At 38.5% G+C, this 61,901-nt stretch overlaps 3 protein-coding genes across 4 annotated transcripts; 2 read left to right on the plus strand and 1 right to left on the minus strand.

Moving 5' to 3' along the window:
* The first annotated feature begins 19,189 nt into the window (after nucleotides 1–19,189).
* LOC110921275 (laccase-6) lies at nucleotides 19,190–21,564 on the plus strand. Its single transcript, XM_022165567.2, has 5 exons — nucleotides 19,190–19,510; nucleotides 19,591–19,835; nucleotides 19,929–20,057; nucleotides 20,181–21,125; nucleotides 21,206–21,564. The coding sequence occupies exons 1-5, from the start codon at nucleotides 19,233–19,235 to the stop codon at nucleotides 21,334–21,336; spliced, it is 1,728 nt and encodes a 575-aa protein (XP_022021259.1). The 5' UTR covers nucleotides 19,190–19,232; the 3' UTR covers nucleotides 21,337–21,564.
* A 3,533-nt stretch (nucleotides 21,565–25,097) lies between these two features.
* LOC110922713 (ORM1-like protein 2) lies at nucleotides 25,098–27,271 on the minus strand. Its single transcript, XM_022166940.2, has 3 exons — nucleotides 26,932–27,271; nucleotides 25,500–25,648; nucleotides 25,098–25,417 (listed from the first exon to the last, which is right to left on the minus strand). Exons 1-3 carry the CDS (start codon nucleotides 27,109–27,111, stop codon nucleotides 25,279–25,281), a joined length of 468 nt encoding a protein of 155 aa, XP_022022632.1. The 5' UTR covers nucleotides 27,112–27,271; the 3' UTR covers nucleotides 25,098–25,278.
* A 2,305-nt stretch (nucleotides 27,272–29,576) lies between these two features.
* LOC110921921 lies at nucleotides 29,577–37,985 on the plus strand. 2 transcript variants are annotated; one of them, XM_022166246.1, is made up of 5 exons: nucleotides 29,577–29,723; nucleotides 30,189–30,242; nucleotides 31,897–33,040; nucleotides 37,216–37,269; nucleotides 37,776–37,985. In XM_022166246.1, exons 3-5 carry the CDS (start codon nucleotides 31,897–31,899, stop codon nucleotides 37,790–37,792), a joined length of 1,215 nt encoding a protein of 404 aa, XP_022021938.1. In that variant the 5' UTR covers nucleotides 29,577–29,723; nucleotides 30,189–30,242; the 3' UTR covers nucleotides 37,793–37,985. The 2 variants fall into 2 exon arrangements, 1 of the variants encoding a protein (XP_022021938.1); XR_002582721.1 differs by lacking the exons at nucleotides 31,897–33,040; nucleotides 37,216–37,269; nucleotides 37,776–37,985 and adding an exon at nucleotides 30,747–30,956.
* Nucleotides 37,986–61,901: the final 23,916 nt, after the last annotated feature.

The raw sequence follows: 61,901 nt of genomic DNA on the forward strand, positions 1-61,901 counted from the left end.
ATTCTAGGGAGACCTTTCCTTGCCACCGCACAAGCAGTAGTGGACATGAATGACGGGACACTAACTTTGAGATATGGGGACGATGAGGTAAAGTTCGGAGTTGGGAAAAGAATAGAGGATGACGACCCGATCCACTACATGAAGGTTATCGACTCAAGCTTGGATGCCGCTCTCCGACGGTGTAACTTGGGAGGCAAGGCACCCCAATCAAAAGACGTGTGACCGGGAATTGGGTCTAGCCAAGGACCCTTATAAACGTGGCGCACCACGGAGGCATTCCGCGGACCTATCCTTAGTTTAGTTTAATCTTTTAGTTTTTGCAGAATAAATCACACTCATGGTGGTAATGGATGAAAAAGGGAACAAGAAAAAATGGAACCATGCAGAAGAACAGAACAAACCGACAAAAATCTCCAAAACAGAAGGCTCCACACGGGCCGTGCCCAACCAACACGGCCCCGTGCTGAGCCCCCTGCAGGAAATCACCCAGTTCAGGTAACTGGACACGGGCCGTGTTCAGCGAACACGCCCCCGTGTCCAGGCTTCTGTTTCAATTCTATAATTTTTGTTACTGGCACTTGACCACGGGGCCGTGCCCGGTCAACACGGGGCCGTGTCCAGAGTGCCAGTAACACAAATCTTTGTTTTTAAACACACTTTTACATATTCTAATCAACCAAAAACCTTATTTTTGGACACATTGAGGACAATGTGTAATTTAAGTGTGGGGGGGATGCTTAAACCTTGGAATTTTGCAAAATCCTAAAACAAGCCTTACACAAAACTCTATTGGAACCGCTAAACACCCCAAATTTTTTTCAAAAACTTTTTCATTTTTTTATTTACTTGTCTTAGTTTAAGTTGGGAATAACAAGTTATAAAAGGGTTATATTTTTACAAACTTACAACCGATAGCGTCATGATAAAAAGAACTAACATAAGAAAATTATGAAACGGTATAACAAGTCTAGCTAAAATTCGATTATATATGCTTGGTCACATTAAAAACCCATTCCCACAAAAAGTGAGTTTTGAGCCTTTATTGAGCATAAAAATACACATATTTAGATTAAATGCTCATTTTTCGTTTCTTGTGTGAATAGCCGCTCGGTCTTTACAAATCTAGAACTTGCCACGACGATACATTCCCGGTCCTTACCAACTTAAACCCAAGTAAGTAAATGATGGAGGCATTAGGACTAACTATTTTTCTTTCAAAACCATTATTTTCAATTTTTTTTTACCTACCCAAAATCCCCCTAGAAAACCCCTTTGAGCCTAAACCTTTCATTTCATCACCCCCAAAACAATTTTTTTTTACCCACCAAAAACCTTTTTCATTTTTTCACCTTTATTTTAGTAACAAACTCGGTTTTTCATAAACATACCCTTTACGTGACGAAAAAAAAAATAAATAAAAAAAAAAATAATAATAATAAAAATGAAGTCAAAAACAAACATAAGCTACAAAAAGCTTGTTTGGAGAAATACTTCAAAAATAAATGTCACCAAAAATAAGGTATTTCACGAAAAACCGACACTTGTTACGATTTTCGCCCTTTTTACTAACCACTAACCAACCACCCACCTTTAAACCCAAGCCTTCACCCCAAAAGACCTCTTGATATTTACAAAGGTAAAAGTTAAAAAGGAGGAGGATTGATCGCTTGGCAAGCATATGGAGAATGTAAATCCGTGCCGCTCTCGAGCGATCCACTTAAATATACACCTTCGGCCGAGTGATTGAGTGATCTCCCGTGAGGTATGTGAACTTGTATATAAATGGAATTTTAATAAGGCATGCTATGCCCAAATAAGTAGTTTATCTTATGAAAAGTTCAAAATAAGCCATGACGAATAAGATTGTAAATAAAATAAAAATAGAACCTATACAAACCTTGGATTCCCGACACTCTAGGACAAGTTAAAAAACTTCTCTTCTACCTATTCCATTTGGGAGTGTAAGCCACATTAAAAGAGTTTTGCTTGAGGACAAGCAAAAGTTCAAGTGTGGGGGTATTTGATGTGTGTAAAATGCAACATATAAAACACATCAATTAAGGCATAAAACTAACCCTTTTTAAGTACTAATGTTGGAAAAAGAGTGTTTTTGTCTTCCTTTTGTATTTTCAGGATGAAATGAGCTCAAAATCACAAAAGAAGCAAAAAGACCACTAATTCTACCATAAATACAAGAAAAGGAGCAAAAGTAAACTGCCCGGACCCTCAACGGCACCTCCCAAGACAAAGAGAAGAGAACAGAAGTCTGAACACGCCCCGTGTTCAGTGAACACGGGGGCGTGCCCAGGAAGCAGCAGAAAAGACAAACCAGTAGAAGCTTCCATTGCTCACCACGGGGCCGTGCCCAGCGGACACGGGGGCGTGTTGAAAGTACAGCAGGCGCATTAATTGTAATTCGCAATTACAATTAATGAAGAGAGAGAATGTCAGACGGGCACGGGGCCGTGTCCAGCGGACACGGGGCCGTGTCCAGCGTTCTGTTCAGCCTATAAATAGAGGAGCTTGGCTTCATTCTCTCTCATCCCTTGGCACACCACCTCTCTCACACTTCATCCACCACCCACCACCACCATAACACCATCATCCACCACCATCATCCATTGTCCATCATAGAGTGTGTGAGTCGTCTCGGGATCCAAGATTGATCGTAAGAGTTCTTGACAATCAAGGCCATGTTTGCCTAAGTCTCTTACATCACTTGGTGAAGACAAGTGTTTAGTATAATACTTTTTATTTTTAATCTTTTGCACTTTTTATTTGGTTATGTATTAATGACTTTAATAACTAGTTACTTATGTTGAAGGTGATCTTTCCTTATCGTTTGTCCGTGGTGTCTTGGCATTATTTTACTGTCTATATAAAATAAAAGATTTTCACCATTCATATCTCCACGGTCTATATGGAGGTATGTTGGCTACCTGGTCGGGGGTTAAGGGAACGGTTTGGTAAAGGTCTTGCCCTTGTTCAGCGTTTAGAGGTCCTGCTTGGGACCTGGGTCAAATTTAGTAGGATCTCCTTCAATGCCCATAGGTATTGGATGGCGGGGATCCAAACTCTTTGACCCCCTCATAAGCTAACTACTATTAATACTATAACCCGGCTATTTAGGACTGTATCCCTGCTGACTCAGACTACTTAGCCGAGGGTAACGTCACCGCCGAAAACGGGGCCTACCATAATTTGCATTAATAACTTAATTCATTATCTTTCAATAATCCGACCCTTTAGGATTGTATCCTTGCTGACTCAAACTACTGGGTTGAGGGTAACGTCGCCTTCAAAAGAGGGGCCTACTACAATAACTAAGATAATCTCTTAAACAAGTGCAAAAGTGCGAAAATAATCAAAGGTTATACTAATACACGTGTCGGATCCAAGTGATTCATCTTGTCTATCTGTTTTTATTTTATTTTCTTTTTCAGCATTTAGTTAGTTTTTATTTTTCTTAGTTTAAAACATTTTTCTAACTTTTTGATTTGATTAGACGTTGAGGATAAACTGGTATTAAAAGCTCTTGTGTCCTTGGACGACCTCGGTATCTTACCAACACTATACTACGTCCACGATGGGTGCACTTGCCCATATGTGTGTTTGGTGTTAGTAAATATCGTGTTTTATAAATTTAAAACTTGGCTAAAAGTGTAAAAAGGGCTTAAATATATATCTAAAAACATATATACACTAACACGCATCAGGTAAAATTGATAAAACTTTGTTTCTAAAATGGAGAGGGAAAGATTTGATGATTGTCCAGATTTATGTGGATGACATCATCTTTGGAAGCACATGTCCTAAAATGTGTGAAGAGTTCAGACAACTCATGACAGCTGAGTTTGAGATGAGTGCAATGGGTGAACTATAGTGCTTTCTTGGTCTCCAAGTAAAGCAACTGCAAAATGGTACTTTCATTCATCAAGGCAAATATGCCAAAGAACTTTTAACAAAATTTGATATGAACGACTACAAACCATGTAGTACACCCATAGCAACCACCAATTAGTCATGTCTGATGAAAAGGATGATTTGGTTGATCAAAGTCTTTATAGAAGCATGATTGGGTCTTTATTGTACCTAACTGCATCTAGGCCAGACACCATGATTGCAACATGTGTTTGTGCAAGATCCCAATCAGCCCCTAGAAAGTCAAACCTTATTGCCGTAAAAAGGATATTCAGATACCTCAAAGGTGCTCCCACACTTGGTATCTGGTATCCAGCTGATGGAAATATCAAGCTTTCAGGTTTCTCAGATAGTGACTTTGCTGGATGCAATACAACAAGGAAGTCCACTTCAGGAGGGTGCCAATTCCTAGGCAATTGCTTAGTGTCTTGGCAAAGCAAAAAAGCAAGCAGCTGTTTCAACATCCACTGTGGAGGAAGAGTATATAGTTGCTGCAAGCTGTACAGCCCAACTGCTATGGCTTCAAAATCAACTGCTGGATTTTGGTATCACTACCTTAAAGACACCTCTCATGTTGGATAGTCAGGCGGCAGAAAATATCATCAAAAATCCAGTTTCACATTCAACCACCAAGCATATTGACATCAGACATCACTTTGTGAGGGATTGCTATGAAAAAGGTTTGATTCCTCTACACCATGTTCCAACTAAAGATCAACTAGCAGATGTGCTAACAAAAGCTTTAGACACATCCACCTTTGAAAGCTTGATCCCTAGGATTGGCATGCTGAACATGGAATAACAGGCAAAATCTTGTTTTTCTATGAATAAAAGCATTAAAATGTTTTCAGAAAATCAAAAATTCATCCTTAAAAATAGTTGAAAATGAAAATTTTCATTAAATCCTTTAAAGTCTGCCATAACCACTGTTTGGTTCAAACATCTATTCTGCTGAATGTTTTCCACTGCTGAAAGTCAACCTCTGCTCCTTCATTATCTTTGTTAAAAATTGTTCTCAAACATCAGTGTTTTAATCCACTGATAGGCTATCCACTGATAGTTATAGTCAGCCACTGTTTTCCATATTCACCACTGTAAACCACTGATATTGTTCCATCAGTGGTTTCCTAACAACTGTCATCCATTAATCATCAGAGGTTGTCATGTGGACAGTACTTAGCCGTCAGATCTTTTGTAACTGCTGCCACATCAGCATGCCCTTTTTCACCCTATAAAACCCTGATCAAAAACCCCAAACAGGGTTTTCACCGTCGAATCGAATTCAAAATTCCTTTCAAAAGCAGTTTCCATCAATTTCTCTCAAATCATTCATCTTCTTCATTCGCTCTCAACCACCTTCGATTCATCATGTCTCTCCCGTTCAAAACCCCTCATAACTACCCGTGTATACTTGAAAAACCAAGTCAAAACATAACCTTCAACTCCGTGATTGATGCACTCTCGTCTTCAAAGTACAAAACTTTATTGACCTGTAATGCACCCATCTATTTGGATACCCAACAAGAGTTCTGGAAAAATGCAAAGCTTGAAGTTAAGGACAAAAAGCCCTTAGCTATTACTTCATCAATAAAGGGAATTCCGGTGACTATTACACCTCAAATCATTTCGGAGGTGTTTGAAATCAATGATCTTACAGGTAAAACCTCTTTCCCAAAGGCTGATTAACAAACTGATTTCATTGAGAGAGGGTATGAAGATGAAATAAAAAAAGATACTCTACAAAAGGGCAGTTTTCCACCTGCCATGAGATTTTTATTCCATACCCTCCTCATGTGTGTTTTAAACAAAACTACAGCCTTTAATGAAATTCCATTGAAAATCCAATATTTGGGCTATGCTATTTTGACAGAAGAAACTTTTAATTACTCCCAAGAGATTTTCAATGATCTGGTCAAAATGTCAATAAAAAATCATTTTTATTATTTCAAAGATTTTTAGGTTTTTAACTACAAAAGAATTTTTCAAAGGATAATGCACATGTGCTTATCCAAGGAAATCCTTTTCAAATAAACAGCCTAACTTCTGAAACATTCACAAGGCTGTCAGAACCTTCAAAAACACAAACAGAGGCTCCTGAGCAGAATTTAGCAGCAACAACTGCTACTCAGGACCCTGCTGTTGAGCCCACTGCTCCTGGTGATCACAGTAGCTGACCCACTGCTGTGAAACCCACACCAAAACCCACCAAAAAGCCAACAAAGAAAAAATCCCAAAAGCCCCCCAAACCCTCCGAAAAGGTAACTCTGGAAGATGAGATCCTAGAATCAATACCTGTGACAACACAAAAGTCACCAATAACCACTGCTGCTACTTCCTCACAGTAGTTGGAAGAAAGATCTCAACCTAAGCCTAAAACTCCTCTTGCATCCTCTCAAAAGGATCAGGTTGTATCCACAGGGACACCACATTATGAAGCTCTGGAATCACTTGATTCCATCTTCCACAGCCCTCCTCCCGGGGCAAATTCTCTTTCAACCCCTATCCTCACTACACAAATTCCACCACAAATAATACCCCTGTTGGATGCACTTGATATGGACCAGACACAAATGAGTTCTTCTCAACCACCTATCAATGAGAATATACCTCAACAAGTGACTGAGTCTGGTTCCTCTATCCTTGCTAACCCACCAACAGTTGAGGAGGCTACAATGCAGGAATTACAAGTAATTCCTGTCAGTAGTTCAAGTGGAGCAGCTGCTACAGGTGTTGAACCCACTGGTTTACACGTGGACAGTAGTTTCATTAGTGAGACTCCCTTGAAAGCAATTTCTTCTTTGGGAACCATAGTGTCCACTGGTGTGTTTCCATTATACACTGGTGAGCTTAAAATGGTAACCTCTGCTGAAGAAAGAAGTCCCCAGTACCAAGAACAAGGGGCATCAGTGGATGATTTTTGGGAAACTTTTCCTAAGTCAACCACTGATACAACCACCACTGGTGGGAAATCAGATGATTCCATTAACTTGGGTGATGGTTTAAAATACAAAGAATTGACGGAGAGGGTTGATAAACTTGACACATCTATTGCAGATATCAAAAATATGCTACAACAGTTGTTACAAGCTCAAAAGGCTACACCCACTGCTGCAACATCTGCAACATCTGCTCCATCTCCAAATGAGCTATGGCGTCTGTTTCAACCTTTGCTTCACAAACAAAGACAGTATGGAGATCAACAACATGAAGTTCAACTTCAAATGATAAGAAATGTCATGGAAGCTAGGTACAAAGACACTCAAGAAGATATCAAAGCCATTAAAGCTCATCTACTTCAAACCACTGGCACTGCTCCTCCTTCAATCATTTTGTTGACAAACCTGATGATGCCAAAACGGGGGAGAAAGGTAATAAGGGAAAAGAAGGCCTATACATTAAACCAGATCTAATGTCTAAACTTGTGGTAGAAATCCCAAGGCCAGATGGTTCCAAAAAGGTTGATGAGACTCAAAATGCATTTGCTAATCGAAAGTCAAACATGAAAGAGTCCATGGAAATAAAAGGGTCAAAAAGATTTGAGCAAGAGAAGAAAGTTTTGATGGAGAAGGAAGAGCAAGGTACTTCTAAAACTAAAAGAAGACAGCCTACCAGAAAGGTTAGCCAACCCAAAACCACACCTTCCAAAACCACCAAACATACAATAGGTGTTAAGACACCTATTGTATCAACAGTTGTTGTTACTTCAGTGGTTTCAACAGATGTTATCCCAACCACTGCCATCACCACTTCATCAATCAATACTCAATCCACTGCCATACCACAAACAAAACCACCATCACAAAAACCACCTGCCAAAAAGCAGAAGACAACAGCTGACACATTAGCTGTTGTAGTGACAATAGTGGTTGAAACACCAGTTGTTTCAACAACTGTTGGTCAGTCACCCATCACTCCAAATATCACCACTCAACCCATAAACACACAACCAACTTCTCCAAAACACAAAAGGAGAAGGGTAACAAACATTTTACTGGAAGATGACACTTCCCCACCTCCAACATCTTCACAAACTCTAACCCTAGCTACTATTCCAAACCCTGTTCCAATCTCTCCATTTCAAGCCCTTAATCCAAACACTGCCATTGTCCCTGAGTACAGTGTCCATTAGATCTTCCAGCAGTCAGGGAGGAGATCAAATCCTTCTACTCTGAAGATGACCCTGCAAAAAGGAATCTCCCATCTGTTCAAGGTTATCCTTTGCCAAGAAACATAGAAGAGTATCTCAAAATAAAGGCCAAACAAGCAGAGTATATATCTCAAAGCGACAAAGAGGGAAATTCTGACAAAGAAATTCAAAGAAATTTGCAATACCAGCTCACCAAGGTCAGAACTTTAGAACAGTTGTCAAAAAACCTTTGCAAGAAATTGTCAGAAAGGGATGATGAAAGTATGAGATAGGACTACATTGAACACATCGTGGCATACAAGAAATATAGGGCAGAAAAGAGTCAGTACAAGGAATGGACCATCAGTGAACTTAAAGAGGACTTAGCCAGAATTGAAAAGATGATTGAATATAAAGTAAAGCAAACTCTTCCAGTTTGGGCCAATTACAAAAAGAATGTACCAGAAAGGGCCTTGAAACTGAAAAGAATGAAAGAAGAACTGATAGCTGTTGATTATGGGTCAAGGAACCAGGTAACAAGGTGGTTAGAGATAAAAGTGCTAGATACCTACAAAAGGTTAGAAGAATTAAGGAAGAGAGATCCCACTACTCCCAAAAAGCCTGTTTATCCAGAAGCAGTCGTTCCAGACAAACAAAAACTGCCAATAAGAAGACCCACTGCTCCAACTGCTGCCATTCATTATCAAAGAAGGAAACAAAAGCAGATGGATGCAGAAACACAACAAGACAAGGCTCAAGAAGAATACATCATGAAAATAGTTCTTCAGACTTTAATGGCAGAGAATCAAGGCGCAGCAAAATCACAAGATTCTGCTAAAGTTGTCATCACCAGGCCTCCATCTCCAAACTCATCAACAATAAAAACTCTCACAAGAAACCCAAAGGATTCAAAAATACTAAAGTGGAAGTCTGATCAAAAGACCCACGTATTGACTCTGCTCAAATCCAATGGTGAAGTGAAGCATATATCAAGGGAAGAAGCACTAAACCTGGGTGTTGAAGATCTACAAGATCTCCTTGAGCTTACACTGTGCAGCGATGAGAACGATGAAGATTCCATGAACTTTGAATTACAATTCAAAGGTCAAGTCAGGGAACTCTTGATGAGGTAATAAAAATCCAGAATAATGAAGAGTTTTGGCATCATCTGTTCCAGGGGGGGATTGTTGGGATTGAATCCTACAAAGGAACAGTTGATTAAAGCCAAAATTGGATCAAGATCAGTGGATTCTCAATAAGCAGTTATTTGCATCAGATCTTTCCCCTTGGAAGTGGCCTAACATCTGATGACCTCTAAGTACTGCCCTTCACAAACAACTCTTGCTGATACTTAAAGACCATTGAAGATAAAGCACAGATGCTCAATCTACTGATATGGTTCAAGTACTGCTGAAGACACAAAGCACTGCTAGGATTATAACAGTGGAATGAAGAAGCAGTAGTTTAACTTATCCTTTGTATTATTTGTAATCAGTAGTTTAGACAGCAGTGTTTGTAATAGTAAGTGGTTGTTGATTGTTAGGAGGTTAGATGTCACTTTCATGGTGACGTCAGCCAAAGATGCCTCAGTGGTTTGTTCTGTACTATAAATAGAACAGTACCCTATACTGTTCTATTAGCTCTCTTCATCACTAAGTCATTCTGTACGAACAATCACTGTGAGCTCAGGCTGAGGGGGAGATTATGTGCATGCATGCATTGTGATTGATCTTTGTAACAAATACAATCATTCAATTTCAATATAAACATGTTTGCTGAAACTTATTCTCTCATTGATTGTGTATTGAAAGTTTGTTTCATTTAATTCCACTGCATTTAACTCTGTTTCATCTTCATTATTATCAAACGAGCACAATCAAAAGAAACTCAGATCTTAATAGTTTCATACACCGGAACTTGATCGTAATGTATTAAGCGTGGATCAATTAACATTACAAGGGTATACGTTTAAGAAATCAGGCGATACATGTAAAATTTATCCAATGTTTTCTGCACCAATCACAAACTCGGTGAATAACATAACTAGATTAACCAAAGAGGAAGAAATTGGTATGAAAGAAAAACAAAGTGTGATCGATCAAAGTGCAGTGAATGATGAATACAAAGAGAATTATCTCAATACATACTTTGAAGATCTGAATTTATCTTCATAAGAACCCGATTGGAGTAAAATGATCATTCATGCCATGGAATTTCATGAGTTTTCTCACTGCAAATCGTTGTTGGATATGATGGAAGATGGGGAATTCGTGTTTAAGTATAAACACGAATTGGAGATCAAGTTTGAAGAGATGTTAACATGGTTTATAAACGTTAAACTTGGAATTACTACTCGACCCATTCCTCCATATGCTTCTAATAACAGAAAAGTTGATTTGCTCGGTCTCTACATGGTGGTTAAACATGACGGAGGATACAGAAATGTTACCGATAATAATCTATGGGTTGTAGTAGCAAAGAATATAGGTTATGAATATCACGACGGTGACTTCATGAGAATTATGTGCACAATGTATCTCGATGTTTTAGTCTACTATTACAAATTCAAGACAGTGCAAGGAAGAGTGATCGATAAAGAAGTGGTTGAACAAGATGAAGGTCCATCGGATTCTCATCATGAAAGAAGGAAGAGCGACAGAGATGTTCAAGACGAAGAAGCTATCCATCACTATGCCTTATTTGTAGGAAACGACTGGGAAGGAGCAAAGAAAATGCAGAAGAAACGCCGGTCGATTCGATTTCAAGCAAGCTATGAAGGCCATGGACGAAGCTAACCGGAGTGTCCTCATGTATGCTTCTAAGCATAATCAAGTTTAGGGGGATGTATTAGATATATAAAAGTTATGTTAGTGATTAGCTTGTTACTTCTATATATTCGATATGTATTATGACTTATAAACATAGAGATAAGCGGGTAGAAAGTTCAAACCGTTCATGGCGGTTATTCCCGCAATAATCAACCGCCAAATATCTCATATATATATGTTGTGACCGGCAACAATGTCCGGTACCAAGACAATTTCAGTTTCATTCGAATTGTCCATTTACTCTCTTTGTTATCCTTCATTCATTTACTGTTCTGCACATACTTGTTCTTGTTCATCATGAATACCAATCCAAACATCCATCTTAATTCCGCTGCAAACCCGGTTGAACCCCAACACAGACATCAAGCTCCATATAAACACATTGTCGTTCCGGATATATGTGTAGAGTTCGGCAAGTTACACTGAATATGTAAAGATCAAAGAGTCTGTAGTAAAATATCATTTGGTAGGGAAATTGTTCCTATGTGGGTTTATTTTCGTTTATTAGTTTAATATCAAATTAAGTTTTGATAAATTATGCCCCTTTTAATATTCGTTAAAAATAAATACAATTTAATATCATACAAAATATTTTTGATATATTTTTATAGTTTTTTAAGTTTTTTATGTTTTAATATTTCGTTGTATTTGTTGCATATGGGCTTTGTGAGAGCTAACGGGTTGTTGGTTGTTGATGTGTTGATGGATGATGGGCTACTTGTTGCTGATTGAAGATGGGCTTAGGAGCTGATTGGGGAGCATGGGCCTAGGCTTGGTTGCAACTGGATATCAAGTCGGGTTTTAAACCTAGACTATAAAAAGGACTTGATCGCATGAGTCTAATTCATTCATCAAAGATATCTTTCATTAGTCTCTCTCTCTCTCTCCCTCCACTTTTGGCGACCCGGGTTTGTTGAAGATAAAATTCTACCTGACGAAATTTATAACCAAATTGAGGAAATTGATCAAAATAGTTTTCAATGGCACACTCCTAGGGGTACGAAATCAATAACCCCGAGAGCCCATAAAGTGGACGAAGCCACCTCTTTACAAGCCTAAATTGAAGCTTTAACCACAAAATTAAAGAAACTTGAATTAAACAAAACGGCTTTGGTTATGGCTTGTGAAGGATGTGGCGGACCACATGAAAACTGGAGTTGTATGAAAGATATGGAAAACCAAACGGAAGTGGTGAGCTACCTCAATAACCATCCACGACCACCGGGAGCCCCAAGCAACTCCTACAACCCCGAGTGGCGAAATCATCACAACTTTAGTTGGAGGGAATCGGGAGGAAACAACCAACAAAATCAAAATCAACGACCCAACTTTCAACAACAACCCAGAAACGAGCAACAAGGTTACCAACGACAACAACAACGAGGACGAGAAAGACTTGAGGATCTCATCACTCGTCTTTTCTCTGAGTCCGACAACGGTATTCGGAGGGTTCCTACAAACCAAAGCCGAAATTAGTAACCAACGGGCTAGTATACAAAACATTGAAAAACAAGTAAGCTAACTTGCCCAAAATTTCTCCGAAAGACCACAAGGTGCCTTGCCTAGTAACACTGAACCAAACCCAAAAGCCCAAGTAAACGTCATCAATTTAAGAAACAGGAGAGTAGGGCCAGATTACGAACCAACTTTACCCCAAATCACTACACGACCCACAAGCACACCCTTAACCAATAACCAAGAAAATACTCAACCTCAAAACACCGAACCAACCAAACCACCACCGGTCCACTACCCCGGTCGTTTACTTTGCCAAAAAACCGACGAGCAATTCACCAACTTTGTAAGCCTACTTAAACAACTTCACATCAACCTTAACCTTCCTTTTGTTGAAGTCCTTACGCAAATGCCAAAGTACTCCAAATTCATGAGAGACTTCCTTACTCACAAAAGGAAGATTGAGTCAATTCAACAAGTCAACCTAGGTGAACAATGCTCGGCGGCACTCCTTAACAAAACTCCCCCAAAAGAAGATTGATCCCGGAAGCTTCACCATTCCTTGCTCCATTGGAGGATTGCCAATAAGAAATGCGCTTGCCGACCTAGGGGCTAGCATTAACCTAATGTCCACCTCCATGTTTAAACGGCTCGGATTAGGGACGCCTCATCCGACAAGGATGAGCATCCAACTTGCGGATAGGTCGATAAAATACCCTCAAGGTGTCCTAGAAAATCTCTTGGTTAATATTGGAGAATTTGTTTTTCTGACTGACTTTGTAATCCTTGATATGGAAGAGGACATCGAGATCCCGCTCATATTAGGAAGACCATTCCTTGCCACTGCATAGGCCAAGGTGGATATGAGTGACGGAAGGCTAACATTGAGGGTGGGCGACAAGGAAATAAAGTTCGAAGTGGGATAACGCGTGGAGGATGATCCGGTCAACTACACCAAAGCAATAGACTCGAGCTTGGACTATGCCCTCAACCGGTGCAACTTGGGGTGCGAGTCATCCCACTCGGGTAACATTTGACCGACTTTGGGTCTAGCCAAGGACCCTCATAAACGTGGTGCACCATTAAGGCATTCCATGGACTATCCAATAATAAAGTAGTCTAATTAAACATATGTTGTTGGTGTGCGTGAAGCGTGATATGATTTTATTAATATTTTAAGTTCGTTTTACGCATTAGTCAAGTTTTAAATTTATAAAACACGATATTGTACTAACACAAAACACACACTAGGGCAAGTGCACCCATCGCGAGCGTAGTATAGTATTGGTAAGATAGCGAGGTCGTCCAAGGAGACAAGAGCTTTTAATACCGGTTTATTGTCAACGTCTAATCGATCTAAATTTTTGATAAAAGTTTTTAAACATTGAAAAAATCGAAAATTAAAATATAAATAAAATGAAAAACAAATAGACAAGATAGAATCACTTGGATCCAACTCCTCTTTAATGTACCCTTTGATGATTTTCGCACTTTCGGACTTTTTAAGAGATTATCTTAGTTATAGTAGTAGGCCCCTCTTTTGAATGTGACGTTACCCTCAACACAGTGTTTGAGTCAGCAGGGATACAATCCCAAATGATCGGAATATTGAAAGATAATTAAATAAGTTATTAATGCAAAAAGTGGTAGGCCCCTCCTTTGAAGGTGACGTTACCCTCGACTAAGTGGTTTGAGTTAGCAATGATACAATCCCAAGAAGCCAGTTTAATGTTTTAATAGTAGTTTACATATGAGGGGTTCAAGCTATTCGCACCCCCGCCATCCAATACCTTTGGGGCATTGAAGGAGGTCCTAGTAAGCTTGAACCAAGTCATCGGAGGATCTATACACTGAACGAGATAAGAACTTTACCAAACCACCCTTCTAACCCCCTTCCAAGTAGTTAACGCGCTTTATATAGACCGTAAAGACACGAATGAGCAAATCAATGACATCATGAAGAAATGGTTAAGAAAATTCACTTTCAACATAAGAAACTAGTTATTAAAGTCATTAATACATACCCAATTAAAAAGTGCCGAAAGATTAAAAACCAAAAGTAATACATTAAAGACTTGTCTTCACCAAGGTGATGTAAGAGATTAGCCAAGCATGGCCTTTGATTGACAAGAACTCTTACTATCAATCTTTGATCCCGAGACTATTACATACTTTAAAGATGATAGATGGATGATGGTGGTGGGTGTTGGTGTTTTATATAGTAATGTATTTTATTAGTAGAGAATTAGATAACAAACAACAGATAATTAGATAACAAAACAACAAAAAATGAAAAAAAAAATAAAAATGCTAATCTAATTTCTCATCCAAATCTTCACTGTCATCAGCCTCTTCTTCTTGAATTTGTTTTGGCGTTTTGAATCTTTGAATACCTTAGCTAGATGCCAATTTTCCTACATAACGCCCGTCTTTTTTAGATGAAGCTTATTAGTGGCATCCTATATTTTGGTATGATATTCTTGTTTGGTGACATGTCATTGAAGATCAACTCCTGCTTGAATGTTATTTATAATAATGGAGTCCAAAATAGCATTTTACACTGGTATTGATCCCTTCATGCAATGCATATATTCATCAAGAACAAAGCTCACATGATGACATATCACTGTCATCAGTCTCTTTTTCTTGAATATTTGTCCATCTCATTCAGCAAAAGCTTATAGAGACACCCACCTCAGAGAAGAATCCATTCAGTGAAACTTCATGTAGAACAATAGTGGATATAGAAGAAACGAGTTTTGCCATCTGTGGTTTTTTAACTATTTTTTGGCGTTTAAAGTGAGTGCTTTCTAGGAAATATGGCGTTTGTTTTCTGGGTGTGATCAGTTCATTGTGTAGAGACCTCTCTTTTATAGGATGTTTTTAACGCGTAGTTTAGGCGGGATTTTTATTATAATAAATAATAGTAATAAAGTAAGCGTCTTTTCAGTTACTATGTGTATTTACTTTTTGTTCAGCTTTTATCAGTTTTAGGGTGATAGACATCCCATCTTCCAAGTTTGCCTTTTTTAATGGCGTTATGTAGACCAAGATGACAAAATACAATAACAGAGAAAATATTAAACAGGAAAAATATTTTTTATTATTTTTAGCGTTTTGTAAGCAATAACTTTTTGTAGTTTTTTTTTGGCGTTTTGAAACTAAATGGAGAAATATAGCATTTAATTATCTTAAAAAAAGATTACACAGAAGAAAACCAAAAAAATAATAATAATAATAATAAAACTCCTCGTCAGAAGATACTTTATCTGAGAAGTATCCATCACTTACGTCGTCTTCTTCCTCAGAGTCTTCATCTAGACTTTCATCCATGTCATCACTTTCACTTTTATCGGCTTCTTGTTGTTGAAGATTCTGAAGCCTCCATTTGAACATGTCCTGCATCAATGCCATTTTTAAGTCCATGTTTGAGTTCAAACAAGTGGCGTTGTGCAATTCTTCCATGAACGTAATCCCCTGCTTTGTCATGATGTCTTCAAGCAGGTAGTCTCACTGCTCTCCGCTGTCACATAAAACGGTCACCATGTCTGTTTCCTCATCAAAACGCCATGATGTTATGACTGGGTCCGTCTGCTTTGCTTGGTCCAAATTTCCTTGTTAATGTTTTCATAAGCTTTTGTGTTTGATGACATTCGTTATCCAGAGCGATGCCAAGCGATAGGATACCCCTCTGTACCTATTCTTCCATCTTCAAAATTGCTTTGATTGTCCTAACATACACCCTCCTTCTGTTGTCAAAATGTATGACGAATCTTCTGATTCTCAAAGTGTATCTCCAGGAAATGATGGTTTCCATTTTTGGCGTTTTGGTTAAACTTGGCGTTTTTTGGTAAAAGATGTTTTGTAGAATGATGGATTGAAGTGATTATGAAAGCGATGTTTAACTTCGTTTATATAATGATGTTTTGGCGTGTAATTTAGGAGGGAATTTCTTCTAATAAATGTTAATAATTGAATTTCAGTTACTGTGTTGTTTCCTCTTCCTGTAATCTCCAACGCGTTTTACCACTAATTTTTTGCGTTTTGTACTTAATGGCGTTTTATTTGTTTTGAATGGCGTGTCATCATTTTTGTTGGCGTTTTGAATTTGAGCGGTAAAAGACCCTTTTACCCTTAATGAAGCGCGTCCACTTAATAGAATTGGTGTTATTTACGATAACGTCGCCACGCCAATCTAGTCCATAGATTGTTTTGATCTGATAATCCATAATCGTTCTCACTGTTCTCACACTTTCCCCCGTTTTCTCTAAATCATGACCATATATATATATATATATATATATATATATATATATATATATATATATATATATATATATATATATATATATATATATATATATATATATATATATATATATATATATATACACACACAATTTAAAAAGCTTGTTGTGAAACTTTAATTTAAACTAAAAGAAACTCTTTAGCAAGTAAAACAGATAAGTCAGGAAATATAATCAATCAAGGAGTGATCATATAGACTTCAATTCACCTAGCCAAACAATAACATCATACATTTTTTTTCATAATGAGATCTTTAACTAGTGAAAATGGAAGAAGTTTAAGCTCATCATGGTTAATCATATAAACGAGTAATTGCACGGGCGGGACTAAAGAAAATTTGGTGTGGCGAGGGGTGTCTGTTGACCCTCCAACCACCAAAAAACGTTTCTATTAATAGGGTGTCAAACATCGTCACTGTCTTATTTTCACTTTTCAACTTTTTTTTTTTTTGTAAAAAAGAAGAGGATACTTGAAGCAAATGTAGAACATACTACTTGTGACCCCTCAATTGAAAAGTTCTATTTTTTCACTCTAACCGGTATACAATAAAGTGCAAAGACATAATACATTAAAATAGAAAATTAATTCAGATAAAAATAAGAGAATAAGCAAAAGATTGTCTGCAATTAGTTGACATTCAGATTTTAAAATGTTAAGACATGAAGGATGAGGGTAGCAAACATGAGTCAGTTTTAGTTTGCAATTATATTTCACCAAACCCACCAAAGATTCTAATTCATTATTCATAATACTAGATCTGGAAACCAAAAAGAAATAATTAAAACAAAAACTGGAACCTCAACTATCTTGGGTACGTATGTATGTAACTGCTTCCTTTGAAAAAGTACACCTTCAAAACATTATTTTATAAAACCTGCAAAAAGATATAATAAAAATTAGAACACAAACAGTGAATCATCATCTTCTACGCATGCATTCATGGCCATGCCCTTGATCTCCAATGTAATCATATTTTAAGCAATTTAAATTAATACAGTCCGTAAATGATTACGTTTGCTCGTACTGTTAAAGTTAATATATTTCTTATCCAATCAAGAGCTCAATATATACCAGTGTTATTCCGTGAAATAAAATAACTCGAATTTCAAATCATTTACTTGCTTTAACTATATTTAGGGCTGTAAATAAACATTTAATGAACTGTTCACTAATCGTAGGGAAGTTCTTTTAATCACTAAACGAATAAACATGAATGGGCTTTTATATTCGTTTAATTAAATGAACAAAGAGGAGCAAGCTTTTTTTATAAGATATTTGTATCTACACGAACGATATGAATAATCATATAAGATAATGAATACTATGGTATTTTAACTTAGAGTTAAATGCCATTTTAGTCCCTGTGGTTTGGATTATTTTGCCAGTTTAGTCCAAAAGTTTCATTTTTAACCTGTGGGTCCAAAAAGGTTTCACAATTGTCATTTTAGTCCACTTGGTTAACTTCATCCATTTTTTCTATTAACTAGAAGGCCAATTCGGTCATTTTGTATGTAATTCTGTTAACTAAAAGGGCAATTCAGCCATATAAAATGACCGAATTGGCCTTCTCGTTAACAGATAAAATGGATGAAGTTAACCCAGTGGACTAAAATGGCAACTGTGAAACCTTTTTGGACCGACGGGTTAAAAATGAAACCTTTGGACTAAACTGACAAAATGGCCCAAACCACAGGGACTAAAATGGCATTTAACTCTTTAACTTAACATTCTTTATGATAGGCTATATTCTTTTAACAAATATATATAGGCCGGTTAATGTACAATATTGCTTAACGTGTGAACACACACTGTGAAATTATGCACGTTGTAAAACTGAAAACCCTTTATATATATTGTTTATTATATGCTAAATGAATGAACAGTAACAAACATAATTTCTTCTCGAATGAACGCAAACAAGAAAATCAGTTCATTAAGTGTTTGTATTTCTTCATTTGCTTGATTGAATTTAAGTGAATAAACACAAACAAGCCGTTGTTCATGTTTATTTGATTGATTTACAACCCTAAACATCTTTATCGCTCAAAATCTTAAAGTTTTCCTTCAAACGGTAGTGATTTGTCAATCACTAGTAAACTTCAAATCCAAAATGAGAACCTCTAGTTAAGATCCTAGTATTGTTTGGAGAATCCGAAGGTTTAGAAAAACAACATGATTATAAAGGAGACCCTACATGAGCATGCATCAATGTCTTATGATCATTCTAGAAGAAGAATGTCCAATAAAAGCCAACCAAACTCACCTCTTTACTACCAATCACTGCAAGGTAAAAAAGAAACCTCTTCATAGATGCTCTCTATGCATCTTTCTACACATAAAGCAGGTGTTGAGTCAAATGACTTGATCTTGATAGAGCATACAGCTTCCAACAACTCATTATTATAAATGGATGTAACCGGAATCGCGAAGGCTGACAAACATAATACATCTTCATAAATCACTTTTCTAATTCCTACTTTTTATTTAAATATAACATTTTCTTTATAAAAATGGGATGATTTCTCTATTTAAAAAGCCCACCCTTCATGCCATTTAGCTCTCACTTCCTCCTTCACACAGAATCTCACTAAAAAATGGTCAGCTTGGTCAGTTTATTCACGTATGTCTTAACAAGCTTACTATTTCTATGTACTCATAACACAGTTCAAGCCATAGCACAATGGCCTAAGGGTGGTTCAACAAGGTTCTATGAGTTTAAAGTCCAAATGCTGCAAGTCAACAAGCTTTGCAACACCAGAAGCATTGTGACCATCAACCAGATGTATCCGGGACCAGTCGTGTATGCCCAAGAAGATGACCGAGTTATCGTCAAACTCACTAATGAGACACCCTACAATGCCACAATTCACTGGTATGATAAGTTTATAACGCTTTTTGTGTTTTTTGTACTTTAAATTTCTTTCTAACTATTTTATTTTGTAAAACAATTAGGCACGGTGTTAGACAGATTCTATCTTGTTGGTCAGACGGTCCTTCTTACATTACTCAGTGCCCGGTTCAATCCGGTCAAACGTTCACATACGAGTTTACTTTAATCAAGCAAAAAGGGACCCTTTTCTGGCATGCTCATTTTTCATGGCTTAGAGCTACTGTTTATGGTGCCCTTATTATCTACCCCAAGAAAGGGGTACCCTACCCCTTTAAATTCCCTTATGAAGAGCATACAGTAATCTTAGGTCAGTCGGTCAATTTTCGATTTCATGCAAAAAATAAAAATTTTAAAAAAAAAATAGTTTAGAGATTCATACTTTTTTCTTATATACTTGTAGGGGAGTATTGGCAGCAAGATCTTGTACAACTTGAAAGAAGTGTTATGGCTAGCGGTGGAAGTGCTCCGATTGCAGATGCATATACCATCAACGGTCATCCGGGTCCCAACTACAACTGCTCTGCTAATGGTAATCCACAAAACGGGGAGGGGGGGGGTCGGGTCATATCGGCTTTGGGTCAAATGGGCCGTTTTAAATAAAAAAAAATTGTGCAATCTTAAACGGATATTAACTATTCGATTCAATTTTCAGATGTATACAAGATTAATGTGGTACCTGGAAAAACATACATGTTAAGGCTAATTGGCGCGCTTTTGAACATGGAAAGCTTCTTTTCAATAGCTAACCACAAGTTAACAATAGTTGAAGCCGATGGAGAGTACACGAAACCGTTCACCACTGACCGTGTGATGCTTGGACCAGGTCAAACTCTTAACGTCCTAGTCACAGCCGATCAGAAGATAGGTAGATACTCCATGGCTATGGGTCCGTATATGTCGGCCCAAAATGCCTCCTTTCAAAATATAACATCAATTGCGTATTTTAAATACATTGGTGCGACCCCAAATAGTTTAGCTATACCAGCTTCTTTACTACCTAGGTTTAACGATAATCTAGCGGTTAAAACGGTTATGGACGGGTTAAAAAGCCTAGAAATCGGACAAGTCCCGAAAGAAATAGACATGAATCTTTTCTTTACTATTGGGCTTAATGTCAACAAGTGTGGTTCAAAAACACCAAACCAGAACTGTCAAGGTGTTAACGGTGGTGTGATGGCGGCTTCGATGAATAATAATAGTTTCATTAGACCTAATATTTCACTCCTACAAGCTTATTATAACCATATTAACGGCCATTTCACTGAGGATTTCCCGGGATCACCACTTAAGTTTTATGATTTTGTTAACGGAGCACCTAATTCAGCACCTAATAACACGGGGTCAACCAACGGGACTAGGACCAAAGTTATCGAATATGGGAGTCGGGTTCAACTCATATTGCAGGACACAGGAACCGTGACAACTGAAAACCACCCGATTCATCTTCATGGGTATAGTTTCTATGTGGTTGGATATGGTAGCGGGAATTACAACCCCCAAACCGCAACTTTTAATCTGGTGGATCCACCTTACATGAACACGATCGGTGTACCCGTAGGTGGATGGGCTGCAATCAGATTTGTTGCTGATAATCCAGGTACATTAAAGTTTAAACACATCATTAAATTATGATTATTATTATTTATTGACTTTAATGTTGAATTTGAAATGTTTTAGGGGTTTGGTTTATGCATTGTCACTTGGAGATACACTTGACTTGGGGACTGTCAGTTGCATTGATAGTGAAGAACGGGCAAGGACCGATGGAGACACTTCCTCACCCGCCAGCGGATTTGCCTCACTGCTAATTATGTCATACGGGTGATCATGGAAATGGACGGTTGTGATCTTGTCTGAAGTAAAGATTCTTGATTTGTTTCCAACAAGTGTGCATTATTTAGTGTAATTTGTTTTCTTAGAACGGGTGTGTAAAGAAACATTAGCTTTGCTATTGGTGGGATCGTGAGAACGGGTGTGTAAAGAAACATGTGTTTCGGGTGAAATAAAAATTGAAAGATTATCTCGTTTTTGTGTTATGTGGCAGTTGAGCGTGCGGAATCAGATTAAAGAAACATGTTAGGGGAAAGCTAGTGTACCTAAACATTATATTATATGGAAAAGATCTTAATCAAGGTAACAAATACCTTAATAGTCATCATAGGGGCAGTTGATCAAGTCAATGTTGACAAAGATCATGGGTTGACTTTTTTTCTGAATTCCAAGAAATCTCTTCATTACTCTTCAAACTTAAGTAATCACCTGTGAACAATGGAAACTAGTCAAACTACTATGATCAGAAAGAGTGAAATCAACTATGTGTAAATATATATAATGGAAAAAAAAAGCAGTTGGACCTGATCAGGGTCTAGAACCATCAAGCAAAAGGCGGCAGAAGGGTCAAATGGCGTCGGCACCCGGGTTGATTGGTTTGGTCAAGGCTGCAGAAGGGCTATACTTTGGTGAACTAAGAAACCAAGCTTGCACTCTTTGCTGCTTTATAGATTTCAAGGACCATAAAGAACAAACACATTTTCTTAACCTTAAATGTTTAAAAATGTGTCCAAGTTTACTGTCACGGTCTCGATACAAAAAATATATATATATATATATATGGAAACATTATGTATCCTTGATTTTTAAGGGACGTTCGCTGGAATTCAATGGAATTAGAATTTAAATTCCATTCCTAACCTATGTAATTTGCAAACCAAACAAGATTATTGTGGCAATTAAATTCATCACAAATTCCAATTCCAATCCAATTACATCTAATACCATAGTTATTAAAGTCGAGCGCATCTTGCGCCTAAGCGAGAATTCTAGGTGAAACGCATTCAACGCGCTTATGCGCAGTTATTATTAGTTAATCCGTTTTTTTAAATGATAAAATTCGACAAGTCTTGAACATTTTGCTATTTGAATATTTTGGGACTTTACTTTGAAAATTATGGAATTCAAGTTTTGTTTATTTCATTTGGTGAAAGGATTATTTTTCAATACATAATATTTTTTACATTTAAATGGGCTTTTTTTTCTCATGCCCTCGTTTTTTTGAATCTGGGCCTTAGACAAGACCTATGCACCTTAAGTGCTATATCAAATACTTGGACATATTCCAATTTTAGAAAAAAAAAAGAAAAGAAAAAAAAATAAAATAATAATAATAATAATAATAATAATAATAATAATAATAATAATAATAATAATCCAACCAAATGACTCCATCCCATCCCACCCCTCCCCTACCAATAGTTTAGTTACATCACTCTACTTTTTTTTATGGGAGGGATGTTTTAATCATAACAATACTTCACACACTTCTTTCCTCCATCTCTTCTCCTATCTCTTTCTATACATACATAGATATATATAGAGAGATAGAATGAAAAAGGATGTGAAAATAAGATTTAGGTGTGTGAGAATAGTAAAAGCTATACAAACAATACAAAGATACATTTAACATTACCGTTTAATCATTGTTTAGAAGAAATTCAATAATCTTAACCAAATCAGAAACAAATAAATTATCTAATTAAGGCTACCTGAAGTTTCATGGGATCAGGGTTTTTGATCCAGTTTTACTGATGTCAACGGACAGCCCCGTTTATTCGAAATTGTTCCCATAAATCCAGAAAAATCGAAATCACATAATAAAGAGATTAAGAAAATAAAGAACACAAACCTTGAAGGGGGGGGGGGGGGGGGGTTGTTCAAACCGTACATTAGGGATGACCATTTGGTACTGGGTACCCGTACCGAATTTTTTCGTTATGGTACCCCCTTTTAGCATTTTCGGTATCGGTATTTTCGATACGGTACCAGTAAAATACCGAATTTTACCTTCAAATACTGGTACCGTACCGAATATTTCGGTACCGGTACCCAGTTTTGACGAATACAAGTACCGGTACCACGCTCATCCCTACCTACCGTACATCACCAATTTGGATACCCAGTTCTGATTTGGTTAAGTTGTGTAGTTGAAGGGTCTAACAGAAAGTTGATGAGTTGAATTTTAGAATGGATAAACCGGAAGGATTGGACCGCCTGCCTGAGATGATGCTTGTGCGAGGATGTTCGGTGATGATACTTCACTGCATTCCTTCAAGTGCAAGCTGTTGCATTCTTTGGAAAGAATTCATGGTCATGTAGTACTAGCTAGCATTGTACTATTAGGCTGAACGGTATGGGGGCGTCGCCCCACCCGTCTTGCTCTGGCGATGGCGTCTACACCAACCCCCGTCCCTGTCCTCACCGTCCGAATATGGACGTTTGCGACGGACCAAAACATGTGGGCCCCCCTCTTTCTTCTCGGCGCCGCTCCGTCACCCCATCCCGCCACCCCCGTCTTCTTTCTTTCTTCCCTCCGTCACCATACCGTTCAGCCTTAGTTTTGACCTTTTATTGTACTAGTTTAGTAGTACTAGTTTTATTTTACATAAACTTCAATGTTGTTAGCATTCTTTAGTTTACTTATATTGTATTTCTTTATACCTTTTTTTATTATTAAATTTCTTATTTATTTTTTTGATCAGTCCGATTTTCAAAATAATGAACTTTACAAACTAAAACATGTTAAATTCCTAAATACTCTTCAAGGTTTGTATTAGTTGATCTTCCTAGGAAAAGATGTGCATCGAATATATATCCTTAAAAACACTAAAATTTGTGTTCAAAACTTCAAGTGTTAATGGGTCAACTAGTGTGTTAACACTAGATAGATTCGAAGAAGAAGTCGGACATTTTACTAAAATAAAAGTTGATGAACATTAGCGTTTTAATGAGGATGTTAGCATATTATGATTCGGATGGATTACAAAGAACCTGTAACTCACCTATCCATCTGAATATGCTTGCAACGCTCCATGGTGGTGGTATAGCAAGGTACATATCATCGACATTGTCAAAATAGACATTGGTAGCAAGGAGCAGGAGATGATACCGTGGTGTATTGAATTAGTGTCTTCCAATCGCACACAATAGCAATCGTTCCGTTGAGTATGTAGTTAGTCAAGAGGTATGATCTAAAGGATCACGGAGGTAGTGCAAAATGCTAACAAAATTACTCTACAAGATCAAAATTACTCTACATGATCATTTGTAGAGTAATTTTGAATTGTATGTTGTTTGATAAACTTGCAGAGTAATTTTGATTCACTTGTAAAGTAATTTTGATGTAGAGTAATTTTGATACACTTGTAGAATAATTTTGATAATTACCCTACAAGAACAAAATTACTCTACATGAACATTTTACAAAATTACTCTACAAAAGATCAAAATTACTCTACATGATCATTTGTAGAGTAATTTTGATAGTTACTGATAATTACAAAAATGCCACCGCGGTTTTTTGTCTTCTCCTTCAATTCGTACGTTTTGTACGTTAACTTTATTTGTAATAGCAAGCAGCTTAGCTTACTACCCAATGGAAGAAATGATAAGTCACCCAACAATAAAGTATGTATGATGCAATTCTACTACATCAATTACAGCTTATCTTATAGCACATGCTAACAAGATATCAACATAAAAACACTAAAAAATTCCAAGAAAACATTTAAAAATATAAGGCTGATTTAAAAATGTAAGCTTTATTTGTAATATGCAGCAGTCACTTGTCAATCACCATGTTACACAAACAAAAATTGGTTAGACAATAAGATAACCTCCCCATCCCAAAATTGACTTACTATATATACATTGATACCACCCGGGTAAGATCCAAACATACCAACTGTAATCAACTCTCACATATCGCCGTTAATTCCAAAAATTCTAACTTTATGCATATTTGGAAACTTTGCGATAACAAGCACGATTACAGCAACTGTATTGATGAATATCATTGGATGTTGATAATCAGTAGTGTGCGAGGCTATCAAGTACCTGCAGTTTAAACAAGAAAATGTTAGCTATGAAACTTAATCTATATGCTTTTAGCTTCAAGAATCTATATAAGTCTACGTACAGCACTACAGGTACAACGGTTAGAAACTTTCGGTTTCTGGTGAGCTGCTTGCCATTGTCGATCTGCTCCCACCATGTCAGCCTGTTATATATCCCTTGATCTTCAGCAAATGGAGTCCCTTTCATCCAATGGAAAAAGTGATAAGTCACCTAACAACAAAGATGATGAAATCGAATTTGAGATTTAAGAAATCCTAAACCTAAGAAATTGAACACTTTTAGGGCATCAATCATCAACCCAACCATAGTTGTTAATGTCAAATAGCGATAAGATACCTATATGCTACATAGCGAATAGCGATAAATAGTGGGTGCTATTTTATAAATAGCGATACAGTAGAAACAAATTTAAAAAAAACATTATATGCATAGTATATTATATCAAAATGCCGTGGTATATATGCTATTATACATGTATATTTAACAAAACCTAAAATCCATCCATTTTATAGCTATATTTAATTGCTATTTATATTAAAAACATAAAAATAAAATAAGGTGTCGCTATTCTCGCTATCCATCGCTACAACCCTAATAGCGACACTATCCTATACGTTACATAGCGCGCTATAGTGATCACTACGATCGCTATTGACAACTATGAACCCAACCATTTCAGATTTTGAAAACCCTAAACCCAAAAAAGAAGAACTTAAACACTTTTAGGGCATGGAACGTCAACCCAATTGAAACAAACCAGTCATCTATTACAACTGAAAACTGAGGAAAATGAACACTGTTAGGGCAACAATCATCAACCCAACAATTTGAGGTTTAAAATACCCTTAACCCAAAAATGAAAATATCATACATTTTTAGGGCATCCATCGTCGACACAACTGAAATGAAATCCAGTCATCTATTAATTAAGAAAAAAAACCTAAACCCAAAGGCGACAAAATTGTAAACCTAGGGCATCGATCATCTTTTTTTTTTTTTTGAACGGCAAATTTGGATCACCGACGGACCAGTGGAGTATCATCGTGCCACCAGCGGATATCATATCCATCTCCACCAGGCATAATGCATATACACCAATTCAGGAGGAAACCCAATAAAGATGGGAAAAACCCATCAACCTAACAATTAGAGATTTCGAAACCCAAAAATAAAGAAATTGAACACTTCTAGGGCATCAAATGATTGAATATTACATGATTTACATCTATCTACTAATCAAAAACCCTAAAACACAAAATTGAACACTTTTTGGGCATCAATCATCAACTAAACAATTTGAGATTCAGAAAACCCTAAAACCGAATTTAAAAAATTGAACACTTTTAGGGCATCGTTCATCAACCCAGTTGAAACAAAACCACTCATCTATCAAATACATCCAATAACCAAAACCCTAAAACCCCAAATTATAAAAAATAATTGAATATCGAGAAAACCCTAAAGCAAAAATGAAGAAGGGGGTTTGAAATTACCAGAAAATGTGAGAAATGAACGATGGTCCAGGCCATGCCAGGGGTGCAACCAGAAATAGATAGAATAAGAAGCCATGAAAAGAATATGATGAAGATGTATGTCGTCCATACTCCTGGGTACGTGAACCAATCGGTGTTTCGATTCAGATCCGTTGTCGGTGTTGCCTTCACGTACATCATCTTTTCTGATTATTAGCTTCACCGAGATTGTTGATTGATGAATGAACTGGGATAAAGATCGGTTGATTTTTACCAAATTGATTCAACGATTATGTTTGAAAATGGGATGGAATTTTGCGAAATGTTGTCGCCCAAAAAATGTTTCGTAAAAATGTGGTAGTAGATTGGAAATGATGAGCTATAATTTAACCGATTTATGGTAATTATTTGATAATTTTTTTGAATTAGTGATTATATTATTTGTTTTAAATAATTAGGGTTGTAGTAACCCATGTCTTGCGCCGAGACGTTTAGTAACCCGTGTGTTGCGTCGGGACGTGGTTAGAATTCGCTATATATCACACACCATGACAACCGATAAATAAATTCGTAAAATTAAACAAAATGATTTCCGAATGTGTTAATGTTATTTGCGTCGTAGCTAGGCTCTGAACATCAAAGTAATAAAAAAAGATATAACAATAAGGTAAATAACAAAGGTAATCATATAAAAGAAAATGATATGAACTCAGTTTCGGTGCATTTGTTATAACAAACAAAAAAAGTTAAAAATTAAGTCCAAAAGGGTATATCTGTGTTCAATTCGTTTAAAATTTTTCAAAGTTAAAAGGTGGTTTTTCCTTTTACGGTATTGGTCTTTTTTCATTAAAAAACTTAACTCAAAAAAAACAAAAAAAACTCATGTTAACATACTAAACTCAAAAAAGGGCCTCCAAGGCTCATGTTAGCATGTTAACACTATTCGGCTTCTTTTCTTTAGTACAGAGATAATTTGGTTTGATGATTTAGTTGACATGCAACAAAAATATGGCAAATGAATAGAGTGAGGTATGCTATTCTACTTTTATTCTTTCATTAAATTGTTTAAAAATGTATTAGAATGGTCTTATAGTTCTCTATTTATAATTAGCTTTATATATTACTAGGTTATAACCCCGTGTATTACACGGGGTTGAATAAATAAAATTTATATACTAAATAATAAAACAATATATCTTTAAAAACCTCATTTATTATACGAGTTGAATAAATATAATTTTATATATTAAATAATAAAAAGTTATATCTATAAGAACTATATTGTACGGGTTGAATAAATGTAATTGTATATACCAATAAAAAAGTTATATCTTTAAAACCACGTGTATTGCATGGGTTGAATAAATGTACAATTGTTTACCAAATAATAAGATAATACATCTTTAAAAAAACCTCATTTATAACACGGGTTGAATAAATGTAATTTTATTTACCAAATAATAAAAAATTACATCTTTAAAAATATGTGCATTACACGGTTTGAATAAATGCAATTTTCTGTACTAAATAATAAAAAATATATATCCTTAAAAAACCCCGTGTGTTGTACGAATTGAGTAAATCTAATTTTATATCTGTACTAAATAATAAAAAGTTTCGTAAAATCTATTTGATACCAAACTAAACAAAACGTTCAAATATATATAATTCAAATAAATAATATTATAAATTTGAAGGAGATTAAACTAAATAGTTGTAGAATTATATATAGGCCTATTATGGTATCTTTAACTTCCGTTTTGACGAATTATAGTTATATGCTCTATAGTATTAGAGGCATATGCCTATTTTTAACATATTTATCCTTTTTGCTTATTGATAAGAAACATGTGAACATCACCTTCCAAGTGTTCTTAGTTTCATGTTTATTTCCTCTGTTTCCTCTTATCCCTCTCCATTATATTTTGTAAACAGAATATCATCATGTGCTAATTTTACAAATTTATAAAACCGAATATAATCATGTCCTAGGTAGTCTTAGTATTATTGGAACTTCCATTTGATTCATGATTTCTGTTAGTTACTTTGAATTTCCTTGTTTATTTTCTGTCTGATGTATGCGTGTATCCCAAAAACGTGAAAGGCTGAAACCGGTAACCACTTCATTTAGCTGTAGTGTGATGACAGTTTAAACCTATTTAGCTTTTTTTTTGTTTATGATCTACCCAACTGTAATATGAGTTCAGCTAATATGTTCAGTTTAATTTATTTCATTACGTATAGGTCGATACATAAAAGGTTTCGTTGAATGGCATATAGTGATGGGTACTGGCCGATACATCTTAGTTTTATATCTATTTATGAGCATTACACGGTGGAGGTGAGTAACGGTGTGAGTGGTAGTTAATGGTTTGTTTTGAAGGTTGTAGAGCATTACACGGTGGAGGTGAGTAACGGTGTGAGTGGTAGTTGATGGTTTGTTTTGAAGGTTGTCGACAGAGAAAGCAGAGTGTAACACCCCAAAAACCCGGTACTTAATTAAATTAAATAAAAATGAACAAAGTAACCTAATTAAGGGATTATGATAAAAGAATAGGTTAAGAATTTGAAGTAATGCTTAATTTAAATGCTTATCAAATTAGAAGGGGTTAATGTGTAAAATTTTTATAATTAAGGATTGATATTGGTAAACCCAAAAACACACTCTTGTGTGCGTAACTGGGATCGATCAAGGGCAGGGAAAAACAAGGGTTACCTTGTTCTTGCAAGAATTCAGCAATTGACAAGGAGAAATCAAGTTTAATTGCTGCATGTTCTAAAACTTCAAACATCTAAGCATATCTAGTAGATTGGTAAGTCGAATTTTTGAATTTGGTGAATTTTAGAGAAAGGGGTTTCGACCCGAACAAGATCCGTGGCATGATTTGTGTTGTTTAGATGATAAGGGCACTCCCTAGTGTAGGAATCATGCTCAATTTTAGTTAATTGAAAGAAACCCACTTGATGGAATTGTGTCATGGTTAACAAGTATCATAGTGATTATGAATTCATGTATTCTTGTTATATGATCTTGTTTGAATTACTTGAATGCTAGATAATTTGATGTAGAGTAAAAGGTTTTAAGAAAATTGGTTGTATAATGATGTTATGTAGGTGAATTAGTAAACTATGCTTCAAATAATTGTACATTATGCTTATTTAGTGTAACGCACACAAGGTGTTTGATGAAATGCTTGAAAGAGCAATTATGTGTAATATAGAGGAATTAACGAAATGAAATCGGGGTACTAAAAGAATGAAATTATGTATTGGTATAGGCGTGAAGGAAGAAGGCTCAAGTGCTAAGAAAACGGAAGGTTCACAAGATCGAGGTATGATCCGTTCATACGAAAGTTTACTTTTTATTTTTTTGTTAGTAATTATATTTAACGACCCTTGTTATGAGAATTATCCTATGTTATGGTTAATTGCAATGTTAGTAAAAGAATGGTAGATCCCTTGCGGATTCGTTTATGCTAAAGAAGGATTATGCTAAGTTATGCAAACCGACCGGTCCTTACGACTAGGTCGAGTGAGGATATGAGACCATCCGTCTAGAACGGGTGGTCATGTAAGCAAAATTGTATGCAAGAAGGTTCAATCCGTTATACGGATAGAACAAAAGATTTTAAGTTGAAAGCAAATAACCCGATATTATCGGATCGAATGCGAAATGCTTAAATCTCATTATGAGATCGTATGTCATACCCATTAAATGGGTAATCGAATGCGTAGAAGAAATGGACGTATATATATATTGATTGTAATTACTATGTTGGTGTTGTGGACTAAATAAACGCCTTTACTAACTTTTTAAAGTTTGATGTTTAATGTAGGTAAATCCTCGACTTAGGCGATTGGACGACTTGGAACGTGCACACATGGTTTACGCCCGCTTCTCGCTTCCGTTGTTAAGCCCCTTTTTGGAATGGTTTAAGACTTGGTCTTATGTATTTAAGTCTAGTTAGTATGTTGTCATCTTTGTCGTAGGGTAAAAATTTGGTAGATGGAAATCATGTCGTGACCAATGTGGACTTGTTTGTTTGTTTTGGGTTTTTGTCAGAAATGTTTAATGTTTAAGTTTGGTTTGTAAAACAGGTGGTTAATGATGTCCAAACGAATAGGTCATGTCGAAATTTTCAAAAATATTTTCCTACTTATTTGTACGTATTTAATAGTAGGATTGGGGCGTAACAAGTTGGTATCAGAGCCTAGGTTTGAGGGATTCGAGCTGGAATAATAGCGCTTGAACTCAAACCAATGGCTCTCGCGAAGGTGTGCTCGTTCCGAGATCGTCAACGAGGTAAAGTTTTAAATATTTGTTTAGTATGAGTATGTATAATGCGTCACGAATGAGTTTTAAGATTGAGTATGCTAAGAAGTTATAAGATGGGTAAAATAAGAAACCCCTGGACCCGGGTAGCTGGAAATATACTCGGGAAATGGTCGGAAAAGCCTAAAATGAGTTCAGCATCGTTTCAGCAGAGGAGAGGCCGTCGCCGACGGGCCTCTGGCCGTCGCCGACGCCCCCCCAAGTGCCGACGCCTTACTTACCTGCTTACGGGTGAAGGTGGCCGACGCCACAATCCTGAACCCGTCGCCGACGGGAGGCTAAGCCGTCGCCGACGGCTAGCGGAAGTCTGGTTTGCTGAAACTTTTCAATTGATGTCCTTTTTCATATTTCGAGTTCCCGAATTAATTGAAAGCCTATTTCTTTGTCGGGTAATGCCCATATAAGACCTATAAGGATAGATGTAACCACGGATAGAGGTTACAATCGAATGAAACCATAAAAGCCGAAAGTAATACGTCGAATGTTATGGACAAATGGAGGAAATCTTAAAAATGGATAAAGGCTTGAAATGTGAAAGTATAACAGAAATGAACCAAATGACATGAAATGGAATAAGTAAATGCTGATTAATGAATTATGATATATACCGAAAGTTTGTGATTTGTATTAAACGAAGATATGCTATTGTATAGATGGCTGATGCAAGCAACGTTAATGATGATGACGATGTGGCTAGACAAGAAGCGTTCGAGAACAAAGTTACGGAAGTAGCGGAAGGGGTTATGCAAGCCAATCTTCCACGGTTGGCACAGGAGGTAGAAAGCCGAGTTCTGGGGGTTGTGGATGCTATGATGACCAGTAAGATCGAGGAATTGAAAGAACTATTTGAGGGGTCTAGAAGTAAAAGTAAGGAACGACGATGCACGTATAAAGACTTTATGGCGTGCAATCCGGCAACGTATGATGGTAAAATTGATCCGATCGCATGCCAAAGATGGATTTCAAATATAGAAGCAGTGTTCATTCGAAGTCGTTGTGATAACGAAGATAAGGTGATGTTCGCCACCGGCCAACTCACTTTTCAGGCAAAGGATTGGTGGGATGCACACAGTAAAGAAATAGGTGAAGAGAGGCTCCAAACAATGACCTGGCAGGAGTTTAAGGATCCTTTCATGAAATATCACTGCCCTCAGTCAGCCATTGATAAGATTCAAGAGGATTTCTTACGCCTCCGACAGCGAAACGAGACGATAAATGAGATATCAAACATTTTCTTGGATAAGATGAAGTTTTGTGGAGAGTTTGTGCAAACTGAAAGGATGAAGATTAACCGCTTTTATGGCGTATTAAAGGCAGAATTTAGGGAGTTCATCACTCCCTCGAAGTGTGAGACTCTTGACGAGCTCATCAATCTAGCGCGGGATAGAGAAATCGAGATCAAGTGGCAAGAAGAGCGTGGAGAAAAGAGACCCAATGAAAAAGGTGGAAGTTCGACCCCGACCAAAAAGGGGAAGTATCAAGAGCAAGGAAGAAAGGATAAGTCGAAGAGTGGTATCACGCCGTGCAAGACTTGTGGAAAACTTCATACGGGGGAATGTTTGTTAGGCAAGAAAGGGTGTTACAAATGCGGTAAGGAGGGACACTCATCTTATCAATGTCCGAGTAGCCCGAAAACTTGTTTCAACTGTTTCGAAAAGGGGCACATCAAATCTGAGTGCCCGAAACTCCAGCAAGAGTCGAAGAAGGAAGATAAGAAACAAGAAGGTTCTAAGGCCAAGGGTAGAATGTACCAAATTACATCCGAAGAAGCCAAGTCTCTCCCGAATGTGATTTCAGGTATCTTTTTACTAAACTCCATACCGGTTTATGTTCTATTTGATACTGGAGCTACTATGTCGTTTATTTCGAATGAAATCATACAACATCCGTCCTTTAAGATCGAACGAATGCCAATGCCTTTAGAAGTAGAAATAGCCGATAGCAAGATGTATACGTTACATGAGGTTTGTAGAAATTGTAAATTCACTATAGAAGATGAAGAATTTGACATCGACCTGATACCCATGGTTTTGGGGGAATTTAAAATGATCGTGGGGATGGATTGGTTGGCGCGACACCATGTGGAGATTAACTGTGAAACTAAAGTGATGGTTATTCAAGCTCCAAGTGGAAAACAATTAAGTATTCAAGGAGAAAGAAATGTGGAAACCAAGTTGTGTACCTTGGTCCAAGCTTATAAGTACGTGCTTAACGGGAGTAGAGCATACTTAGCTTATGTAGGAGATGCCCGACAAACCCTCCCGAAGCTTGAAGACGTTGAGGTCGTGAACGAATTTTCGGATATATTTCCGGAAGAACTGCCGGGACTTCCTCCCGAAAGGGAGATAGAGTTTCGCATCGAACTAAATCCGGGTACGAAGCCTGTTGCGAAGGCTCCCTATAGACTTGCCCCCACCGAGATGCGGGAATTAATGACACAGTTGCAAGATCTTCTAGATAAGGGTTTCATACGCCCGAGTGTGTCGCCTTGGGGAGCACCCGTCCTTTTTGTTAAAAAGAAAGACGGGTCGATGCGCATGTGCATCGACTATAGAGAATTAAACAAACTAACCATAAAGAACCGCTACCCTTTACCTAGAATTGACGACCTTTTTGATCAATTACAAGGGGCGAGCTGGTTCTCCAAGATAGACCTGCGTTCGGGGTACCATCAAGTTAGAGTGCGGGAGGAGGATATTCCAAAGACTGCATTTAGAACCCGTTATGGGCACTATGAATTTTTAGTCATGTCCTTTGGATTGACGAACGCGCCGGCTGCGTTTATGGATCTTATGAACCGGGTGTGCCGACCCATGTTAGACAAATCGGTAATCGTGTTCATAGATGATATCTTAGTCTATTCGCGAAGCAAAGCTGAACATGCAATGCACTTGCGTGAAGTACTTGAAATTCTCCGCAAGGAGAAACTTTACGCAAAATTTTCAAAATGCGCCTTTTGGCTCAGAGAGGTGCAATTCCTGGGTCACGTGATCAATGCGGAAGGTGTTTTAGTTGATCCTTCAAAGATTGATGCTGTAATGAAGTGGGTCTCTCCGAAGAACCCGACAGAGATAAGAAGTTTTCTGGGCCTTGCCGGGTACTATAGAAGGTTCATACAGGATTTCTCGAAGATAGCTCTACCTCTAACCAGAATGACGAGAAAGAAAGAAAAATTTGTGTGGGGTGAGGAACAGGAAGAGGCTTTTCGTATATTAAAGGAGAAATTGTCGAGTCCTCCAGTCCTGACGTTGCCAGATGGAACTGAAGATTTGGTTGTTTATTCAGATGCTTCCCATCAGGGGTTAGGTTGTGTTTTGATGCAAAGGGGAAAGGTTATTGCTTATGCGTCGCGGCAACTAAAGCCTCACGAGGTGAACTACCCAACACACGATCTGGAATTGGCAGCAGTGGTGTTCGCCTTAAAGATCTGGAGACACTACTTATACGGTGCGAAATGTACAATTTATTCGGATCATAAGAGCCTCAAGTATTTCTTCGAACAAAAAGATTTGAATATGAGGCAACGAAGATGGCTAGAACTTATCAAAGATTATGATTGTGATCTCCTCTATCACCCGGGGAAAGCAAATGTGGTAGCCGATGCGTTAAGCCGAAAAGAGTATCCGTCTCCTCTCCGTGTGAAGTCCATGAAGATGGTAGTTACGCCACGACTACTTGAAACGATACGGGAATCTCAAAGAAAGTCTCTTGGAGCAGAAGACTTAAGGAAAGAAAGATTAAAAGGTGTTATTGATAAATTAGAAGAAAATTCGACCGGGCTCAAGACGCGATTCGGCCGAATTTGGATACCCCGATTTTGTGAAGTTAAGGCCGCACTACTCGATGAAGCACATAAGTCACGATATTCGGTCCACCCTGGGGCTACAAAGATGTATCGAGATTTAAAAGCCAACTATTGGTGGCCGGGCATGAAGCGCGATATCGTTAAGTATGTCGCAAAATGCTTAACGTGTTCTCAAGTGAAGGCAGAACACCAAAAGCCTTACGGAGAATCACAACCATTGGGAATACCGTTGTGGAAATGGGAAGAACTAACGATGGATTTGGTAACCAAGCTTCCAAGAACGAAAAAGGGGTATGATACAATATGGGTAATCGTAGATCGACTTACGAAAAGCGCCCACTTTCTACCCATTAAAGAAGCTTATTCTTCCGAGAAAATGGCAGAAATCTACATGAATGAGGTCGTGTCTCGACACGGGGTGCCTGTGTCAATCATCTCGGATCGTGATACTAGATTTACCTCTCGTTACTGGCAAAGATTTCACGAAAGCGTGGGAACGAGACTGCACATAAGTACCGCCTACCACCCCCAAACTGACGGTCAGTCAGAAAGAACCATTCAAACACTTATTGATATGTTGAGGGCGTGTGCCTTAGACTTTGGGGGAAACTGGGATGACCATTTACCACTAGTGGAATTTTCTTATAATAATAGTTACCACAGTGGCATTCAAATGGCACCATACGAATTACTATATGGGAGGAAGTGTAGAACTCCCGTATGTTGGGGTGAAGTGGGGCAAAGGGAGCTCGCGCCAAATGATTTAATAGCAATGACAAATGAGAAAATTGAATTGATTAGGGCACGTTTGAAGGCAGCCCAGGATCGACAAAAAGCTTATGGAGACAAAAGGAAGCGTCCTATCGAATTTCAAGTTGGAGATTTCGTTCTATTGAAGGTGTCACCATGGAAAGGCATAATCCGTTTTCGTAAACGGGGTAAATTAGGTCCTCGGTATATTGGGCCGTTTAAAATCTTGGCTCGTGTTGGAAGGGTTGCATATCGATTAGAATTACCGCCTACTTTAGACGGAATTCACAATACCTTCCACGTGTCGCAATTGAGAAAATGTCTTGCGGATGAAACCGCGTTAGTACCTCTCGATGACATTGAGTTGGACGAGGGGTTGAATTATATCGAAAGACCAATAGCCATCAAAGATGTCAAGTTGAAGAAGCTCCGCAACAAGACGGTCCGACAGGTGTTGGTACAATGGCAACACCGAAAGGGTTCAGAACTCACATGGGAGACGGAAGATGAGATGAGAAGACACTATCCCTTTCTTTTTGGTATGTGCACATTTAAGATTTATTATATATCCAGGTTTCGGGGACGAAACCTCTTTTAAGGGGGGTAGATTTGTAACACCCCAAAAACCCGGTACTTAATTAAATTAAATAAAAATGAACAAAGTAACCTAATTAAGGGATTATGATAAAAGAATAGGTTAAGAATTTGAAGTAATGCTTAATTTAAATGCTTATCAAATTAGAAGGGGTTAATGTGTAAAATTTTTATAATTAAGGATTGATATTGGTAAACCCAAAAACACACTCTTGTGTGCGTAACTGGGATCGATCAAGGGCAGGGAAAAACAAGGGTTACCTTGTTCTTGCAAGAATTCAGCAATTGACAAGGAGAAATCAAGTTTAATTGCTGCATGTTCTAAAACTTCAAACATCTAAGCATATCTAGTAGATTGGTAAGTCGAATTTTTGAATTTGGTGAATTTTAGAGAAAGGGGTTTCGACCCGAACAAGATCCGTGGCATGATTTGTGTTGTTTAGATGATAAGGGCACTCCCTAGTGTAGGAATCATGCTCAATTTTAGTTAATTGAAAGAAACCCACTTGATGGAATTGTGTCATGGTTAACAAGTATCATAGTGATTATGAATTCATGTATTCTTGTTATATGATCTTGTTTGAATTACTTGAATGCTAGATAATTTGATGTAGAGTAAAAGGTTTTAAGAAAATTGGTTGTATAATGATGTTATGTAGGTGAATTAGTAAACTATGCTTCAAATAATTGTACATTATGCTTATTTAGTGTAACACACACAAGGTGTTTGATGAAATGCTTGAAAGAGCAATTATGTGTAATATAGAGGAATTAACGAAATGAAATCGGGGTACTAAAAGAATGAAATTATGTATTGGTATAGGCGTGAAGGAAGAAGGCTCAAGTGCTAAGAAAACGGAAGGTTCACAAGATCGAGGTATGATCCGTTCATACGAAAGTTTACTTTTTATTTTTTTGTTAGTAATTATATTTAACGACCCTTGTTATGAGAATTATCCTATGTTATGGTTAATTGCAATGTTAGTAAAAGAATGGTAGATCCCTTGCGGATTCGTTTATGCTAAAGAAGGATTATGCTAAGTTATGCAAACCGACCGGTCCTTACGACTAGGTCGAGTGAGGATATGAGACCATCCGTCTAGAACGGGTGGTCATGTAAGCAAAATTGTATGCAAGAAGGTTCAATCCGTTATACGGATAGAACAAAAGATTTTAAGTTGAAAGCAAATAACCCGATATTATCGGATCGAATGCGAAATGCTTAAATCTCATTATGAGATCGTATGTCATACCCATTAAATGGGTAATCGAATGCGTAGAAGAAATGGACGTATATATATATATTGATTGTAATTACTATGTTGGTGTTGTGGACTAAATAAGTGCCTTTACTAACTTTTTAAAGTTTGATGTTTAATGTAGGTAAATCCTCGACTTAGGCGATTGGACGACTTGGAACGTGCACACATGGTTTACGCCCGCTTCTCGCTTCCGTTGTTAAGCCCCTTTTTGGAATGGTTTAAGACTTGGTCTTATGTATTTAAGTCTAGTTAGTATGTTGTCATCTTTGTCGTAGGGTAAAAATTTGGTAGATGGAAATCATGTCGTGACCAATGTGGACTTGTTTGTTTGTTTTGGGTTTTTGTCAGAAATGTTTAATGTTTAAGTTTGGTTTGTAAAACAGGTGGTTAATGATGTCCAAACGAATAGGTCATGTCGAAATTTTCAAAAATATTTTCCTACTTATTTGTACGTATTTAATAGTAGGATTGGGGCGTAACACAGAGGGTGATGGTTTTAGGTTTAAAAAGAAATTACATTTCAGGCACTGTACTTGTGAAATTTCAAAAAAAAAAAAAAAAAAACCCTCATCAAACGATTGTTTCTAACCCAGTTAGGCATTTGGATGAAAATGACAAAAAGTTACAAACATGAAGGGCTATTTGGTACAAAAAAGTAATTTTGGACGAAAATGGCAAACATGCCCAAACCCCATGGACGATTTTGGCAATTAACTCTAATAATTATCCATAAGATATTAAACTAATAATATTTAATATGAGGATTATCTATAATATAAGATATTAAACTAAATAATATTTAGTAGAAGGGTTATCTATAATTAATTAGAAGAAATTAAATTAAAATTATAATTATCTATAAGAGATGGTCTAATATGATGACAAGTGTCCCAAAAGTGGTTTCTTTTATTATATAGTATAGATTAAGGATGGACAAGGTGTAGTCGAGTAGGTGAAATAGGATAGCACTCACCAGCTAGGTACATGGTCGTCGGTGTTTCGGGTAGGGTGGGTGAGTAGGGTAATCATGAAGCAGTCAGCAATGAAAGGAGATGAGAGAGGGAGAATGAGAGAGGGAGAGAGAGAGAGAGAGAGAGAGTTGTGTTTGTGTGCGGAGAGGAAAGATAGTTGTGCATGTAGGTGGGAACGCCGCTACCTATGTCTAATGGTTCCTGCGAGTAGCTGCAAAATTGCAGATGTGGCACCAGGTTGTGGCTTTTCTGTGGTGACACCCCCTATTCTTGAAGCTATCCATTAAAGTACACGGCGATTCTTGAAGGATTTTAATAGGAGCTAATTTCGTAAATTATTTAAATTGTATTATTATCATTAATAGGTAGTTAGTGAGGAGATATTCTCTCCATGATCATAGCTTAATTTGTGTGTATATATATGGTTGTGTTGAATAAGATCAAATCAACCCTTTTCACTCTTTCATGGTATCAGCCTAATTGGCGATCCCTTCTCCCCAATTATCTCCTTCTTTCCCTTTCCTGCCCACCGCCTTCCCTCTCCTCCTCCCACCATGGCCGGAACTTCTGACTCCTCTCTCACATCCCTCAATACCATGCTTCACCTCCTTACCATCAAACTGTCCTCTTCCAACTTCCTTCTATGGAAGAACCAAATCTTCCCTCTCCTCTCTTATCTCGGCTTTCTCGGCCACATAGATGGCTCCTCCACTTGCCCATCGGAAACCGTTAAGACTAATGACAAGTCCGAACCAAACTCAGCCTATACCATCTGGAAAAAAGCGGACCAAAAGGTTGTTTTACTTCTCCATTCCTCTCTCTCACGGAGGAATCCATGGCAGAAGCTATTGGACTCCCCACTGCGTGCCAGATCTGGTGTGCACTTGAAGCTGCTTACAGCCACCGTTCTATTGAACGGATGCATACGCTCCGTGACTCCCTTCGTCAACTCACAAAAGGGCAGTCCTCTATGGCCGAGTATAGTCGAAAATTCAAACTCATTTGTGAACAATTATCGGCAATCGGCCATCCCGTCCAAGACCATGATAAACATCACTGGTTCTTATGTGGTCTTGGTGCTGGCTTCGAAAACTTCTCTACCTCTCAACGCGCCATCACTCCTCATTCCTCTTTTCGTGACCTGCCAGCTCAGGCAGAAAATCATGAAATGTTCCTCCAATCGATCCATGTCAACCCTCCCCCTCAAGCTGCTTTTATCGCTCGGGATCATCGTCCCGGCTCATCTTCTCGTTCTGGTCGTGACTCCAATCACCGTTGTCACACCCTGGCTTTGCGGAAGCGTGGTTAATTTGGTGTGAATTCTTAATACCATAGCTTAATCATAACAAAGCTATATGAATTAAAAACATGCAAGATCATCCATTAAGTTTTGAAAACCAAATACAGTACCATTGTTTTAACGGGAACACGCCCTAACGACCATAACCTTGTTCAACAAACATTACAAACTTAAACATAACATAAACACAGTTTAAGGACTGTGACTTGTCCAGGAAAGAGTCACATTCCCTAAACCCCGGATGACCTCGGAAACTAGTGCAGTGGGAAAACGTGCCATACCGTGCCAGATCTTTAATTCCCTGAAATACATGTAAGTTGAAAAATCAACAATAATGTTGAGCGAGTTCATGCGAAAGTGAGTAAATAAACCTTTGTATTTATCAAAATCCTGGTATGTAGCAAATAAGGAAAAAGAGATCACCAATGGTTTGCAAGGCCATTGATACGTGTGAAGTGCAAGTAGGAAGACTCAACCCTTGCGATTTTGCGTCGAGGCACAAAGTCACCCCAAGGTCCGTTCTGCTGGGCCTGGGGTTGGGCTCGCTACACCCAGATAGATCTACCGCTTACGTCCCTCGGTCCTACAATGAGGATTAATGGCCTCCAGTTCCCGCCTACCCACTCACATGATCTAAGTAGTAACCCTCCTTACGCTAATCATACCATGTAAAAAGTACTCGTAATCATAGTAACATGTATTTCACCCCCGCAGTTTAGAAAACTGAAAACAGTTAAGAGAAAAGGGGGACATGAACTCACAGTCGGTGCGTCTCTACCAAGTACTCCAAATCAGGCAGCTGTGCAACGACCTACATGTGCTAATTCTATTAGACGGACGGTCGTGCCTTAGCTTTATAGTTTAGGTTTTTGGGAAATAGTTAGACAACTATTTCGTGTTTACTTTTCGTATATACTTGGTAGTTAATCTCCTTCCCAAGGATGGGGGATTTAATACATGTGCGTTCGAATTATATCATTAAGTCTCACTTAATATATATTTATTTCTAATTCCAAAATATAAATATTTTTCTCAAAAATATTATATTTTCTTTTCACATAATTTTTTTCCCAAAAAGATAATACGTTGATAAAATACGCGTTCGTAAATATTTCCGTATAATGCGTAAGTTACGTTTTATCATCCGAGTGGTAATAAGTATTACCGGTGTAACTTATAACTATCGTAGAGGCGTTCGTATTATTTTGGATCTGTTAACGTTCGTAAATATTATTTTTACTCTAAAAATAATATTTGTGTATTTTCACAAAATAATCATAAACAGTGTGGTGAAAATATATTTACTAAACATATATTTATCACGTTTAGTTTTGTAAAAATCCCACCTCCGATATTTTGTAAATAAAGTCATAGCGAAATTTATATTTCGAAAACATGTCAAAAATAATTCTAACACTTGTAGTGTAAATAATTTTAAGTGTTAGGTTTTTAGGAAAATTTCGCCAGAGTTTCCTCTGTAACTGGAGGTGGCCACGCTTTCAAGCGTATCATTTTCTTTTACAAAATCAATTTCAACAACTTCTTTATTCAATCAAACAATTTCCGACACATCATCTAGTCGACAAGTATGCAAATCGCATAAGTCACATGAACTTGTAGTTTTTCCGAAACTATAGTGTAAATCCCATTATATTTTGTGGATCTTTGTATAAAGTAATTCGATCTCGTAAAAACCTCGTTTTTAAAGTAAATCCGTCTTTACAACTTCCCGTCATCTTTTTCAAAGATTGTTATTTTGTCGAAACTTTTCATTTCACAAGTGTTTACACACTTGTGGTTTATAAAAATCATACTTGTTAATGTAAGATCTATTTTTAGAAAACATGATTTTCTTTGACACTTGGTCCTTTGAAAATACCACTTGCAGATACGTAGATCTGCTAGTTTTAAACACTATTTTACAAGTAAAACATTTTTACACAAGTTCATGTTTCGCGTGTGGTAGAGTTTCACCCTTTAACCCTTGTTTCATTCAAAACAAGCTTATGTCAAGATCCATGACCTTAACCAAACCGGGTTAAATGATGATCCGAGCTACCACAACATAGATCGGGTCTAGATAATCACACAAAATAAATACTACAATATTTACACAACTTATGAGCTTTTAACCAACAATACTTGCATTTTTAGTAAACTTTAATGCATGATTTTGTAAGATTTCGAGTTTTAACCGTTACAACACATATTAACCACCTTAGATTAGTTCAAGAGAGTGTTTTAAGCATTATACCTCTAGCTCGAGGCTAGGGAAGAATCTATGCGAAAAAGAGGTGGATAAAAGCTAGATAGAGAGGTCCTTCGTCTTCCGTTTGCTCCAAGGCTCCTCGTATGTGACCCGTAACACTTGTATATGCTTGGAATGGGGATGATCAAACTCGAAAATGGATGTAGAGGGGTGTTCGGCCGAAGTATGTAGAGGGGAGAGAGAGTAGTTTTTTTGTGGGTGTAATGTGTTGTGAATGATCTTATGTACATAAGTGTGGTTTTATAGGCAAATGCAAGTCCTTAATCCATTGGGTTTGTTGTCATTTAGATATGGGACAAGAAGTAATATTATAATAAAAAATGGTACATATCAAGGTCACAAGGTAACCGATCGACCCAAAGGGGGGGGTCCCTAGTTCGATTCCAACTAGATTAGTTGATGTTTAGTTAGGTTAAACTAGTTAAGTTTAGGGATTAACTTGGTTAGTCACGTGTTGTGCTTTATGGCGAGTGTTAGGGTGTTCAGGGACCCTAACTGGCTCAGAAAAAGACCAATAATGTTAATGTCAATATTTTTATGTTCCGGGTATAGTCCGGTTGTTCGGTTGGATAGTAATCCGTTAAAGCGCTTAACAAAGCTTTTAAGTGTCGTAAATACCATTTTTAGTGACACAACCTATTCCTGACACTTTGGAAAGTGTCTAGTAATATTTTTCTCATGTTTTGGCACTTTATCAGTTAGCTAAAAGCTGAATCTTTGATTAAAGTGCTGTGTTTTGTGCTCAGTGTATGTTTTAGGCACATCCAGTCATCGTAACTTATTCCTAGAGACGCAGTTCTACAACCCTTGTATCCCTACACTCACTATGGGTGTAGTAAAATATTTCTGGCTCATACAGGCCTTAGAGGCAGTATCTGTCTGATGCTGGCTTTGTCAGCATGTTCAATAGGTTATCCGTTCATAGTGCTACTGTGCTTTTGTGCATCATGTTTGTCACTAGAGTTCAGTATGTAAATAATGTAGTGACAGCAAATAGAGTATGATGCAAGTATGTACAAGTATCAACAGTCAAGTAGCAGTTCATCAGTAACTTCAAGTAAGCACAGTAATTAAGCAGCAATTAATTATTAATTAAATTGTACGGATACCTGGTTTAGTGAGGGTTGTCACATTCTCCCCCCGTTAGAAAAATTTCGTCCCGAAATTTTAAGTTCTGCTTGTAGAAGCAGGGTTCTTGGGAAATAGATGGGGGTATTTTTCTTTCATTCGGTCCTCACGCTCCCAGGTGAATTCAGGACCATGGCGGGCATTCCAACGAACTTTGACGAGCTTGACACTGCTCTGGCGGGTCTTGTTCACTTTCCAATCCGTGACCTCAATGGGTTCTTCAACGAAGTGGAGCGTGTCGTCAACATGAATTTTGTCGGTAGGAATGACAACGGTATCTTGTGTTGGACTTTTCTTCAGATTGGATACATGAAATGTATCGTGAACACCATTCAGTTCGGCTGGTAGGTCCAACTTGTATGCTACGGTCCCAATTCTTTCCAAAATCCTGAACGGACCAATATACCGCGGATTCAACTTTCCACGCTTCCCAAAGCGTGCCACACCCTTCTAGGGTGATACCTTCAACAAAACCATATCACCAACCTCAAACTCTAGAGGTTTCCTGCTTCGATCCGCGTAGGCTTTCTGCCAGTCGCAAGCCGCACTGATGCGATCTCGTATCTGTGCAATCTTGTCGGTGGTTTCCTGGACTACATCAGGACCAACCAACTGTCTATCACCGGCGCCAGACCAACAGAGCGGTGATCTGCATTTGCGCCCATATAAAGCTTTGAATGGCGCGGCACCAATACTGGTATGGTAGCTGTTGTTGTATGAAAACTCAACCAGAGGCAAATGCTTATCCCAGCTACCGCCCAAATCCATAACACATGCTCTCAGCATGTCCTCCAACGTCTGAATCATCCGCTCGCTTTGACCGTCGGTTTGCGGATGAAAAGCAGTGCTCATATTCAACTTCGAGCCAAAAGCTTCTTGGAAGGATTGACATATCCTCGATACGAACCTTCCGTCTCTATCGGAAATGATTGAGAGAGGTACTCCATGGCGTGTAACAATTTCTCTCATGTAAATTTCAGCCAATTTGCTAGTATTATCCTTTTCTCGGATAGGCAAGAAGTGTGCTGACTTCGTTAATCGGTCCACTATCACCCAGATGGTGTCATGGCCTCTTGGCGTTCTTGGCAATTTCGTAATAAAATCCATGGAGATTTGTTCCCACTTCCACTTGGGAATCTCTGGTTGTTGCAGAAGTCCTGAAGGCTTCTGGTATTCCGCTTTAACCTTAGCGCAAGTTAAACATTTGCTCACATAAACAGCCACATCGCCTTTCATCCTAGGCCACCAATAATAATCTTTAAGATCTTGGTACATCTTATCCGCTCCAGGGTGGATAGAGTACCGCGACTTGTGAGCTTCATCGAAAATAGCCTTTCTTAAACCTCCAAACTAAGGAACCCAAATCCTCTTCTCAAAACACAACGTCCCTTCCTTGTTTGGTACCAATAACTTCTCCATCCCACGGAGATACTCTTCTTCAAGGTTTCTCTCCTTGAGAGCTTCTTTCTGCGTGGCACGAATGCGCAGAGGAAAATCGGTTCGAACAACCATTTCCAAAGCCCTAACCCTTATGGGCTTGATCCTCTCTTTTCGACTTAGGGCATCGGCAACCACATTCGCCTTCCCTGGATGATACTTTATCTCGCAGTCGTAGTCATTCAACAGCTCTACCCATCGTCTTTGCCTCATATTCAACTCCTTCTGGTTGAATATGTGCTGGAGGCTCTTGTGATCTGTGAAGATCGTACATTTCATACCATAAAGGTAGTGCCTCCAGATCTTTAAAGCAAAAACCACTGCGCCAAGCTCCAAATCATGTGTGGTATAGTTCTTTTCATGTACCTTCAGCTGGCGTGACGCGTAGGCAATAACCTTTTGGCGTTGCATCAACACACAACCCAATCCTTGACGCGAGGCGTCACAGTATACCACGAAATCATCAGTACCTTCTGGTAATGCTAATATTGGCGCGTTGCAGAGCTTATCCTTCAATACCTGGAACGCTTCTTCCTGTTTGATTCCCCAATCAAACTTCTTGTCCTTCTGAGTGAGGAGCGTCAATGGTTGAGCGATCTTTGAAAAGTTCTCGATGAATCTTCGGTAATACCCAGCCAAACCCAAGAATTGCCGAATCTTGGTTGGCGTCTTTGGCGTTTCCCAATCCTTGACCGCCTCGATCTTGGTTGGATCCACGTGGATTCCATCTCCATTCACCACGTGTCCAAGGAATTGCACTTCTCGTAGCCAAAACTCGCACTTAGAGAACTTGGCATACAACTGTTCTTTCTTTAGCAGCTCCAGTACGGCTCTTAAGTGCTGCTCGTGCTCAGCCTTCGTCTTTGAATAAATCAAAATATCATCGATGAATACAATCACGAACTTATCCAAGTACGGCTTGCAAACCCGATTCATCAAATCCATGAACACTGCAGGTGCGTTTGTCAGACCAAACGGCATAACGAGGAACTCGTAGTGTCCATATCGAGTTCTGAAAGCTGTCTTCGGGATACTTTCCTCTTGTATCCTTAACTGATGGTATCCAGATCGCAAATCGATCTTCGAGTAAAAGCTTGAACCTTGAAGTTGGTCGAACAGATCATCAATCCTTGGCAGAGGATACCTATTCTTGATCGTCAGCTTGTTCAACTCTCTGTAGTTAATGCACATACGGAAACTACCGTCCTTTTTCTTGAAAAACAAAACTGGAGCTCCCCAAGGCGAGAAGCTTGGTCGGATGAATCCCTTGTCTAACAACTCTTGAAGTTGTGTTGACAGTTCCTGCATCTCAGACGGAGCAAGTCTGTATGGTGCCTTAGCCACAGGCGTGGCGCCTGGAACTAAGTCAATGCGGAACTCCACTTGCCTTTGAGGCGGCAAGCCAGGCAAATCTTCTGGGAAGACTTCTGGGTACTCCCTCACGACAGGGATGTCTTCGATCTTCGGTTCTTCAGCTTTCTTATCCACAATGTGTGCCAGAAAAGCAACACATCCTTTCTGCAAGCACTTTCTTGCTTTCAGACAGCTAATAATCCTCAACGGCGTCTCACGCTTCTCTCCGTGAACGACAATGGTCTCACCATCTTCGGTCGGGATACGAACGACCTTCTCATGACAAACTATCTCGGCCTTGTTACTCGATAACCAATCCATTCCTACTACCACGTCGAAGCTTCCCAACTGGATTGGTAGTAGGTCCAGAGCAAACTCACGCTCTCCCAATTCGATTACGCAGCCCCTGATGACTTCATTGGCTTCTACTAACTTTCCATTTGCCAATTCGATCGAGTACGGAATATCTAACTTACTAGCGGCTAAACCAATCATATTCTTAAACTCTAACGACACGAAGTATAATCGGCGCCAGTATCAAATAAAACGGATGCATAGCGTTGGTTTACAGGGAACGTACCAGTGACAACATCGGGATCCTAGCGTGCTTCCCTTGCTTCTATGTTGAAAACCCTTCCGCGGGCTTGGTTTAATTCCGGGCAATTCCTCTTGTAGTGCCCAAGATCACCACAGTTGAAACATCCGGGCCTCTGCCCATTTCCACCACCGTTTCCAACTTGATTGTTTCTCTGGTTACGATTTATGGTGCCCGCTTGGTTTGCATTATTGACCTGATTCCCATCACCTCCATTGTTTCCTTGTGGGCGATTCCCAATACCACCACGATTATTTCTATTCCCAAGTCCTCCTTGGCCTCCCCGGCCAGAACTAGCCCAACAAGAATCCTTCAAGTGACCAGTCTTTCCACAAGCTTCACATACTTTTGGCCCACATCGACCAGAGTGATGGCGTTGGCAAGAGTTACACTTGGGATGTGCACCCATATATCCCTTACCTTTCCTCCTACCGCCAGCTGTATCCTGAGCTGGCGCATTTTGCTCTCCTTTCTTAACAATCACACTGGCTCCCTGCTTGAAGTTCGAAAACTTCCGCTTGTTTCCTCCAGGTGACTCCACATGAGTCTCTTTCTTCTTAGGCTCGACTTCATCAAACTTGTTCAAACGAATTGCCTCCTCTGTGAGAGCCACGCTCAAATCAATGGCTTCAGTGATAGTTGCAGGTTTGGAGGAGGTCACCATGCTTATGATTTGAGGAGCTAATCCCCAAATGAAGCGTTCAATTCTCTTGAACTCAGGAGTGACCATGTAGGGTACCACATGCGACAAGTCGTGGAATCTCTGAACATACTCTGCTATCTTTGGGCCTTCCATTTTCAAATGCCAGAACTCGGTCTCTAATCTCTGGATTTCAGCACGGGAACAGTACTTTTTGCGCATGAGTTCCTTCAGTTCGGTCCAGGTCAGTGCGTAGGCAGCAGCTTCGCCAAGTGTTTGTACTTGCAAATTCCACCAGGATAGGGCTCCATCCAAAAATAGCCCAGAGATATAGGTGACTTGCTGATCCAGTGCGCATTTGCTCATGCGAAGAACAGATTCAGTTTTCTCGGCCCAACGGACAAAGGCGACAGCACCTCCTGTGCCATCAAAGTTTATGGGCTTGCAGTCCAAGAACTGCTTGTAGGTGCACCCATGAGGTGGATTATTATTGTTGCCGGTGTTGCCAGAGTTGCTTCCACTCATTCCTCCTTGAGAGGCAGCATATTGAGCAATGGCAGCAGCAATGACTTGCTGTAGTTCGGCCTGAGTGGTAGGCATTTGCTGTTGTTGACGTCTTGGCGGCATCTTCTAAAGATGTGTTTACGTCGGTCAGGCCATAGTAAAGCTTACGTATATAGCACATAACATCTCATGTTATCAATACTTCACAAATACTAATCACACAACATCCCATGTCACAAATATTATACACACAACATCCCATGTCATAAAAATATAAATAAGCAATCAAGCGAATCAAATTTGATGAGAATACTGCGATTGCCATATATCAAGACCACATAGTAAGTGTATCAGTACATCACTGTGTCATACAATCATCAATCAACTAGGGGCTACAACACCCATGTCCAAAAACTATATCAAGTCAGTGTCAAATACATCAAATACATCAAATACATATCAACAAAAGTCAGAATCATCACGTAGTCTTCAAAAATGCTGTGCAGTCAAAAGCAATCGCGGTCCTCTCACCAACGTCTACCCAAACAACACTGATGAGCTCTATACAGATGGCGGTGGAAGAGGGGGAAAGTGAGTGTAAAACAAACGACGTAACTGGAGCCAGTCCTCCTCCATGGCTCTCTGAGTACGGATGAATGAAGCAACCTACTGCTCTAAAGCAAAGAGGCGTGCAGCATAATCTGGGGGTACCGGTCGATAAGGCTGCAAAGGAGAGTGTGTCTGACCATGGCACTGGCATGGTGGCAGCTGAGCTCTCTCAAGCTCCTGGATGCGCTGCGTGTGTGACTCATGCTGAAAAACGAAAGACATCAAAACGTCCTATATAGTGTGTCCCACATGGAACGGATGGTAAGGATCAGTAGGTGGCATGACAGGCGGTGAGGACCAGAGTAAAGGCTCACTGGTGGGGTCAAAAGGTGCCACGTGAAACGGTGAAGCGGATGGTATAACAGGTGGAAACTGTGGCCGGAAAGGAACAGACATCGGCACATGCCCAAAAGGATGGGTCGAAGAACCCTCTCCAGGTCTCGCTGGAGGTACAAACTGAGGAACCTGAAAAGAGAAATCAACATGTCGTGTATCAGTGTGGTGTGGGGGAATAGGTGGAACATCCTCATCAGCAGGGATCCACCTGTGCTGTGCGTGCTCGTCCGGTGGATCCATGTGTGCCGCGAACAGTGCATGCTCGAGCTCTAGTGGAACGGGATCTGGTGGGGGAGCAACAAAAGGGTGAACAGGTGCAATGTGATCGACAGGATGGTCAACAGGTATATCAACAACAGGTGGGGGAACAACAGGATCGGCAGCAACGACATGATCACCCTCCAGTAATGGAGCATCCACAAGGTGATCATCGATAGGCGGGTCAGCTATAACAGGCTCAACAGGGATGCCAGCATGTACGGGGTCGTGCTCAGGCATAGGGTCTAGAGCGGCTGCCTGCTCAGGGGCGACGGCAGGCTCGGGATCATCAAAAGCCATCTCGAAGTCAAACTCGGGGTCAATAGGATCGACTGGGTCAGCTGGATCCTCCATGGGCTGATCCATAGGTATGAACTCTATATCATGATCCGGGTCGAATCCCGGAGGAAAGATAGGATCAGAATCCTCCACGTCATCATGGTCAAACGCAAAGCTGGGAATAGGAGCAGCAGAGGATGCCTGGTCAGGATCTGAACCATGCGAAAAGTGCTGTGCACTCAAAGGGTGGGAAGGTGCGGATGCCACGGACTCAAAGGAGTCTGGGACCGGAGAATGCGCAGGCGAATCCTCTGCGGGAGCATCAACGATCATCAGAAGATCGCCAGCAGGAAGAAGGGCCGCGTCCTGGATCTCATCCTCAATCGGCTCGTCATCATACAGATCAATATCGCCGTCAGCCTCGGCGTCAAGAAGTAAGTCATACGCAGGATAAACGGCTAAGGGTATAGGAGCCGGAATCTCTACTAACGGTAGGTACTCAGCGGGAGGGCCATCTGCAGGCTCATCAGCACCCTCAGGTAGTGCGAAGGGCTGAAAATCGTCCTCGTCAGTGCTGGTATAGTCAGAAGTGTGCACCTCGTGCTCTGAGGATGTGAGGTCATCAGATACTACAGGTATAGGTCCAGTGGTGTCCGAATCGCCGGTGCAGGGCGAGGCCATGTGTCTGTAACACAGATATGCACAAAGAATCAGTCATACAATCAAGTAATCACATAAGTCACCAAGTAAGGAATCACATAATCCTCCTAGTCCCACTAGCCTCCCAGTCTTCTAGACTGACATTCCTAGTCCCACTAGCCAAATTCTTCCCAGTCTCTAAGACTGCTCTATCATCCACCTCGACCTCCTAGATCGAGCCTCGGCCTCCATGACCGATCCTCAGCCTTCATGACTGAGCCTACTCTTCCTAGTCTCACTAGCCATCTACCTCAATCTCTAAGATCGAGCCTCGGCCTCCAAGACCGAGCCTCAGCCTCCAAGACTGAGCCTAAAACAATAAACATCTACCTCGATCTCTAAGATCGAGCCTCGGCCTCCAAGACCGAGCCTCAGTCTCCAAGACTGAGCCTAATCATAAATAAGTAAAATGTGCTCAACATTTGTATATAAAAAGGTTTTGGATCTGGACTTAAGTGGTATGCAGTAAAAATGTTTTCGTGAGAGCCCTAGTGATCATAGTCTAGACTCGAGAAGGAATCCTAATTCGCTATGATCAGAGCTCTGATACCAAGCTGTCACACCCTAGCTTTGCAGAAGCGTGGTTAATTTGGTGTGAATTCTTAATACCATAGCTTAATCATAACAAAGCTATATGAATTAAAAACATGCAAGATCATCCATTAAGTTTTGAAAACCAAATACAGTACCATTGTTTTAACGGGAACACGCCCTAACGACCATAACCTTGTTCAACAAACATTACAAACTTAAACATAACATAAACACAGTTTAAGGACTGTGACTTGTCCAGGAAAGAGTCACATTCCCTAAACCCCGGATGACCTCGGAAACTAGTGCAACGGGAAAACGTGCCATACCGTGCCAGATCTTTAATTCCCTGAAATACATGTAAGTTGAAAAATCAACAATAATGTTGAGAGAGTTCATGCGAAAGTGAGTAAATAAACCTTTGTATTTATCAAAATCCTGGTATGTAGCAAATAAGGAAAAAAGAGATCACCAATGGTTTGCAAGGCCATTGATACGTGTGAAGTGCAAGTAGGAAGACTCAACCCTTGCGATTTTGCGTCGGGGCACAAAGTCACCCCAAGGTCCGTTCTGCTAGGCCTGGGGTTGGGCTCGCTACACCCAGATAGATCTACCGCTTACGTCCCTCGGTCCTACAATGAGGATTAATGGCCTCCAGTTCCCGCCTACCCACTCACATGATCTAAGTAGTAACCCTCCTTACGCTAATCATACCATGTAAAAAGTACTCGTAATCATAGTAACATGTATTTCACCCCCGCAGTTTAGAAAACTGAAAACAGTTAAGAGAAAAGGGGGACATGAACTCACAGTCGGTGCGTCTCTACCAAGTACTCCAAATCAGGCAGCTGTGCAACGACCTACATGTGCTAATTCTATTAGACGGACGGTCGTGCCTTAGCTTTATAGTTTAGGTTTTTGGGAAATAGTTAGACAACTATTTCGTGTTTACTTTTCGTATATACTTGGTAGTTAATCTCCTTCCCAAGGATGGGGGATTTAATACATGTGCGTTCGAATTATATCATTAAGTCTCACTTAATATATATTTATTTCTAATTCCAAAATATAAATATTTTTCTAAAAAATATTATATTTTCTTTTCACATAATTTTTTTCCCAAAAAGATAATACGTTGATAAAATACGCGTTCGTAAATATTTCCGTATAATGCGTAAGTTACGTTTTATCATCCGAGTGGTAATAAGTATTACCAGTGTAACTTATAACTATCGTAGAGGCGTTCGTATTATTTTGGATCTGTTAACGTTTGTAAATATTATTTTTACTCTAAAAATAATATTTGTGTATTTTCACAAAATAATCATAAACAGTGTGGTGAAAATATATTTACTAAACATATATTTATCACGTTTAGTTTTGTGAAAATCCCACCTCCGATATTTTGTAAATAAAGTCATGGCGAAATTTATATTTCGAAAACATGTCAAAAATAATTCTAACACTTGGTAGTGTAAATAATTTTAAGTGTTAGGTTTTTAGGAAAATTTCGCCAGAGTTTCCTCTGTAACTGGAGGTGGCCACGCTTTCAAGCGTATCATTTTCTTTTACAAAATCAATTTCAACAACTTCTTTATTCAATCAAACAATTTCCGACACATCATCTAGTCGACAAGTATGCAAATCGCATAAGTCACATGAACTTGTAGTTTTTCCGAAACTATAGTGTAAATCCCATTATATTTTGTGGATCTTTGTATAAAGTAATTCGATCTCGTAAAAACCTCGTTTTTAAAGTAAATCCGTCTTTACAACTTCCCGTCATCTTTTTCAAAGATTGTTATTTTGTCGAAACTTTTCATTTCACAAGTGTTTACACACTTGTGGTTTATAAAAATCATACTTGTTAATGTAAGATCTATTTTTAGAAAACATGATTTTCTTTGACGCTTGGTCCTTTGAAAATACCACTTGCAGATACGTAGATCTGCTAGTTTTAAACACTATTTTACAAGTAAAACATTTTTACACAAGTTCATGTTTCGCGTGTGGTAGAGTTTCACCCTTTAACCCTTGTTTCATTCAAAACAAGCTTATGTCAAGATCCATGACCTTAACCAAACCGGGTTAAATGATGATCCGAGCTACCACAACATAGATCGGGTCTAGATAATCACACAAAATCAATACTACAATATTTACACAACTTATGAGCTTTTAACCAACAATACTTGCATTTTTAGTAAACTTTAATGCATGATTTTGTAAGATTTCGAGTTTTAACCGTTACAACACATATTAACCACCTTAGATTAGTTCAAGAGAGTGTTTTAAGCATTATACCTTGTCACGGCCCCCGCGCCCGGTTTGACCCGGTCCAGGAGCCGTGGGACAGAAAATCCCGTGGTATTTATTTTTATAGCGGAAGTCTTAACAGGATCGTTTTAAATTTGAAAATCTTGCCCGAGTATTATTTATTTATATTTAGGATAAACCCCGTAAATATCATAATTTCATTATTTTACAAACATGTTTATTTATTTTATTTGAGCCACCACTTCAAGCTTGATAGTGCTCCGTAGCACGTGTACTTAATTCAGTAGGTCACCTGAAACATGTTGTGAAAAGGTTTTGTCAGCGGGGAAATACTGAGTGAATCATTCAGTTTGATAAAACGACACATAGTTATAATTTACAGCATAAGAGCGATTACTATGGCAGTATCTTAATTAATATCTGGTCTTGCCACCCGTGTGACGATGGTCATACCACTATTGGGTCCAGTCACCCAATTAGTGACGTTTTGTCACTGTTAGGTCTTATTAGCCTAACCCATGTTAGGGCTTATTGCCTAACCGTGAGAAATTAGTAATGTGCACAATACCCCACTAACCAGCGGTTAAGATAACCACGACTTAATCCCTGTAATTATAACACTTTGAAAATAATTTGAGGTATTGTAATACTTACTCACAAACGGTGAGAAAACAATTTAAAAAGAAGAATGACTCACATTGCAGATTTAATGGGCAAGGTATAAGCCTACTGATTAGCCTTGATTAAACCTAATTTGATAATAATGCACACACAATAGGTTAGGAACTTAATACAGCAGTTACGTCAATTCACGAGATTAAACCTTCACATCGATTAACAAGTGCGATACTTAATAATTCAATCGGATTCACAACGAATAACAGAGCATAGTCCGAATTCGAACAGCACTCAGATATTCAAGTCGAAATCACGACGAATAATCAAAGTACAAGCTCAATTTGAGCAGCACTCGGACAATCGTTGGATAGTTATAATCGATCGGATGTTGAATCGTAATAGCGATCGAGTTATTACCCTGATTGCGGCAGCGTTTCGATAATCGTGTGTGTTTGTGAAATATTTCGTCTATAACTCAGAGAGTATTAAGAGTTAGGACGTCGAATGAACACCGAACTTCAAGTGCCAACCCCCTCTATATATACTGAAAGTTGGACTCCCCCGCGTGTCGCGGAAGAAGTCGGGACATCTGTCGCGACTCGCCTGAGGTGACTATCTAGCCTAGAGTAGCCTTGTCGTGGTATAGCTTTGCTGAATCAGTTTCGACGGAAACTTAACTTCCACGCAAATTTTATTAAGATATTACCAACTAGGGTTTATCCCCCCTGAGTTTTAGGGGCCCTGATCCTGATTCCGATTGTTATGAAAATTTTAGGTTTAGTGCAGAATTACTTGGGTGTCTTAATTATGGTTTTCTTATTAACTAATTATCGTCCCTATTTACTGATTTTGGTGACAGTTGTTACATCCTCCCCACCTTAATAAAAATCTCGTCCTCGAGATTTACTGGAATAGATGAAGGTATTATTGTTTCACCTCTGATTCTAGTTCTTAGATATATTCGGGTTCTTCCTTTGAGTCCCCTAACACTAGTTATTTATGTATAAGAAACTTGATTCTTTTATCCGTAGCGGCTTTTCTATGAACTTTAATTTTTCGTTTACCTTTTTCCCTTGAAGAGGTACTACCAGGGATTTGTCTGCTAACTATTTGGATACATGAAATATATCATGTACTCCAGATAATTCTTCTGGTAATTGTAGTCGATAAGCAATTGGTCCTATTCGTTGGATTACTGGAAATGGTCCTACGTACTTTTATCTTACCTTTCTTTTCTTACCGAATCTAATAATTCTTTTCCAAGGAAATATTTTCAATAGCAATTTGTCTCCAACTCGAACTCCTACGGCTCTGGCTTATTATTTGTATACTCTTCTGACTGTCTTCAGCCTTTCCTTCGTGATACTAAATATCACAATTGTAGTCACCGAGGATTTCCTTTTTCCTTATGTTTAATTCTTGTTGCTCAATTATGTATCTTAAATTCTTATGACTTGTATGGATAGTAAACTTACCTTTTTACAGATAATGTTTCCTAATCTTAAGGGTAAATTTATGGCTTCTAATGTTTAGATTTAGAGGTGAAATGGCTTTCTTCGTGCTTTTGCAATTGCCTTGATGCATACACAATTACCTTTTTGCGTTGCATTATCCTACCTTCAAATTCTAGCTTTGAAATATCACCGTATACTTTAAAATCTTCTGTTCCTTCTGGTAAGGCTAGAATTGGAACCCTTGTTAATTTATGATGTAAGACCCTAAAGGCTTTTTCTGGTTTAGGTTCTTATTCAACCTTAACTGTTTTAGCTTAGTTAGGGATATATCTATCTGGAGAGATATTATAAGCTATCTATAGTATCTGTCTAAATTTACAGAATTCCTAATTTCTCTTTAAGGATTGCGGAAATCTTCCTTTTAGTAATTTGCCGCTATCTTATCAGGGTCTAAGTGAATACCTTCAAGATTCACCATGTGTCCTCAGAATTGTACTTTTGATGATATCTAAAACACAAATATATCGTAGACAAATACCTAGTGTTCTAAAGTTGATCAAATAGATCCTTAATCTTAGAGAATGGATATCGATTCCTAATTGTAACTTTAATTCCCTATAATCGATATACCTTTTCCTTGATTCGTCCTTCCTATAATACTGAAGCTTTTATCACAGAGAATTCGAACAAGGTTATTTAACCAATCTATTCCTATAACCTCGAATCCGGCTAATAACAAGTTTACAGAAAATTTTATGTCCTATTTATTCTATCTTTGCTTCTTGCAAAATATTATTTTTTCTTGCGGAATTCTTAATTGTTATTTTAATTTATAAAAGTTTGCCTAAGGTTGGCTAAAGTTAAATTAGGATTTGACAGAATGAAGTATTTATAAAACTTTGGTATGCACCAGAGTCAAATAATACTTTTGCCTAACGTCGGGAACTAAAACGTACCAACTATGATGTCAGGAATTAGTTCAGCTTCCTGAGTGGTTAATTGAAAAGCTCTTGCGTTTCTCTTGGTAGTCCCTTCTACAAGTTTCGCCTTTTCGTTTGTTGGGTTGCCTAATTTCGGGCAGTTTGTCCGGTAATGTCCTGTTTCTCCACAATTGTAGCAGGTTATTGCCTTCTTTTTCCTGCAATCCTCTTCTCGATGTCCTGGAATTTTGCAGAAATTGCAGCATCCTTTGCATTTTCCAAAATGCTTTCCCTTGCAGGTATCGCAAAATGGAATAGTAGGAAATCGCCCGTTTTCTCTTTTCTTAAAATTGTTACTATTACCTATATGAAATTCTTGGGAAATTTTCTGGGCTAAATCCTTCCTCCTATTTTCTTCCCGTGTGCGTACCAATCCGTCAGTTAGAGTGTTAGCTACTTCTACCGCATCGTCAATCGTGCGGGGTCTCGCAGCTTTGACAATATCACGAATTTCGCTAATCAAACCCCAGATGTAGCGAGATATAAGTACCGGTTCTGGCGAAGCCAGAGTAGGTACGATTCTGGCATACTCAAAGAATTTTGAAGTATACCCTCGACAATCTACGTCCACCATTCGGTGACTTAAAAACTTATTTGCCATTTGCTCTTTCTCATATTCGGGACAGAATTTCCTTTCTATTAATCGCTTAAATTCTTCCCAACCCATGGCATAGGCTATGTCACTTTTTTTTGGCTTGTAACACTGTATTCCACCATTCTAACGCTTCTTCCTTGAAAAGGTGCGAAGCATACATAACCTTATCTTCCTCAACACATTTACTTATTCTGATCACTGCCTCGGTTTTCTCTAACCAACGCAGTGCCGCAGTTGCCCCTTCATTGCCTGCGAATTCTACAGGTTTACAGGCAAGAAACTCCTTATAAGTGCAACCAGGCGTTGCAGCTTTCCTTTTCTTAGGGAGCGGAGCTTGTCGCGGTTCTTTATCATGATTAACATGATTATTGCCTCCGTTTACGCTATTACTGAAATTATCTTCAGAAATACGTTTGCTAGGAATAACTTGCTGTGGTTCTACGGGATTTTTAACAGCAGTGACAATTGCTGGAATAGCGTTGGCTATCCCTTGAGCAATCATTGTTGGAATAGTATTGGCTATCCCTTGAGCAACGATATTTTCTATATCCTGCCTAGTCATATATTGACCCTCGGATTGTTGCTCAGATTGATTACCCTCGTTAACTGGTTCATTATTAGCATTTTCCATTGGATAACTAATTTATAGATAAATAATTAGTATATAAGAAATAATCCAATGTTACACTTAATTGCACATAATCACGTAAACGTACCCAAATTTGTAAATGTTCTAAGATTTTTATTAGATCATGCTTCTATATATAACTATCTTATTTTCTATTTTACACATAGTAATTTTACTATTACTATTATATAATCGTACTTCATAAAATCCCTTGTCCTTTTGTTAAATAATAATCTAGTAACGGTGTTTCTTCGGATCATATTTCCAGGAGATTTGTTTTCCAATCTCTTGGATCCTATTCCCAATATTTATTAATTCTTGGTTGAACTGGCGGAGTTTAACTGTATTCTTGTTACTCTTAGGTGGATTTGGTAAAGGTTCTAGATTGGACCGAGGAAAAAGCTTATAGGGATTGTTTTGTAACTGTATTTCATGAGTCAACCATTCGTCTATTTCGAAAGGTTGCGAGTGTACTGAAAGGTTTGGGATAACTGATTCTGAGTTCATCGATAGTCGTGCTTCATTAACAGTCTTGATAGTATTATAGTTTGTTAATGTAAAATCTAACTCTTCTTGAGATGGTAACCCCTCAATTTGCCTAGAGTTTTCTTTAATTTCTATTCCCTTAGACTTGGGTTGCTTGAGAGGTAAAGCGTTAAATTCTATAGGTTCCTCTATGTCTGGTATATATCTATTAAAATCTCTGGAAACCTCTGTTTTTACTGGATAGAGATTTAATTTCTGAAGGGCATCAGACAAATCACTCATGCTGTTTTTGCATAATACACACAATTATTATGTCAGAATTTATAACAAATTTTGATAGAAATATGTGTTTAATGACCAGAACAATTAGAATTTTAAAGTACCCTAAGTTTTATTTATAAATTTATATATATACTGAATAAGACTTCTAGACTTGTAAAGGTACTAAAACTTTAGTCTAATTTATTTATTAATTGCTAAACATATAAAATCTGTTCCATACTATATGCAATAAATCAGATAATAAAGCACATAATCACAAAATAGCAATTTAATAAAATTGAGTATTTTCTAAATACTTAATAGGCTTAAATCAGTGGCTTGATCAGTGGCTCTGATACCACCTTTTTCTGTCACGGCCCCCGCGCCCGGTTTGACCCGGTCCAGGAGCCGCGGGACAGAAAATCCCGTGGTATTTATTTTTATAGCGGAAGTCTTAACAGGATCGTTTTAAATTTGAAAATCTTGCCCGAGTATTATTTATTTATATTTAGGATAAACCCCGTAAATATCATAATTTCATTATTTTACAAACATGTTTATTTATTTTATTTGAGCCACCACTTCAAGCTTGATAGTGCTCCGTAGCACGTGTACTTAATTCAGTAGGTCACCTGAAACATGTTGTGAAAAGGTTTTGTCAGCGGGGAAATACTGAGTGAATCATTCAGTTTGATAAAACGACACATAGTTATAATTTACAGCATAAGAGCGATTACTATGGCAGTATCTTAATTAATATCTGGTCTTGCCACCCGTGTGACGATGGTCATACCACTATTGGGTCCAGTCACCCAATTAGTGACGTTTTGTCACTGTTAGGTCTTATTAGCCTAACCCATGTTAGGGCTTATTGCCTAACCGTGAGAAATTAGTAATGTGCACAATACCCCACTAACCAGCGGTTAAGATAACCACGACTTAATCCCTGTAATTATAACACTTTGAAAATAATTTGAGGTATTGTAATACTTACTCACAAACGGTGAGAAAACAATTTAAAAAGAAGAATGACTCACATTGCAGATTTAATGGGCAAGGTATAAGCCTACTGATTAGCCTTGATTAAACCTAATTTGATAATAATGCACACACAATAGGTTAGGAACTTAATACAGCAGTTACGTCAATTCACGAGATTAAACCTTCACATCGATTAACAAGTGCGATACTTAATAATTCAATCGGATTCACAACGAATAACAGAGCATAGTCCGAATTCGAACAGCACTCAGATATTCAAGTCGAAATCACGACGAATAATCAAAGTACAAGCTCAATTTGAGCAGCACTCGGACAATCGTTGGATAGTTATAATCGATCGGATGTTGAATCGTAATAGCGATCGAGTTATTACCCTGATTGCGGCAACGTTTCGATAATCGTGTGTGTTTGTGAAATATTTCGTCTATAACTCAGAGAGTATTAAGAGTTAGGACGTCGAATGAACACCGAACTTCAAGTGCCAACCCCCTCTATATATACTGAAAGTTGGACTCCCCCGCGTGTCGCGGAAGAAGTCGGGACATCTGTCGCGACTCGCCTGAGGTGACTATCTAGCCTAGAGTAGCCTTGTCGTGGTATAGCTTTGCTGAATCAGTTTCGACGGAAACTTAACTTCCACGCAAATTTTATTAAGATATTACCAACTAGGGTTTATCCCCCCTGAGTTTTAGGGGCCCTGATCCTGATTCCGATTGTTATGAAAATTTTAGGTTTAGTGCAGAATTACTTGGGTGTCTTAATTATGGTTTTCTTATCAACTAATTATCGTCCCTATTTACTGATTTTGGTGACAGTTGTTACATACCTCTAGCTCGAGGCTAAGGAAGAATCTATGCGAAAACGAGGTGGATAAAAGCTAGATAGAGAGGTCCTTCGTCTTCCGTTTGCTCCAAGGCTCCTCGTATGTGACCCGTAACACTTGTATATGCTTGGAATGAGGATGATCAAACTCGAAAATGGATGTAGAGGGGTGTTCGGCCGAAGTATGTAGAGGGGAGAGAGAGTAGATTTTTTGTGGGTGTAATGTGTTGTGAATGATCTTATGTACATAAGTGTGGTTTTATAGGCAAATGCAAGTCCTTAATCCATTGGGTTTGTTGTCATTTAGATATGGGACAAGAAGTAATATTATAATAAAAAATGGTACATATCAAGGTCACAAGGTAACCGATCGACCCAAAGGGGGGGGGGTCCCTAGTTCGATTCCAACTAGATTAGTTGATGTTTAGTTAGGTTAAACTAGTTAAGTTTAGGGATTAACTTGGTTAGTCACGTGTTGTGCTTTATGGCGAGTGTTAGGGTGTTCAGGGACCCTAACTGGCTCAGAAAAAGACCAATAATGTTAATGTCAATATTTTTATGTTCCGGGTATAGTCCGGTTGTTCGGTTGGATAGTAATCCGTTAAAGCACTTAACAAAGCTTTTAAGTGTCGTAAATACCATTTTTAGTGACACAACCTATTCCTGACACTTTGGAAAGTGTCTAGTAATATTTTTCTCATGTTTTGGCACTTTATCAGTTAGCTAAAAGCTGAATCTTTGATTAAAGTGCTGTGTTTTGTGCTCAGTGTATGTTTTAGGCACATCCAGTCATCGTAACTTATTCCTAGAGACGCAGTTCTACAACCCTTGTATCCCTACACTCACTATGGGTGTAGTAAAATATTTCTGGCTCATACAGGCCTTAGAGGCAGTATCTGCCTGATGCTGGCTTTGTCAGCATGTTCAATAGGTTATCCGTTCATAGTGCTACTGTGCTTTTGTGCATCATGTTTGTCACTAGAGTTCAGTATATAAATAATGTAGTGACAGCAAATAGAGTATGATGCAAGTATGTACAAGTATCAACAGTCAAGTAGCAGTTCATCAGTAACTTTAAGTAAGCACAGTAATTAAGCAGCAATTAATTATTAATTAAATTTTACGGATACCTGGTTTAGTGAGGGTTGTCACATTCTCCCCCCGTTAGAAAAATTTCGTCCCGAAATTTTAAGTTCTGCTTGTAGAAGCAGGGTTCTTGGGAAATAGATGGGGGTATTTTTCTTTCATTCGGTCCTCACGCTCCCAGGTGAATTCAGGACCATGGCGGGCATTCCAACGAACTTTGACGAGCTTGACACTGCTCTGGCGGGTCTTGTTCACTTTCCAATCCGTGACCTCAACGGGTTCTTCAACGAAGTGGAGCGTGTCGTCAACATGAATTTCGTCGGTAGGAATGACAACGGTATCTTGTGTTGGACTTTTCTTCAGATTGGATACATGAAATGTATCGTGAACACCATTCAGTTCGGCTGGTAGGTCCAACTTGTATGCTACGGTCCCAATTCTTTCCAAAATCCTGAATGGACCAATATACCGCGGATTCAACTTTCCACGCTTCCCAAAGCGTGCCACACCCTTGTTCGAGTTCGTCGAGGAGCCAGTTGAAATCATGGACCGGGATGTTAAGGTCCTCAAAAGCAAGAGAATCCCTCTTGTTCGAGTTCGTTGGAACTCCCGACGTGGCCCAGAGTACACCTGGGAACGCGAAGACCAAATGAAAGAAAAGTACCCCCAGTTATTCAGAACCAATGCATCCACTACTGAGACTGAAGCTACTACTGCGGAATTTCGGGACGAAATTCCAAATCAACGGGGGGATGATGTGACACCTCAGGAGAACCAGTGAACAATACAGCTTACCTAGCTTCCTCAGTGAGTGCGTACTAAATTTCGGGACGAAATTTCTTTCAAGTTGGGGATAATGTGACAACTCGAATTTCCAAGATTCCTATTTCGCATTTATTGCACGTTCTTGTATTGTTTAGTTGATTATTTGCACAATTAATTGCCATGGAATTATATACGTTTTGATGCAATGAATCGTATTGTGTGATTGTGCATAGTTGTTTATTAATTGTGAAAGACTTGGTAAATATATGAACTTGGTGGTGAAACTGTGAAACTGTTTGAGATGGTGTGCATGTGTAAAATATGATACTTAGGGAGGTAGAGGGTAACTAGTGAAAGTCTAGAG

Source organism: Helianthus annuus, chromosome 17, assembly GCF_002127325.2.
Source record: "Helianthus annuus cultivar XRQ/B chromosome 17, HanXRQr2.0-SUNRISE, whole genome shotgun sequence".
NCBI lineage: Eukaryota > Viridiplantae > Streptophyta > Magnoliopsida > Asterales > Asteraceae > Helianthus > Helianthus annuus.

Coding starts and splice junctions, on each gene's coding strand:
- LOC110921275 (XM_022165567.2), top strand. CDS start 19,233: ATGGTCAGCTTGGTCAGTTTATTCACGTATGTCTTAACAAGCTTACTA. Junction 19,836..19,928: donor AGAGCATACAGTAATCTTAG/GTCAGTCGGTCA, acceptor ATATACTTGTAG/GGGAGTATTGGCAGCAAGAT. Junction 21,126..21,205: donor ATTTGTTGCTGATAATCCAG/GTACATTAAAGT, acceptor GAAATGTTTTAG/GGGTTTGGTTTATGCATTGT.
- LOC110922713 (XM_022166940.2), bottom strand. CDS start 27,111: ATGATGTACGTGAAGGCAACACCGACAACGGATCTGAATCGAAACACC. Junction 25,649..26,931: donor TTCATTTCTCACATTTTCTG/GTAATTTCAAAC, acceptor CTTTGTTGTTAG/GTGACTTATCACTTTTTCCA. Junction 25,418..25,499: donor ACCGTTGTACCTGTAGTGCT/GTACGTAGACTT, acceptor TTTAAACTGCAG/GTACTTGATAGCCTCGCACA.
- LOC110921921 (XM_022166246.1), top strand. CDS start 31,897: ATGGCTGATGCAAGCAACGTTAATGATGATGACGATGTGGCTAGACAA. Junction 33,041..37,215: donor TCTCCCGAATGTGATTTCAG/GTATCTTTTTAC, acceptor GTATTGGTATAG/GCGTGAAGGAAGAAGGCTCA.